Consider the following 72089-nt stretch of genomic DNA (forward strand, 5'->3'; position numbering starts at 1 on the left):
GCCAAAAATACGGGTACGTTTCGGGTGTCAATTCTTGGTAAGTGGGTAAAGTTTATATAGATATAGGTTCATCAAGTAGCATTCTCTTACCATGTTTCAAACATAACCAGTGATTATCAAACATCCTTCGTCATGTATCTCAATGTTCCAGATATAGATTTAGACGTACGTGTAGGAGGGTGAAGTCAGCTGTGTCATGCATCTCAATGTTCCAGATATAGATTTAGACGTACGTGTAGGAGGGTGAAGTCAGCTGTGTCATGTATCTCAATGTTCCAGATATAGATTGAGACGTACGTGTAGGAGGGTGAAGTCAGCTGTGTCATGAATCTCAATGTTCCAGATGTAGATTTCGACGTACGTGTAGGAGGGTGAAGTCAGCTGTGTCATGTATCTCAATGTTCCAGATATAGATTTAGACGTACGTGTAGGAGGGTGAAGTCAGCTGTGTCATGTATCTCAATGTTCCAGATATAGATTGAGACGTACGTGTAGGAGGGTGAAATCAGCTGTGTCATGCATCTCAATGTTCCAGATATAGATTTAGACGTACGTGTAGGAGGGTGAAGTCAGCTGTGTCATGTATCTCAATGTTCCAGATATAGATTGAGACGTACGTGTAGGAGGGTGAAGTCAGCTGTGTCATGAATCTCAATGTTCCAGATGTAGATTTCGACGTACGTGTAGGAGGGTGAAGTCAGCTGTGTCATGAATCTCAATGTTCCAGATGTAGATTTCGACGTACGTGTAGGAGGGTGAAATCAGCTGTGTCATGTATCTCAATGTTCCAGATATAGATTTAGACGTACGTGTAGGAGGGTGAAGTCAGCTGTGTCATGTATCTCAATGTTCCAGATATAGATTGAGACGTACGTGTAGGAGGGTGAAGTCAGCTGTGTCATGAATCTCAATGTTCCAGATGTAGATTTCGACATATTTGGTGTAGGAGGGTGAAGTCAGCTGTGTCATGTATCTCAATGTTCCAGATATAGATTTAGACGTACGTGTAGGAGGGTGAAGTCAGCTGTGTCATGTATCTCAATGTTCCAGATATAGATTTCGACGTACGTGTAGGAGGGTGAAGTCAGCTGTGTCATGCATCTCAATGTTCCAGATATAGATTTAGACGTACGTGTAGGAGGGTGAAGTCAGCTGTGTCATGTATCTCAATGTTCCAGATGTAGATTGAGACGTACGTGTAGGAGGGTGAAGTCAGCTGTGTCATGAATCTCAATGTTCCAGATGTAGATTTCGAGTACTGTAGGAGGGTCAGCTGTGTCATGAATCTCAATGTTCCAGATGTAGATTTCGACGTACGTGTAGGACGGTGAAGTCAGCTGTGTCATGTATCTCAATGTTCCAGATGTAGATTTAGACGTACGTGTAGGAGGGTGAAGTCAGCTGTGTCATGTATCTCAATGTTTCAGATGTAGAATAATCTTTGAAGTCAGCTGTGTCATGTATCTCAATGTTTGAGTAGATTAAGACGTACGTGTAGGATAAAGGCTGTGTCATGAATCTCAATGCTTCAGATGTAGATTTAGACGTACGTGTAAGAGGGTGAAGTCAGCTGTGTCATGCATCTCAATGTTTCAGATGTAGATTAAGACGTACGTGTAGGAGGGTGAAGTCAGCTGTGTCATGTATCTCAATGTTTCAGATGTAGATTAAGACGTACGTGTAGGAGGGTGAAGTCAGCTGTGTCATGTATCTCAATGTTCCAGGTGTAGATTAAGATGTACGTGTAGGAGGGTGAAGTCAGCTTTGTCATGTATCTCAATGTTTCAGGTGTAGATTAAGATGTACGTGTAGGAGGGTGAAGTCAGCTGTGTCATGTATCTCAATGCTTCAGATTTACACGTCAGTGTAGGAGGGTGAAGTCAGCTGTGTCATGTATCTCAATGCTTCAGATTTACACGTCAGTGTAGGAGGGTGAAGTCAGATGTGTCATGTCTCTCAATGCTTCAGATTTACACGTCAGTGTAGGAGGGTGAAGTCAGATGTGTCATGTCTCTCAATGCTTCAGATTTACACGTCAGTGTTGGAGGGTGAAGTCAGATGTGTCATGTCTCTCAATGCTTCAGATTTACACGTCAGTGTAGGAGGGTGAAGTCAGATGTGTCATGTCTCTCAATGCTTCAGATTTACACGTCAGTGTAGGAGGGTGAAATCAGTCAATTCTACATTAACAAAAATGATCATTTTAATGATTAACCTAAGATCAAGCTCAAATACAATACCAGTTAACAAACGTAACCTACAACAACATTTATGGAGTTTTGTTATAAGAATATTGAAGTAGAGACATTGGTTGGAACTTTAGGGATATGTCCAGAAGCACAGGAACCAGGACATATTTGCTTCTTTGTCCACTTATGAAATTCCTACTTTGTAATTAAATACAGTTTAGCCACGTATCAATTAAATAGCACCATATAACCATCATTCTAAGGCTCTTCTAAGATACTATGGGGTATATTGTTTAAGACTAAGAGAAAGTTCGGGAAATCTACATTGGTCAAGATAAATATCAAGACCGGATGAGGTGTCTAACCTCAAATTTCAAAAATAAAATAATATTCATTAATGTCAAGCTGGCATGTATGACGTAATTTGTCTAAATGCATTAGAGTGCGACATGCATACATGTGTGCTGCCAGTCAGACACATTGCTATGTTGTAAATCAAATTTGCAACTGAAGCCATTTCAGAGACGATGTATTGGAAGAAATGAGAACGAATTTCTCGCGGAATCCTTACATTTACTTTGTCATCAAAAATATGAAAGACATCCAATTTTGTTATATTCATTGTTTATTTTTTGTTTTAAGTAAAGCCTGCCGATAACGTACGTGTCACCAATCCTTAAATACGATATTTCTTTTACAAACACGATATGTTTCTCATCAAAATAATCTTTTTAAGTTATTCGCGCTTAAAAGTCTTGTCAAAGAGTAAGATAATACGTTATACATATATAAAGACGGTTTTTCTGATGGAGGAACTGGTGGTAAACTATCGCTACATGGCGATATTGTAATGCTTTAGCACCCGTGCCATTTTCTCTTTCAGAACGTACAGATGGTATAAGAGTAGTGATATTATGTAATAGAACCAGTTTAGATCCAGCTATTTTCAATTTAAACCAATCGATACAATAAAAGCACCCGTTCAGTCTGAGAAGGTTGTAACATGAAGTATCAATGATGGAAGATTGTACAATAAAACTCACACATGTGAATAGCACCTTTTAATACAAATTTTAAGATTTTGCCAAACAGTGAATTCAACTGCTTCATACAGCTGTTTGGGCCTTCTCGGACTCGACAGTGATGGTAAGGGCCGAAATTTTGTAACTAGAAGGTGACTAAGGAAAATTCAAAATGATCGAAAGGACCGTCAGAATCTAGCCGAGGCGGTGCACTAGCCCCATAATTCAATGAAATGACTTACGGATATGAAAACGAGGCTCTCATCCAGAAGTACATGTCTATAACGGCATTGTGACATCAGTAGTTGTAAATATCTTCGTGATAAACATATCATTGTCAAACAATCTACCCATTTTATAGTTGTTCAAGTTAAACTCGAACAAAAGAGAAAGTACTCAAACCATAACAAGGAAAGTTTGTCAGCAATGACGGCAAAACCAGCGAGTTATGGTTGACTGAATGAGAGATTATTTACGGCTATGAGACTGCGCCATCGACAAATAAAAAGTGGCTAACTTTTATATCACATGACTAATATCTGTGTTTATAGTTATCGGGGGTACACAGAAAATATACCCAGATTTCAGTTTTCAGATTATGACCGAATTTCGAATGAGCTTTTCTCACGAAGTAGTGTCATTAACACTGTGATACTCGAATGAAATCAACCCGCACGTGCTGAGTCTCGTGGGTGGAATAGCTATCTGAGCGTAATGGAGACCAGTAATTGACTGGACATTTATTGACCCTTATGGACTGTCTTTTTCACTGTTTGATCAAACGGTATTTTGTATGAGGACAATACAGCGGCTGTGGGAATTTACAGGATGTGCTCCTCATTGAATAGATATCTAACTTACACGTAAAGACTCGCAACATAATTTTAGACAGTGTTTAACTACGGTAGAACCACACTATAAGGACATGTAAGAGTGTTCATTGATTGTAATTTAAAATACAATTTATAATCGTCAAATCATTCACTTCATTCACAGAGAGAACAATTTATATTTCTGCATAGTGTAGCTTTACACTTCTCTGTTGATATAGAATGTTCATGACATCGTCTATCAAACAGACAAGACAATTTCTTCACTAGACCTAGCAGATTGTTAAAATCATGAGGATTTTTCTGAGTGAGTTTGTTCTAATCAATTATTGTCTCCTTGCATCAAGGTGATATGGGTATCGAGTGTACACTCCCAAGTACGACAGTTACACACAGGGATGTCATTAGAACGATAAATTATCAAAATAATTGTATCGCTGGCAAAACAAGGGAAAATCAGGATAAATCAAATTTCTGAAGTTTCCATCAATAAGATTGAAATGTCAGGATAGAATAAAATTTACGCGAACAATTGTGGTATTGTATTTCCGAAGATTAATACCGAGATATGATAGTCAATGTAATAAGGTTTTAAATTATATATGAAAAACGGTTTTACTTCCCGAATTCGATTTAAATTTAAAACTACTGCTGAAGACAATGTTATACATGTATGACATTTTTTCTTCCAATAGCTTTTTACAGATTTGATCAATCATGTAGTTTCAAAACGTATCTCTTACGCCATGTTTGGTAACTGCAGTATGCTAACACTATTTACTTACTTCCTAAAACAGAAAAAAGCTGAGCTTTACTGTCCATGAGTTCTTACGGAACTCCTAAAGTAATAGAATTTCTTGCTCGTGGCCGCGGTCTTAATGCAGAGGCGGCTGTTGGCCTTTTCATCGCATTTGATACATTGTGGACATTATGTTGTACTGAATAACCCAAATGATGTTTGGAAATACAATACACAACCCACTGTATAAAGAAAACAAATAAATAAGAAGTTAAATGCGATTTTAGAAAATATCAGTATCAATTCGCGTTATTTTCTCTTCCACTTTAATTACAAAATTCAATATATATTTTGTAACGAGAAGGAATTTATCTCTTAAACAATCTTTTTGTGTCTTTTTTTTAAATCTTCGATATTTCAGATGGTAGACACGTTTTAATCCATTCGAATAGTGGCACGGCTAGTTCAGAATATATACTAGACGTGGTTCTAAAATTATTAGATATATGAAATTTTAGAATTTGTGTAACCATGGGACTAGTACATCTCCCCAGCTACATTTTCCCCTAAGTTCTTTCGATCACTTTGAATTGTCCTCAGTCGCTTCTAAGACTTCAAAATTAAGGTCTTTTAAATGACGTTATGTACTTTAAACAATTAAAAATAAGTAAAGTAACGATACCAGGATCACACAATAGAAACAGTTGTGATGCCAAAACCGAGGATCTGACAATAGAAACAGTTGTGACGCCAAAACCGAAGATCTGACAGTCGAAACAGTTGTAACGACAAACCGAGGATCGACAATCTAAACAGTTGTAACGACAAAACCGAAGATCTGACAATAGAAACAGTTGTGACGCCAAAACCGAAGATCTGACAATAGAAATAGTTGTAACGCCAAACCGAGGATCGACAATCGAAAAAGTTGTGACGCCAAAACCGAAGATCTGACAATAGAAACAGTTGTGACGCCAAAACCGAAGATCTGACAATAGAAACAGTTGTGACGCCAAAACCGAAGATCTGACAATAGAAACGGTTGTAACGACAAAACCAGGATCACACAATCGAAACAGTTGTGACGCCAAAACCGAAGATCTGACAATAGAAACAGTTGTAACGCCAAAACCGAAGATCTGACAATAGAAACAGTTGTGACGCCAAACCGAAGATCTGACAATAGAAACAGTTGTGACGCCAAAACCGAAGATCTGACAATAGAAACAGTTGTGACGCCAAAACCGAAGATCTGACAATAGAAACAGTTGTGACGCCAAAACCGAAGATCTGACAATAGAAACAGTTGTAACGCCAAACCGAGGATCGACAATTGAAACAGTTCTAAAGCAAAATCGAGGATCGACAATCGAAACAGTTCTAAATCAAAACCGAGGATCGACAATCGAAACAGTTGTAATGACAAAACCAGGATCACACCATCGAAAAAGTTGTAACGACAAAACCGAAGATCTGACAATAGAAAAAGTTGTAACGCCAAACCGAGGGTCGACAATCTATACAGTTGTAACGACAAAACCGAGGATCGACAATCGAAATAGTTGTAACGCAAAACCGAGGATCTGACAGTAGAAACAGCTGTAACGCCAAACCGAGGATCGACAATAGAAACAGTTGTAAATCAAAACCGAGGATCGACAATCGAAACAGTTGTAAATCAAAACCGAGGATCGACAATCGAAACAGTGGTAACGACAAACCGAGGATCGACAATCTAAACAGTTGTAACGCCAAAACCGAGGATCTGACAGTCGAAACAGTTCTAAATCAAAACCGAGGATCGACAATTGAAACAGTTCTAAATCAAAACCGAGGGTCGACAATCTATACAGTTGTGACGACAAAACCGAGGATCGACAATCGAAATAGTTGTAACGCAAAACCGAAGAGCTGACAATAGAAACAGTTGTCACGCCAAACCGAGGATCGGCAATAGAAACAGTTGTAAATCAAAACCGAGGATCGACAATCGAAACAGTTGTAAATCAAAACCGAGGATCGACAATCGAAACAGTGGTAACGACAAAACCAGGATCAGATAATCGAAATAGTTGTAACGACAAACCCTTGCATCCCACAAACGAAACAGGAAGCGCTAAAAAAAAAAAAAAAAAACAGGATCTGACACCTGAAACAGTTAGCGCTAAAACTCAGGTTCACATAAACGAAACATGTGTAGCGCCAAAAACCAGGATTACACAAAAAACAGGCGTACCGCAGAAACCAGGATCAGGCACACGAAACAGGTTGAGTAAAAAACCGCATATCAGACACAACGGATCAGGTGTACCACCTGAAATCAGGGCCACGCAAATGAAATGAGGATCAGACATACGAAGCTAGCACTCTTAAACAGTAAAATAGTAATACAAAAAATCAAGAGTTCGTATTCAGAAATGGTTTTTACATCTAGTAAGCCCCGAAAAAAAGGCGCTTGTGTCACCAGTTTAAAAACCAACACATTGAAATCAGTATCTGTATCAAATAATAACTGACACACAGGAAAGAATCTTAATCTATCAGTTTGCGTTGTGTACTGTAGAACGGTGTGTTACAGAGTCGTCACATTATTACTGTTCCCCAGAGTGGGGAGGATGGTGACAAGATTCTCAGTCTAAAGAGCTACATGGCAGATGTACTAGACGCTACACACTAGACGCGATAATGCGCGAGCTACAATATCTCCCTTAATACACATTACTGTCAAATGCCACAAAGGCCGCCTGACGGCCATTTTGTTTTTTTCTCCGGATCAGTTCCCAAAAAGGGAATGTACAACTATGCAGCTTTGGACCAAGGGGAGCCCACATATTAAATTTGATTATGACCAATCCAGTGGTTCTCCAGGAAAAGTAACAAACTATTACTGTCGAAATCAAAGATTATCTCGTGTAGGTCACCTTGCCTTTTCCATTCAGTCCTTAAATGGACAACATACTGTACTTCTCCAAAGATCTCAGAGATACACGGACACGTAACAAACTCTGACAAAATCTAAGACGTCACCTTTCAATCAGTCTCTTTTTCCGGTCAGTCCCAAAGTAAATATGGACATGCATATACACAAAGGACGAAAGGGAATCTTAGAACTAACAAAATCTAAGATGGTCACCTGTCTGCCATTTTTTTCGTTTACTGATCGGTCATAAAATCACAACCAGGAACCAATGGAACCTGGGGGACTTGCATATATGAAATCTGCAATTGATCCACCCAGTTCTGTAGAAATAATCATAACAAACATGTTTAAAGGACGGGGCAGAAACTAGACTATAAAGGAAGAGCAATATAGAACAGCCCAGTGGCTGCAATTCACTAATAGTGGGCTATAAAACGGAGAGGTAATCAGTGCACATTCAGAATTAACTTTCTCTACCTGGTACACTGTACAAAACACTATGAAAACAAACAAAAAACGATTTTCTGCATACATTTATCTTTTATTCATTCACACATGAACAACCTGTGCTACCATTAACAGCACAATGTATCATCAATAACAACAGACATACAGTTTGTACAAGTTTATATATATACAGGTGTAAGTAAATTAATGATAAAGAGCAAAAAGTGTACCAACCTCTTAATCATGTTAACATGGATACTGACAGGTAACAGTGACAACTAGGGCAGCTAAAACTAAGACAGGTATTCTAATATACAAATTTTGATCAGAGTTTGGTTTGAAACGTTTATGCTTAGACTGCCAATAACAATATCAGATTGTATATATTGACTGGTATTGTTGATAGTACTGAGGTGGCTAACTATCAAATGATCTGGAAAGATCATACAAGGGTGACTCAGAACATCATATATATTCTGTAATGGTGGTGAACAAAGAGTTTGAACTGACTGGTCCCTTAAATAATTATCAATAGTAGAGATTTTAAAAAAGGAGGGCAGTAATAAACTTAAGCATAGATGTCTCAAGGTACCAATTCTGTAAAATTAACTCTTATCAAGATAAATGTTTTGAAAAATAAAAAATACCTGAATGGTAATGTAACATAGTGGAGCTAGAAGCTAATAGAAAATGAAGTTTCAGGAAAAATATGTGTAGAAATGCTGAAATTTAGCACAGTCTGTAGTGTTTTAATGGTGAAAATCCATTCCTGTATATCTGATTAGCTTACTTCTAACGAAAATCTCCCTGGAGCTACTTAATGTGATGAACATACACTGTAGATGCTACAGCAGAGTTAAATGACATGAGCACACATATTGCACTGGGAGGAGGCAGAAAAGAGGTATCTGTGGTAGACTAGTGTCACCCATAATATATTCACTATATCTAAAACTTGTCACTTTGGAAAATATCTGAAAAATAGGAATCCTTCTTTTTATTTCTTCTCCTTAAAAAATGCTCAGAGTGCTTTATCAGTGTGTATCTGTTATTGTGTAAGGATTTGCTGGACTCTTGCCTGTAGAATCAGTTCATCAATTAAGTACACGTATGGCATGCTCTGACTTGGACACATACAAATAATTACATACAAATCCTTCAGAGATCCATCAGAAAAAATCATACACTGTTTTTATCACTTTGGACTAAAAATATCAACAAGATTTACATATATACAAACAGAAGACATGTAAATACTAGTAAAACAAAGAAAATTGAAATAATACTCTCTTAGACTATATCACTTAAATAACAATACGTATTTCAGATCCCTTAGCTCTGATTCACTACTAGTACGTCTTTGTATTATAATTAACACTGTTGTCTGTTTATTACAATATTCACAAATGTGATACATGTACAGAAGTCTAGTGACACATTTAGACTAACTATCTCTTTATATTATCACTGTGTCTACCAATAATATTATATTTACTCTGATGTATAGCGTTTGGACCTCCATATTCTGCTACAATCTGAAGGTCATAGACTTCAGATGTAGGATATACTTTAAAATACAAGTATAACTTTTTTGTCCTATTTATTACATTTTTATTGTCTGTCTGAGTGATCACTAGTTAGATGACACCATGCAGGTTGATCAAGTGGTGCAGTGGTAACCATCTCGCCTTTCACCTAACCATCCGGGTTCGATTTCGGGAATGAATGTGAAAAGGAGAGGAGTCACCTGCCCCACCACATGGATTTTCTCTGGGCACTTCAGTTACTTTCCACAACAAAACCCTTTGTGGGCTTTCATCCGGGCCAACAAAGAGTGATTAGTATTTGTTCCATTAACTTGTTTCACAATTGCTGAAAATAAATTGAGTTTACTATATCATGATCACATGGCTTCGCTATGTCATAATTAATCACATGACTTGTGCATATCTGATCACATCTTTGCCATGTCATAATTATATAATAAATGATCACATGACTTGGCCATGTCATAACTGATCACATGAACAGTATAACTGATCACATGACTTGGCTATGCTATTAACTGATCACATGACTTGGCCATGTCATAACTGATCACATGAACAGTATAACTGATCACATGACTTGGCTATGCTATTAACTGATCACATGACTTGGCTATGCTATTAACTTATAACATGACTTTGCTATGGTATTAACTGATCACATAACTTTGCTATGCTATTAAATTATAACAAGACTTGGCTATGCTATTAACTGATCACATGACTTGGCTATGCTATTAACTGATCACATGACTTGGCCATGCCATTAACAGATCACATGACTTGGCCATGTCATAACTGATCACATGAACAGTATAACTGATCACATGACTTGGCTATGCTATTAACTGATCACATGACTTGGCCATGCCATTAACAGATCACATGACTCGTGTGTTTCTAACTATATGTCTTGACAATGTAATAACTGATCACATACATGTTTTTTAGAAAACATTAGAGCCACATTAATTGATTTCAGGAATGAAAATGATCTCTGTTATTATTGAATGATAATGTAATTGTGGTTGCTATCAGAAGACAATGTTAATCTTTATAGAGAATTACAGGAACTTATCAAAACTTTAGCTATACTGATCATCAGACGATTTCAAACCTAGGTTGAAAAAAACACCCAATATTTTCATACGTATCAATAGTGTGGACTGTAATCTAACATACAAGTGTTAGGATTCTTCCTGTCAACTCTAATATACCTTCACTGGAAGGAAAATTGGATTACAAGAACTGTATATAACAAAGTCTGTACTAAATCTACAAATACCTTTCTAGGGATCCATGAATTTTGCTCAGCCCAACATAATAGAAAACAGGAAAAAGCACTTGCATGTTGTATCGATAATATTAAATAATGTACCAGCTCTCACTGATTGTTAAATAACTCTTTTCTTGTAAAAAAATAATCAATATTTTACAAATACATGTACATCCAAACATTAAACATATATTTTCTTTCTTTTTAAACACCAAATTTACAGTGCATTCCACTTTATAGCACATGCAAGATTGTAACCAACAAACTTGGTATTGAAACATGATATAATATGCATACATTATAGCAGCTGTCATAACTTAAAGACTTAAGATTTGGCAGAGAATAATGTAATGAAGTCTGTATTCCTCACATATCTATCTGCTCTTAAGTGCTTGTTTTGCAATTTCATTGGTTTGTTTTCATGCCCAATATTCTGTAAATTCAATTATTCCATACAAAAATTCTGGACAAAATTTCTGCAGCTCTGTGGATTTTTCCAATGCACTGTCATCGTTTCTAATTGACCTACAAGTTAATTAACTTAAAAAGATTGTTATATACATGTTTTTCTTTAAATATTTTATCATATTATCTGATTTTTACACAAGATTTTTTATGTACAACAAGGATTAATGATCTTTTATCCCAACAAACACACTATTGTTGATGAATGAAATGACCTTCCCTTCCTACCTTTACAGTCTGCACTCCAGATATTCCTAACTTAGAAGAATATCTCCCAACATAAACCCAGCCCATGCAGCTAAACCAGAACTCACAAAACCATATGATTTTGCCTTAAACACAGGTGAGAAGATCTAAAATGTCTCCCACTAAAAGGAGTAGGTTTATCACAGTATATTTCACGCCATAGGCACAAACTGTATGTGCCTTACATCAATCATCACTAGGTTTGTTCTCCTGTTTAGATATTGTGTTGGTGGAATGATAGTCACATGTTTAATATGTTTGCAAATCTCTCTTCTCCTCCACTTGCCTCACTTGGTCCGAGATAATACGTTCCTTCAGTTTGGCTCCTTCATACAATGACATTGTATTCAATGTTTGGAGTAAAGAGTTGTACAGAATAACCCAACAAAATATCTTTTTCACTCTGGGAGATTCCATCTGTTATTTTTTTTCCCTTCTTTACCACTTACACTAAAGAAACATCACAAAGAATATTTCTAAACAAAAAGGCTTGGTCGATATATTTATTTATGACAATTCTAAAACAGTGTTGTTTCCTTATTTCTTCATGTTTCCGAATGCGCTAAAAGCTTGGTCAGTTCGTTGTTGGAATGAAGATTGCCCCATCATTGAGGACTGCATATTCATAGATCCCATCATGCCCATTCCTCCCTGCATATTTACAGCCATCCCTGTAATATAAACACAAAACTCATATCCACAACACAGAACATATTGGAAATCATTGACGCCAAGCTTTAAAATCAAAGCCACTTAACAGGTTTTTCATAATCTTCATCAGAGATAATTACTGTGATATTTTTGTAAAAACAGATGCTATTGATTTGCAAAGTTCATCTTGTTAAATAAGATTTAAGACATATCACTAAAACCTGGCAATACACTGTAGCCATGGCTATTGGTTTTATTGTAAAACTAGACTCATTATTAGTAGACAAGTGCATTGTGTGACACAAGTACATGCAAGGCCCAGTTAAAATGATGTAATTTCATATTGTACAGATGAAGCATACCCATGCCTTGGCCCATCATTGGCTGGCCACCCATGACCTGCCCCTGGGGCTGGCCAACACTCATTCCTGCCATGCCCTGGGTCATTCCTACCATCTGGTTGTTCATGCCTGCAACAACATGCAACGAGCAGTTAGCACAAAACCTGTGGTATATAAGCTACTTCCCTTTTAAGTTATTCAAATTACCTCCCTTTAGAGAGTTTTGCCCTCCCAGAAAAGAAAATGATAAGTTTAAAAAAAAAATTTTTTTCTGAAGTTTTCATTCTGTAGTAAGTTAACATGCATGTGTTAGTTCCCTGAGTAAAGTCACATCTCCACTGGAATAAATAATGGTGTATTTGGTATTCTCAAAAACAAATCCTGGAAAGTATTATTTTGACATGTTACTCAGTTCATTTAACATGGGATAATTCTGTCAATAAGTAAAGTGCTGGGAAATCCTGTTTTATACAGACTACTGGATTATGATAGTACATCAACAATGGCCTCATATCTGTATGTAGCCAGATAATTCACTGACAACTAAGTGTTGATAGCAATGACAATGTCTCTACAAAGGCAGTCAAACACATATTAGTACACACAACCTCTACAGGCAGATTAATTGTACAAACCATATACAACAACCAATGCAAGCATATTTAAAAACCAATGCAAGCATTTTTACAAACAAATGCACACATTTTTACAAACCAATGCAAGCTTCTATTCAACAAATATCTCCACACAGCCTCTGTAGGTTCATACGGCTTACAATCGTTATATAAATAGTCATATCCATGCATACCAAACAAATGACAAGAAACCGAGATAAAATTTTCGATTGATGAGTTCACATGCAATATTAATGCAATCCAATACAAACCTTAAACTAATACTTTTGGGAAATCGTAACATTCACAGTGATTTAATATTTATGTCAATTTATAAAGTTTATATCTTATTAAATGTCAAATTTTCCATCTAATTTCCAATGATTAACTCTGCCTTAAGGATATCTTTCCCATGTGAAAAATCAAAGTCTGTACAGCACAGAGCTCCACTAGTTTTGATTCCCAAGTGTTAATGGCCAATGAAAAGTGCAGCTGATTTCCAATATAGAAATAACTTATCCATCACAAAAAAAGAACACTTAATGACTCATATTACAAGAGTTGTTGTTTTAAACATGAGGTAGTAACACATACATGCTAATGAAAGTTTTTACACAATTGTTTCTCTTTACATGGAACACAGTCTTTACAAATATAATGACAATGTTTCTTCTTTAAAATCCAATTCCCTATGCATCAACTTTATCTATTTTACAACAATTAAGAAATAAGTTATTTCAAGTAATACTCATCCTTGTTATTGGCCTGGATGTAAGTGTGCTAGAGGTCTTTTTATAGGAGGTAACCAAACTACTTGGGTAAAACGTATATGGTGGGCTGGTGACCCCTACCTTTCCATTCCCGGAATTAAAGCCCTGGCTAGGTGAAAGGAGAGTTTGTTACCATTGCCCCACCTGGCCACTTAATTCCATCCCTTATCACCATGTAATCCTACAGCATTTTCACTTTCTATTTATAGTATTTACGTGATTGTATGGTTAGGATGCTGAACAATTAATCACAATTAATATGGGTAGAAAGCAAACCATTCAGTATAACAGTATTCAAACTTAACCAATCAACAGAAAAAAGAGAACTCATCTGTCTGAAAGTGAGATAGCTACAAAGAGGTATCTGTATAAACATCATTCACAACATGTCAAAATCAGTTAAAACAATACCATAACCAAAAAAAAAAAAAAAAAATCAGAAACTAAAATCAAGTGATGCAGTTAGAAAGCAAAGGAAATACAACTCTATGAGAAGAGGCAAAATGTAGAAGATGCCTCAGTGCCGTACCCACCTGGGGGAGCGTAAACTAGACCAGGGGCCATTTCTGGACTCCATACCATAGGGTTTAAGCCTTGATAAAAGACCAGGCAAATGTTAGCACTATCTACCAGGGGCCAAGTAATCTACCAACTAAAATCCCATTTGTGTCACCTATTTAAGCAAGTAGCATCTCATATGTAAATGTGAAAATTCAACTCATTAGGTTTTTATTGCAAAGTATCAAATAAATTTTTCAATAAAATGACTTTACAGAGCCAGTGAAATAGAAAATGATGAAATCATTGGAAAATAACCAAATTATTAAACATTTTATTTGTAATAAACAAAAAAATAAAGTAATCAATGCTGTCATCAAGATATTTTTTATTTCTAACATAAAATCACAAAGATCTTTTAAAGTGTAATAAATAACAGAATTTTACTAAGCTGAAATTCAAACCAGAAACATGTACTAGTGACAAAGGGGGATAACTCTCACACTGTAGTTAATATTTACCATCACCATCTGTTGGCGAGCAGACAAAGGATGAATTATCATTGTATCAGTATAACAAATGTAGAAATGAGGTTATTGATCATCAAATTAATTAAAGGTAATTTACAAGATAGAATATTGATTGTGATAGAAGAATGTTTTATAAAGAAACATAAAAGTTTGTTTCGTAATATTTGTTAAAAGTATCATGCAAAAACTTTACATCATTAGTAATAAATAAATTGTAAAGGCAGCATGATCAGTACGAATAAACATGCATCTTAATGGTAATTTGTGGTTGACATGTACTTCTCCTTCTCATAATCTTCCAATATCAAAACACTTGCTGCTGACTGCTGATCTGTTAAGTACTGATTCACTACACTTATGGAAGGACGTACAGTGTCTGGAGTAGAGTAATATATTTTACACAGAAAACATCTGGTAATCTTGATAAGAATACCTTCTATAACATTAATTATTCCTGAAAACAAATTGATCTGCAACATGTTAGTATGTACATGTATGTAGTTAAAAGATATGAAAATTATACAAGAGTTGTCTACCTTGTTGCTGCAGTTGATTCATAGTTGGCTGTTGCTGCTTCTGGTACTTGTTGACAGGGCTTAGAGCATCCAGACTAATGTTAACCTTACCAGCATCTTTAGACCAGGTGTTGGCATCCTTCTATACAAACAAACAACACCAAGTTATAGACACTTGTCTTACCCATACACAATCTGATCTCATCATCACAATTTGTTTAAAACATAATGTCTTCATAACCCAATGTTATTTTCATCTCATTTACACAATGTCATCTCATCTACACAATGTCATCTCATCAACACAATGTCATCTCACAAATATAATGTCATCTCATCAATACAATGTCATCACAAAAACATAATATCATCTCATAAACACAATGTCATCTCATACACAATGTCATCTCATCTCGCAAACACAATGTCATCTCACACACAATGTCATCTCATACACAATGTCATCACAAAAACATAATATCATCTCACAAACACAATGTCATCTCATCTCGCAAACACAATACCATCTCATACACAATGTCATCTAATACACAATGTCATCTAATACACAATGTCATCACAAAAACATAATCTAATCACGCAAACACAATGTCATCTCACAAACACGATGTCATCTCATACACAATGTCATCACAAAAACATATCATCACAAAAACATAATATCATCTCACAAACACAATGTCATCTCATCAATGCAATGTCATCTCATCAACACAATGTCATCTCATCAAAATGTCATCTTATCAACACAATGTCATCTTATCAACACAATGTCATCTCATCAAAACAATGTCATCTCAAACGCAATGCCATCTAACACACATTAGCAAATCAACACAATGTCATCTCATCAAAACAATGTCATCTCAAACGCAATGCCATCTAACACACGTCAGCAAATCAACACAATGTCATCTCATCAACACAATGTCATCTCACATACACAATGTCATCTTACATACACAATGTCATCTCATCAACAATATCAATTTGTTGACAATGTCATTTTGTCTGTTCCATGTGTTCTATACAGGTGGCCTCATCTATGCTATCTTACACTTACAAACAAGATACCCATCATTTTCACATAAAACAGCTGTCTACTGTGAAACATGGGACAGTTATGATAGATTTTATATCACTTATAACCATTGTATGTTACAATATCTATAGTGTTGTGATAAAAACATCATGATAATTTCATTTTACATGAAAATATTAAGATAATACATAAACACACACAAATGAGGAGGTAAAGAAAACTTAAGTAGGAAAGGAGTATAATATAATATATGAAGAAGAATGTTTAATTGTCAGAACCAATATATGATTACAAGCCCATTCAATTATAGCAGAATATCAAATGATATATAGGATACACAGTATATACCACACCATGAAGATATTTAATTCTGTATAACACATTATAGAAAAAGCTCATTAATGGCTGTATCAATACAACAATACTATATCATTACTACAGATTAATGGAAACATCATGATAATTTATAACAATTATGAAAAAAAAATATTGAAGTGGATTAAGTTTTGCATTATAATGAATAATCTGTTTAAAATAAGAAATCTTATTATCCCATGTTTCCTGGGCACACAATAACTGTCCTGAAATGGATAACTTAGTTGTCACAAATTCATCTAAAATGTATATAATGATGAAAAATTGACAAAAAAAAAATAAAAAAGAAACCCTAATAAAACCTATTATTTCATTCAAAGTTTTTTCCCCTTTCTTTTTTTTCAGCAAATGATCAATAATCAATCTTTTACCAACCATTTTTCAAAATTTTACGAGAAGTAGAGGCGAGTTAATTTTGTTTACTTGCCAGGACAGTTATTTGAGTAAGACTAGTGGAATGGGAAAGACATCTAGCAGAGTTACCTTTCCTTGTGAGTGCTTCAGGACTGGGATTGTTAGACAAAAAATGGGGTACCCACCTTAGGGGTGACTGTGGTTTGTGAGTGGGTGGCAGATACAGTTGTACTAGACAAGCTTGCCTCCTTCGAGACTGACTGTGAAAAATGGACATGGCAACTTAAAGTTAGCTTATCACACTGCAAATGACTCGGGTGTTACACATCCCTGCCTGGTGTTGTACTGACAATAACTCCAACATGCTGTATCATTTTGTGGATAATTTGCTCCATTATGTGATCAAATTTTTTTCAAAAATATTACTCATCATCTAAAAATTATTCTTAGTCATCAAGTTTCTTCTGTAATGATGAATAACACTTTCTCAAACAGCCTCCATACCTATATAGTATAACTCTGTATCTCATAGCCAGGACATCAATTCTCGGTTGATTTTTTGTAGAGGACAATAGTGACATTATACTAAAGATGGATCTTTTATAGAGTACATTAATCATAACATTATCATGTTATAGATTTATTACATCTCCTCTTGTGTTATTTTATCCAGTAATCTTTTTAGACACTACACCTCTCAAATTTTAGCTATAAGTAATCCAATTAAAAAGTTTAAAAAAGACATTTTAATGCTATAACTATTTTGAAAATAACCTTAAACAAGAGTTCTATTTTTTTCCCTTGTATTTGCTCTTTATTATTATAAAATTTGAAATTACTCTTCAGATAATGACTTAAACAGTTTTCAGCCATTTTCTGATTAGTTTTAAATTCAAACGGACAAAAGTAAGACCAAAGGAAAAATATAAATGAAATCTTAAAAGATGCAACCAGTGTTTCCCTGATGTTGAATATTGTTATATTTAAAATCCAAGATGGCAACCTTTTAATAATTTTATTTTTCTGATCTGTCCCAAAAATCAAAAGCGTAAAACAACAAGGGATGAAAGGGAAGATACATATAAAATTTAGGGGGGATCCTTCCACTTCTTTCCACAAAATAAGGATAACAAATCATGACAGTTAAAAAAGATCACCATCTACTTACATTATCATTTTGCAAAATCAGTCCCAAAATTTAACAATGCAAAACTGGGGAACAACAGAACCTTCATCAGATCAGTCTCAAGATAAACTACACACTACTTGGGACAAAGGTGAATCTACATATGGAATTTGAGAACAATCCATCAAACCCCTCTCCAGATATAGTGATATCAATTCATTAGTGTCAAAATTCAAGATGATGGCCTATTTGTTTTATCAGTCCCAACATCAAACAATACATAACTGGAAAACAAGAAGAGTCTACATATGAAGTTTGAGAACAATCCATCACATACTTCTCAATAACCTAACCAGCTTTCACTGTCAAAATCATTATGGGACAATGTACATATAGGGACTGTGGGAATCTATGTATGAAATTCAAGAATGATCAATGATCAATCCAGTACTTCTCAAGAAATATTGAAAACATTTATTGCTATCAAAATCAAAGATGGCCACTTGGTGCCCATTTTGTTTGTAAGATCAACCCCAAAAATGGAATAATGCACAACTAAGGACCGATGGAAACCTACATATCTAAATATCAACAAAATCTCTTTACATGTTAAATCCAGATTTAAATGTTCATTAAATGGGGCAGGACAAAAAACAGCGCGATGGAATCAAATATGACAGGTTGGACAAATGGTATATACCAACCCATAAAATGGAAGTTATTTATTTATTTATTTTCTATAGTCTTAACGGCCCATCAACACATAAAAGGCCATTAGGGCCATCAATCGGTGAAAGACACTGCGATCCAAAAGGAATCAACATCAAACAAACTAAAAGGTACAAGACAAATGTTGAAAATCTTGTATATTTTACGAAAAGATCAAAATGATGAAGTATACCCTATAACACAGACCAACAATTTTTACATAACCCAGGTGTTGTCCAATAAAAAAAGTTTAACTATAAATGGCTCATCACTTCCTATGCACCGAGAATTATCAACATATATGAATGTGTAAGTTAAGTATGGCCCCTTCAAAGAAGGGCAAGACAACTTTGTCTTTGTGGTTGTCTCTATAGGACGGAGACCATTCACCGACAATAGGTTTTATAGAGTGCAATTTGCTATTTGTATATTGATTCCATTCCTCCTGGCACTGAGCTGTTAACAAATGACTGACAAATGCTTTAAACTCACTAAAATGGTAGGGGAATACAAAATAATAAAATTCATATAACGTTAATGATTTAAACTGTGATATGATAATAGTTCTTACAAACTTGACTTTTTGAAAAGAAGGCAGACTGAAATAAACCATAATACTCTGGCATTATCAACATATGGAAGGGAAACCCAACTATTTATGTGGTTAAAGTGGAGACTGTTAGGGAAGAGTGATTATTTTATCATCACAGTACTTGAACACAGATGTATACGTATCACTGTTATTAAGATACAAATGATATAGCATATTGAATGACAACAAATTAACAACAATAAAACAACAGAAAAGGAAAAAACTTTCAAAGCAAACTTAAAAAAAAAAAAAAAATAATAAGAATATTAACTGATACATATATATTTGATACTGAACCACCAACACAATATACAGAAAACAATAACAAGTGAGATATACAAGTGTTTTAACTTATAATAATAATGATATGTAATAACAAAAGTATGAAATGATAATCTTATAATAAGACTGTAGACATGACACTTTTTATACAAACTAAGACTTCAGTATCTATGATGTACTGTTGATATCAATACTTTGTATTTTCATGATTAACAATAACATCTGCACATTGATAAAGTGACACAGAAAATATGGTAAAATCTTCATTAAGAAAACAATTTCAATAAAAAAGTGATTTGATATATATGTAGAAAATAAACAATTTGCTTCCTCTCTCCATACATAGCCACGAGTGCACATGATTACATATATATATGAACTACAAACTATGTGCAAAAATTCCACATAAATCCCTGCCTTTTGTAACAAACAAGTACAGTTGGCCTCTGTTAATCCAGACTCTATAAAAGTGTTCTCCATCTCATCTTCATCAATCAGACTGTGTTAGTACAACAAAAGACATGCACAGCCTTTCAAGTTCTTTATCAGTTATTTACTTAATAACAGTTAAATAATTACAAGTCATTGCACTATATAGGCATATTGGGGATTTTTTGAGCAAAGTGCATGTATGGAGTAAAAGTAGAAGTTTATATGTCAAAAACTCCCATGTCTAGGGTAAATATTACGCTAGGTATGTAGAACAGCTCTAAGACAAGAAGCTGATTTAACACACACTGCATCAATCAATAATCAACAGAAATTATAAAGCTTACTCTCATATAGTATCTTGACTAACAGAGGCCCACTATACATATCACCACCACCATGCTGTAGCTCCAACATAACAAAATGATGTACCAGATAATATATATATACATGTATAATCTATAACAAACAGATTGAACAGAAGCTTTGTCTTGTTGACACATTGTATAATTAACATCCATATAAATTACATGTTAGTACAACAAAAGACATCCATAATCTAATACAGGGAGAATGACTATCTGCCTTACAGGGAGACAACTCTCTTTAGATTGTAATGTTTGATGATTGTTTCTGGGACTTTTATTTCGTTGACAAACATCAGTGTTTTGACAATGTTATAAAATATTACATGATCTGGAAATGTCTTCATTTTCAAATAAGTAGCACCGTCCTACCAGTAACATCATGTTTTATTTCTGATTACTTCAGTATTCAGATTTAAGTGTGAAACAGAATTAGGGCAACAGTTAAAGCTCCTGAAAACCCTTTCTTTTTAATTTGTACCCAAAACCTCCCTGTTTTCCTATCTGTATATATAAACACATTGCACACTTTTGCTTTTTCTGTTAATCACCTTAAATACCAAGACCTTATATCAAAATGATTAGAGTATTAATGATGTAAAATATAAGTTACATAGAAGTCAAATCAAAAGTCGTATTGTACTAAATCTACACTACAAAATGTTTAAACAAAAACTAGTTCCAATGTAATGAGATGATTACTGATGCGCGACATGAAGATATGTATGTACATGTGATCTAAGCCTGAATAAATCCTACAATATATTCTAACTCCCAACAGTTGTCTCCTAATTCCTTAGCGTTGATTTTTTCTTCTCTTTACATATTGGCGCATGCTAAATATATCAATTCATACTAGTGCATAAGATGTATAATGCCAGTGTGTAGTGTATATATGGCAGAACCCAATGCTTCATTTCACCAATTTGCATGCAGCCCTCACCAAGGCATTGAAGGGAGCACACCCATCATCAGTACATTTATACATGTACCAGGAATAGACAGAAGAGGCTTTATTCTACAGTAAGGTAAATATATATATTGAACATGTGAGACAGATTTTTTTGTGAGCAGTAATAAAACCTCTTTTTATTTGTATTTAGCCTTAACATTGCTGCTATAACATCATAACTTGATTAGTATTTGTAAAAACCATATTCCTGCATTTCATAGAAATATGTATTGACAATGAAGCTTCATAAAACAAGTATTCTTCCAAATATTGATTGTAAGCAACATGTTCCTCAAGCAATAATGTTAAATTAAATCATATCACAAGTATTGTAGTAAAAACATGTCTGCATTTAAAAAAAATACTTTCAATTCATTAAGTTATTTTTACAATATATTCTTAAAGTAACAAGATAACTGCTTTATACAATGTACAATTGTATTAGATTACACAAGAATTTATTTTAATACTTGAGCATAACAAAGATGTGAATCGTACATAAGGAATTTAATTTCTCTTACAGCCATCTGACAGAACCTGCAAATACTGTTATATGTTCGCTGTGTAATGCCTGCTTGAAACAAACATTGTTCTGTTCTTAAAAGAGAGTACCAAACATAATAACTGTAAAACTACCTACATCTTTTTCGTATCAGTCAAATTAGAAACCAGCAACTCCACTGGGTTAAACAGTGTATTTACTGCAAAAACTTGCCCATTGGCTGGGACATTGTGCATGATAAATACTAGCAGCATGGACATTGAAGTATACATCAGGCAATATATATGTCAAAGCAACATGACAGTAAAACAAACATGAACGTCCAATATGTGCTGATTACTGGAGTAATGAGGGAGGGGTTCATTGACCAACACAGTAAGGAGTTAGAGATACCTGTCACAGTCATTATCTTAACACATAGCTACTGTTCGTCAGCTCTTGAATTTCAGAATCAGCTGATGTCTTGTACAAAGATTAAAAAAATGTTTTGATCTTAAAGGTGTGACAAATATATCTCAGACCAAAGGGCGCCTCTTGCGTGTCCAACCCAAGGCTGTTTGAAGGGCTGATTTTCTAGTCTGACAAATTAGTTAGGGAGTAATTACAGCACTCTCACCACCTTCCATCATTGCATGTTCTCTCAGTGACAACTACATGTGTAAACGAGCTGTTGTGGAATAGTACAGTTTGCTTATTGATGACATATTTCAAATAAATACTGTTTGATTATCAAACAAACAACCCTATATGCTACAGCTTTATGCAAGACTTGCTTTTGGGCCCCATAGATATGAAAGATATTGTGTGCCATTGATAAGGATTCCTGTTATTGCTTTAACTATATAACAATTAACTGCCCCTTGATATTTTGTAATCCAGTACTATTTGAAGAAGACTTGATAAGAAACTTTAAACCTAAGACTTGCCCTCAAAATTTCAGAAATTTGGTGTCTTTATGTAAGTAAAACATCATTCTGCATATTGATTTTATTTGATGCTTCAATCATCTAAATAACTCTTGATAGTGATAATCTGGTCTTGCTCAACATTTTAAGGTTGACCACCATTGATGCAAGGATAACAGTATCAGCTGTGACCTTCCTTTCTTGAATAGGCAAGTTAACAAAAGGCAGTCCTTGAAGTTCAAAAGTTTAACGTAAACAATCTGTCCTACCCGACTGTTTTAAAGAGAAATCTTAGGCTCCAAAAACAGAAGACAAATCAGTGAATGGTGGAAAAAAAGTTCTTTTTTGAAATTTCACAGAAAGTAGCATCAATACTATTAAGGACAAATACCTATCTAATTTGACTGATTTCAAACATATTACACATATTAGCCTTTCTACCCAATCAATTTAAGCTCATCCATATTTCATAAGGCCAAATGTGATGGAAAACTCATGACAAAGGTGCAGTTACCGAGACCCATGCAGAATTAATACCAACCTGTGTCCATCACCCTGTAAAGTTGAGTCTGGTGTCAAAGGTCAATACATGTTTAGTAAACCATCCAATCAGAAATCACCTACCTTCATGGTACTTCCTGCTTGCATTCCCATACCAGATGAGTAACCTCTTCCCATTGGCTGGAGTCCAGGTGCCATCATATTGCCTTGCATCATGGGCTGGAAATAAAAAAAAACACAAATTGATCTCATTTTCTGACAAACTTATATTTTTGAAACAAAGTAAAAGTTTACAAAAGCAATGATCTGAGGCCAATTTCCTGATTTTCTATAAATATAGCAACTTTTTCTGTTTGTCATCTTAATATGTCTTGAATATCATATAGACACTATGACATGGAATCATTGCAGTCATAACTGCCTTAGAAATATTTCCTCGGGCCGCTTATGAAATGTTAAGTGACCAGGGTCAACCAGATAGATAATCTGATCCTTGCTCAGTATAATGTTGGGAGCATCATTATAGTTTGATTACATAAAAATACGCTTGTCTGTATTAAACTATGGTCTCCTGAAATGCCCTTGAATTTCATACCTTCATCCTTCATATCCCACTCTTAAATCTGATACACCTTTCTAGACCCCCAAGAGTATCATGTGTGACCCTTGAAATTGACCCCTCTGGGTCCTTAATGTTCCAACATTTCAATTAAAATTAGATCTCCTTTGTCAACATTAACTCATTAGATGTTGGTCTGTCCTCTTATATACTTTAACTTGTCTTTGAGAATGAAAGCTTTCAGTTAAACACTCATTGCATCCCTTAACTTAAAAGACTTTATCACCTTCTGGTTCACATTTACTAAAGACCATACCTGCTGCATGCCCATATTTGGCATGCCTCCATACATATTTCCTGGCATCATACCAACAGGCTGCATCTGTGGTGTCATATTCATCTGTAAGGAAAAGAGTTTCATCAAACAACCTGTCTTTATGATATTTATAAACCATATAGAAATATATTGTTGTTATTGTTATATATTGGTCAACTCAAAATACCTTCAGATTCTTGAAAAAATTAGTTTCACACAAATATCTTAAAATGATTATTATTGCAAAACTCATACAAAAGATATGTAGAGAATCAATGAAATGGACTGTGCCAGTTTTGTAGAGTGTGTATGTTGATTTTGAGACTCCTTGTGATTCGCTATCCTTATTAACATATGTATCACTTCTTTATGTAAACATACACATTTCAACCAATTCATAACTACTTATTTCAGCAGAATCAAGTCTTTAAGCATACCCAAAATGATTTATTTTCAAATCAACATCAAGTGTAATTAATATTTCCATAAAATAATTGCTTTCAATATTATATAACAGGTTTCCACAGAACATATCAACAATGAGCCATTTTGTGCCCCCTTTTACATAAAAATGACACAATGAAGCCTAGCTTTCATTTTCAAGTTAATGAGTATTTGTGTCTGCATCTGTTACTCACTGTGTTTCCTTGCATAGGAACTGTGGGAGCTGGGGTCATTCCCATCATTACAGGCTGTGCTCCAAAGTTCCCCATTGATGTCATTGGTTGGCTCATTAAATTTCCACTCATTGGGGCAATTGGTTGTGACCCCATTGCCTGCAGGGGGACGTTTGATGTTTGTTGAGTTGGCATAGCTCCACCAGCACCACTGGCGCCACTGGCTCCACCAAACATATCAAATAGCTCCTTGTCTCCAGACTGGGTAGACTGGGCAGTTGATGACCCACCTCCTGCTGCATTGAAGGCGGTAAAATCTGCAAACTCGTTACTATTCCTGGAAACAAAGAGCATCTATATCAGTCGGCAGATAACAAAAACAATATTTTCTAGCAACAATATGCCAACAAATGGAAATCAATATAATTTTCCCCACATCTAAACATATATTACTGTATTTATCTGAATATAAGACCTCCCCAATTTCTTATCAATATCTGCAAGACCCAGGGCTTATTTCAGAATAAATATAATACATTATACAAGAATAAATAGATATTTCTTTTGTGTGATTAAAAGTAAAGCAAACATTGACAAAACATAAATATAACAATATCAGTTTAATCATACAAGACAATAGCACCACTCACTCTGAATTCTTTTCAGAACTTTAACTTAAAGAAGCTTGGAAAACCAGATCTGACCATCAATGTTTTTATTAAAGATAAGAGTAAACTTGACCTTTTCCGTGTTAGCAGAAAATATAGTGTGTTTAAACTGAATCTTGTCGAGACTGCAAGTCTAATGACAGGGACAGGAAATTCCAATAAACATAGACATACAAGAAAGATCTGAGCAACACTCAAAAATATTTCTGACACTGTCAGAGAAGGAATAGCAGAATATAAATTTTGATATCTACTTACCCAGCTGGTGCTGTGGATGTGCTACTCTGGAATTGTGAGAAATCAGCAAAGTCTCCTGTACCTGGGACAAAAGGAAAGATAATTTTAATGTTACAAGATAACATCCTTTACAAGGTTATCAATTTATTATCCTTTACAAGGTTATCAATTTATCATCCTTTACAAGGTTATCAATTTATCATCCTTTACAAGGTTATCAATTTATCATCCTTTACAAGGTTTTAATTTATCAATCAAATTTACAACCTTAAATAAGAGAACAAAATCGAATCTAATGTGTTTTCAAAGCCAATCTGTAACAACAATTTGGGGTTTATGACCTTTTCTTTAAAAAAAATACATCAAATGAAATTTATTAAGAGAGCCTTTGAAGGAATGAAAATATTCTCAGCCTCTTTCTGAATCTTTTATTACAGAAATCAACAAATACAGAAATTAAACAATTCATAACATATTCTTTATCATAATTTATCAATACATGTGTTCTCCCAGATTTCCCAAACAACAGTCATATCCCCTGCTGAATCCCTGATTAAACACAATACCTTGTGGAGATGTAGCAGCCCTGGGATTGAAATCTCCATTTGAATTGGCAGACTTGAAGTCAGCAAAATCTGCTGTTTCCTGAGAGTTATCGGCTCCACCTAGACCCATGTCAATCAGGCTTGGACCATTGTTTGTTAAACTGCTGCTACTAACCTGAGACTGAAAACATGAAAGGCAATAATGTAGACAAGATAACCTCTGACCTGTACCACAGATACAGTACTCCATCATGTTTTATGTGAGCAAACATGATCACCATTTTACCTGGTAACAGGTTTTAAAATCTTAATGAAAGATAAAAATATCTCATCAACACCACACTCGAATAGTCAACCGAACAGAGATTCGATAATCCTAGAACAACACTGAAATTTTTTGGCAATTTCTACATATCAGATCAAAAGGACTGACCCGAATCCTTCCTGGTTCCGATTATCTCTGTACCAGTGATATCAGATCAAGAGGACTGACCTGAATCCTTCCTGGTTCTGATTATCTCTGTACCAGTGATATCAGATCAAGGGACTGACCTGAATCCTTCCTGGTTCCGATTATCTCTGTACAAATGATGTGATATCAGATCAAGAGGACTGATCCGAATCCTTTGTGGCTCTGATTATCTCTGTACAAGTGATGTGATATCAGATCAAGAGGACTGACCCTATTCCTTTGTGGCTCTGATTATCTCTGTACCAGTGATATTAGATCAAGAGGACTGATCCCAATCCTTTGTGGCTCTGATTATCTCTGTACCAGTGATATTAGATCAAGAGGACTGATCCCAATCCTTTGTGGCTCTGATTATCTCTGTACCAGTGATATCAGATCAAGAGGACTGACCCAAATCCTTTGTGGTTCCGAACATCTCTGTACCAGTGATATCAGATCAAGAGGACTGACCCGAATCCTTTGTGGTTCTGATCATCTCTGTACCAGTGATATTAGATCAAGAGGACTGATCCCAATCCTTTGTGGCTCTGATTATCTCTGTACCAGTGATATCAGATCAAGAGGACTGACCCAAATTCTTTGTGGCTCTGATTATCTCTGTACCAGTGATATCAGATCAAGAGGACTGACCCAAATCCTTTGTGGCTCTGATTATCTCTGTACCAGTGATATCAGATCAAGAGGACTGACCCGAATCCTTTGTGGTTCCGAACATCTCTGTACCAGTGATATCAGATCAAGAGGACTGACCCGAATCCTTTGTGGTTCTGATCATCTCTGTACCAGACATATCAGATCAAGAGGACTGACCCGAATCCTTTGTGGTTCCGAACATCTCTGTACCAGTGATATCAGATCAAGAGGACTGACCCGAATCCTTTGTGGTTCTGATTATCTCTGTACCAGACATATCAGATCAAGAGGACTGACCCTATTCCTTTGTAGTTCCGATCATCTCTGTACCAGTGATATCAGATCAAGAGGACTGACCCGAATCCTTTGTGGCTCTGATTATCTCTGTACCAGTGATAATAGCCTCCTGCTGTAAGTTGTTACTGCATTACCGCATTACATATGAAACTTAATTTCATATATTTTTTTTCAAATAATATCTTTTCCATAATTTTGTTATCATTCAAGCTACTGATCAAGGATGGATTCTGGACATATGGGCTGCTTTGAACAAAATACCATGTGATGATGATGGACAAAACAATTTGTCTCATTAATATGTTAAAAATTTATCACCGACATTGATGTAGATGATGTTATACACATACACTTATTGGCATTGTGTATTTAACCGTGAGTATGTTAGAATATGTATCATCACTACTTTGTCCTTTACAGCACTATACTGTACAGTATGTGATGAAATGACTGCCATACAATCTTATCAATTTTTATAACAACTTGGCATTATCTAAACAATGGATATAAGCTTCTACTTTAAACTGACAAAAGTCAATTTTCTATTCAGCAATTAACTTTTATTATCACACTTACTACAGAATCTTTGTCTTTGCCATATGTTGATGCTGCTCCAAGGTCAAGTTTTTTGGCTGACCTTGACCGTCTATTGTGTGTGATTTTTTCTGTGCGTGTTGTGTGTGTGCGTTCCACTGATGTGTATTCTTCATCGTCATCTTTAAAGTCATCACTGTATTGTTATTAGTCGTGTGTCATTGGATTGTTATTTTTCACTGGTCAGGTGTATGTCATCTGTATTGTTATTAGTCAGGTGTAAGTTATCAATGTATTGTTATTTGTCAGGTGTAAGTCATCACTGTATTGTTATTAGTCAGGAGATCACTGTATTGTTATTAGTCAGGAGTAAGTCATCACTGTATTGTTATTAGTCAGGTGTAAGTCATCACTGTATTGTTATTAGTCAGGTGTAAGTCATCACTGTATTGTTATTAGTCAGGTGTAAGTCATCACTGTATTGTTATTAGTCAGGTGTAAGTCATCACTGTATTGTTATTAGTCAGGTGTAAGTCATCACTGTATTGTTATTAGTCAGGTGTAAGTCATCACTGTATTGTTATTAGTCAGGTGTAAGTCATCACTGTATTGTTATTAGTCAGGTGTAAGTCATCACTGTATTGTTATTAGTCAGGTGTAAGTCATCACTGTATTGTTATTAGTCAGGTGTAAGTCATCACTGTATTGTTATTAGTCAGGAGTAAGTCATCACTGTATTGTTATTAGTCAGGAGTAAGTCATCACTGTATTGTTATTAGTCAGGAGTAAGTCATCACTGTATTGTTATTAGTCAGGAGTAAGTCATCACTGTATTGTTATTAGTCAGGTGTAAGTCATCACTGTATTGTTATTAGTCAGGAGTAAGTCATCACTGTATTGTTATTAGTCAGGTGTATGTCATCACTGTATTGTTATTAGTCAGGAGTAAGTCATCACTGTATTGTTATTAGTCAGGAGATCACTGTATTGTTATTAGTCAGGTGTAAGTCATCACTGTATTGTTATTAGTCAGGAGTAAGTCATCACTGTATTGTTATTAGTCAGGTGTAAGTCATCACTGTATTGTTATTAGTCAGGAGTAAGTCATCACTGTATTGTTATTAGTCAGGTGTAAGTCATCACTGTATTGTTATTAGTCAGGTGTAAGTCATCACTGTATTGTTATTAGTCAGGTGTAAGTCATCACTGTATTGTTATTAGTCAGGTGTAAGTCATCACTGTATTGTTATTAGTCAGTAAGTCATCACTGTATTGTTAAGTCATCACTGTATTGTTATTGTGTTAAGTCATCACTGTATTGTTATTAGTCAGGTGTAAGTCATCACTGTATTGTTATTAGTCAGGTGTAAGTCATCACTGTATTGTTATTAGTCATCACTGTATTGTTATTAGTCAGGTGTAAGTCATCACTGTATTGTTATTAGTCAGGAGTCATCACTGTATTGTTATTATCTGTATTGTTATTAGTCAGGAGTAAGTCATCACTGTATTGTTATTAGTCAGGTGTAAGTCATCACTGTATTGTTATTAGTCAGGTGTAAGTCATCACTGTATTGTTATTAGTCAGGTGTAAGTCATCACTGTATTGTTATTAGTCAGGAGTAAGTCATCACTGTATTGTTATTAGTCAGGTGTAAGTCATCACTGTATTGTTATTAGTCAGGAGATCACTGTATTGTTATTAGTCAGGTGTAAGTCATCACTGTATTGTTATTAGTCAGGAGATCACTGTATTGTTATTAGTCAGGAGTAAGTCATCACTGTATTGTTATTAGTCAGGTGTATGTCATCACTGTATTGTTATTAGTCAGGTGTATGTCATCACTGTATTGTTATTAGTCAGGTGTAAGTCATCACTGTATTGTTATTAGTCAGGTGTAAGTCATCACTGTATTGTTATTAGTCAGGTGTAAGTCATCACTGTATTGTTATTAGTCAGGTGTAAGTCATCACTGTATTGTTATTAGTCAGGAGTAAGTCATCACTGTATTGTTATTAGTCAGGTGTAAGTCATCACTGTATTGTTATTAATTAGAACCAATATTATCTTCAAAGGTAAGACATAAAAGTTACCTGTACCATAAACAAAGATTTGATCATTTAATGACACAAAAATACACAATATTAATTGGTTACTCTGTTGATAACAATGGGTAGTATAATTGACATAACTGACCTGTTCCATAATATTTGTCTGCACTCTCATTAATATATCGATATATCATACAAGTCATATGATAATAACATTATTGTGATATTGTTATCAAAGAATATCAAATGATTATCTCTGTCATAAGGATATCAACACCAACAGATAAATTTATTCCAAAAAGGAAAACAGGCAGCATGACAGGTCAATTCTGGTTCAATGACATGCAAAACACATTGTGTACATTAAGCTAGTTAAGTTAGTCAAAGTTAGTGATTTGTGTGTACTTATTGAAAATAACCACCTCTATATTTGCTGTTGTTCAGTGAACTTATAATGCAATATTGCTATGTTATTGTAAAAAAATCCATCCCTGAGAATACCCACAGTGTTTTGTGCTGGCCCTCTAGGAGTATTGCAGTATAATACAGTATATAATACTGTACATGATTAATGATGTGTTGTGTTAAACTTCTAAACAAACATGAAAACGATCAGTAACTCAGTTTATGTATAATCTACTGAATAAACTGAACAATGTGTATCTGAAAATTAACCCTATCACAGAAGTATAATCATTCTTACCAGTAGGAAACGTAAATTGTCCTTATATAACTAATAACAATAATCCTATTTAAGTATTAAATATGCTTATGTAAATATTATACCATAAGATCATTAGAAAAAATCAACATTGTAAAATATCATTCTGGTACGACCAAATTTAACCCAGCATCGATCCTATAAGGAACACTGGAAGCTAGTGGTATTTGAATAGACGCACAGGACTTCAAGGAAAATATTTTTCATTGCCCTGTATTTCTTCGTTATGAATAATCAATACTGCCATAACTGGTCATAAAACATTTGTTAGTATAACACAACATACATTGTACAATAAATCAATATAGGTGCATGAAAAGTGCCACTTCTCATGACTGGACATTTAGTCACATGTACTGCCACTACTCATGACTGGACATTTAGTCACATGTACTGTCATTTGTCATGACTGGACATTTAGTCACATGTACTGCCACTTCTCATGACTGGACATTTAGTCACATGTACTGCCACTACTCATGACTGGACATTTAGTCACATGTACTGTCATTTGTCATGACTGGACATTTAGTCACATGTACTGCCACTACTCATGACTGGACATTTAGTCACATGTACTGTCATTTGTCATGACTGGACATTTAGTCACATGTACTGCCACTTCTCATGACTGGACATTTAGTCACATGTACTGCCACTACTCATGACTGGACATTTAGTCACATGTACTGTCATTTGTCATGACTGGACATTTAGTCACATGTACTGCCACTACTCATGACTGGACATTTAGTCACATGTACTGTCATTTGTCATGACTGGACATTTAGTCACATGTACTGCCACTACTCATGACTGGACATTCAGTCATATGTACTGTCATTTGTCATGACTGGACATTTAGTCACATGTACTGCAACTACTCATGACTGGACATTTAGTCACATGTACTGCCACTACTCATGACTGGACATTTAGTCACATGTACAGCCACTTCTCATGACTGGACATTTAGTCACATGTACTGTCATTTGTCATGACTGGACATTTAGTCACATGTACTGCCACTACTCATGACTGGACATTTAGTCACATGTACTGCCACTACTCATGACTGGACATTTAGTCACATGTACTGCCACTACTCATGACTGGACATTTAGTCACATGTACAGCCACTTCTCATGACTGGACATTTAGTCACATGTACTGCCACTTCTCATGACTGGACATTTAGTCACATGTACTGCCACTACTCATGACTGGACATTTAGTCACATGTACTGCCACTTCTCATGACTGGACATTTAGTCACATGTGCTGTCACTTCTCATATCTTGACATTAAGTCACATGTGGTATATATTGTCATTTCAATATGAAATACTAATCTGGTCAGATATCCTATAAGCATGCATTTCTATTGATTGCAAATATACCTTGTTGTAAGATTTCCATTACAATTAATTATCAGCTGCACCCTTTTTTTGATGATTCCACCTCTCAAATTGAAATTTGGTAATTCCATCCTTTGAGATTGTGTAGCAAAACAACCTACTAGTACCTTGACAATCTTTGGATATCATCATCAATTGATTGTATTTCATTATCACTGTTACAAATTCTATAACTGGATTCTCAAGTCTGTTGAATGAAAATAAATCAGTAAAGAAGAAAGAAAAATCACAAAAAAGAGACTTATACCAAGTCCAAGTGGCAAGTATGTATACCAGTGGCTAGTACATACACCTATGGCCGGTATGTATACCCTTGGCTGACATGTATACCTGTGGCCGGCATGTATACTCGTGGCCGATATGTTTACTTGTGGCCAGTACGTATACCTGTGGCTTGTACGTATACCTGTGACTTGTACATATACCTGTGGCCAGTATACCAATGGCTGGTACATATACCAGTGGCCAGTATGTATACCACTGGCCTGCACGTTTTTATTACAGTTTTATTTTAATTTGACTTTCATGTAATTATAGCAATAAATTACATATATATTTTATGGGGAACCATTTTTCGACGAGAAAAAAAGACCAACAAACACTTAACTAAACCACATAATTAATAAAGCAAATAGTGTATGCGGATTAGTAATCAATGTCAGGTTAATTAGCGTGTGAAAGCATACTAATAAACATTCTAAATACACAATAATTACAGACAACAATCATGAAATTTGATATCTACAACTGGTGTAAAATAGAGGACAACAACACCTACATAATATACTAAAAGTACTACTTATGGAGTTAGAAGGGCATTCCTACACTCAATCGGCAAATATGCTCAAATTCATAACTATAAAAGGATTATACTAATAAATCTGTCTGATGGTGATGAGGTTAAGTATATAAATCAAACAGAAAATAAATGCATGATGTCCAAACAATGTCTTCCTGCATCAATATGTATGAAATCACAAACATGACATAGGGATTCCCCTTCCTACAACTATAAAGAACATGTGATATCACAAACAAGACATAGGGATTCCCCTTCCTACAACCATGACATAGGGATTCCCCTTCCTACAACCATGACATGGGGATTCCCCTTCCTACACCTATAAAGAACATGTGATATCACAAACATGACATGTGGATTCCCCTTCCTACTACTACTGATAGCATGTGATATCACAAACATGACATGGGGATTCCACTTCCTACTACTACTGATAACATGTGATATCACAAACAAGACATGGGGATTCCCCTTTCTACTACTACTGATAACATGTGATATCACAAACATGACATGGGGATTTCCCTTCCTACTACTACTGATAACACGTGATATCACAAACAAGACATGGAGATTCTCTTCCCTTCATGACATGGGAATTCCCCTCCCTACTACGATAAAGTAAATGTGATATCACAAACATGACATGTGGATTCCCCTTCCTACTACTACTGATAGCATGTGATATCACAAACATGACATGGGGATTCCCCTTCCTACTACTACTGATAACATGTGATATCACAAACATGACATGGGGATTCCCCTTCCTACTACTACTGATAACATATGATATCACAAACATGACATGGGGATTCCCCTTCCTACTACTACTGATAACATGTGATATCACAAACAAGACATGGAGATTCTCTTCCCTTCATGACATGGGAATTCCCCTCCCTACTACGATAAAGTAAATGTGATATCACAAACATGACATGGAGATTCCCCTTCCTACTATTACTGATAGCATGTGATGTCACAAACAAGACATGTGGATTCCCCTTCCTACTACTACTGATAACATATGATATCACAAACATGACATGGGGATTCCCCTTCCTACTACTACTGATAGCATGTGATATCACAAACAAGACAGGGATTCCCCTTCCTACTACTACTGATAGCATATGATATCACAAACGACATGGGGATTCCCTCCCTACTACTACAAAGTACATAGTGATATCACAAACATGACATGGAGATTCTCCTCCCTTCATGACATGGGAATTCCCCTCCCTACTACCATAAAGTAAATGTGATATCACAAACATGACATGGGGATTCCCCTTCCTACTACTACAAAGTACATGTGATATCACAAGCATCAAGCAAAACCTCCTGGTCATTACTGTCATTGCTGTCTAACTGGAGCAGATCTGCTTTTTGGGGTTTGTTTTCTACCTTTTGCCATCATTACTAATGCTGATTCCACTTTTCACTAAGCTGTTTATTTTGTTTTTTATCTTTTGCCATCATTACTAATGCTGATTCCACTTTTCACTAAGCTGTTTATTTTGTTTTCTACCTTTTGCCATCATTACTAATGCTGATTCCACTTTTCACTAAGCTGTTTATTTTGTTTTTATCTTTTGCCATCATTATGCTGATTCCACTTTTCACTAAGCCGTTTATTTTGTTTTCTACCTTTTGCCATCATTACTAATGCTGATTCCACTTTTCACTAAGCTGTTTATTTTGTTTTCTACCTTTTGCCATCATTACTAATGCTGATTCCACTTTTCACTAAGCTGTTTATTTTGTTTTTTATCTTTTGCCATCATTACTAATGCTGATTCCACTTTTTTGCCATCATTACTAATGCTGATTCCACTTTTCACTAAGCTGTTTATTTTGTTTTCTATCTTTTGCCATCATTACTAATGCTGATTCCACTTTTCACTAAGCTGTTTATTTTGTTTTTTATCTTTGAGCTATCCAGATTTTAGAGATATTATAGCTAATCTATTCCAATGAATCTGAGCATCACAATTATCAGCCATTTTGCGGACCAGTGCATCACGCTCTTATTCAAATTCTCTGGTGGGATTAATCTTCAAAATTCTACATAAATTAAGAATTTCAAACCTTTTATTATTCAAGAACTTTGGGGGAACCTGCAGACTTCAACTGCCATATTAGTGTAAAGTTAATAATTTTAATAATTCAAAAAAAAAATAAGTTATATTTTTGTAGCTTCATATAGTTTTCAACAGTGTATTATTGTATTGCATCTTTAATGTTAGAATCAATTTTATTTACTTACAAAACAATGAAATGAATCCAAATGTTTATTAGTTTGAAATGTCATGATGCAGCATGCAGCCTATCAACTGATTTCACAGGTACATGTAACCATATTCTGTTTACTACAGATCAAGCATGCTATAATTTGAGTCATATCCAAATAATGTTTTACAAATCATGCTCCAATTGTAGGTCATCAACAGGCAATAAGACACAGACTAGTACCAGGACTTCTATCTCCCATCAAACATGTAATATTCATGCCTGATTCAGACCTGCCAGCAAGAGTATTAACATTTATTGGGATTCTGGGGAACAGTCACAGACAAGCTTTGAGTAAAAAATTATTACGTTTGGTAGATACAAATGTTTGATGTCATATTCAACATTAAATCGCAAAGTCACAATTACAATGACCTATGGTGTATAAGCACTACTGTTCCTGACATTACCATTTCAAGGTAGCATATAAAAATTCATTATTTTCCCTGTTGCTATTGAAAAGGTAATCCTTATCACCTAGACACTTTACTTGTAGATAGGCACTCATGTAAACACATCAGGGGCAAAATTTTGAAAAGTTTTCTGTTCAGAAACAGACAAGAAATATAAAAAATTACAAAAAAGAATTACAAAATAAAAAAAAAAAAAGAATTCCCCAAAAAATTGCAAAAAACATCAGAACAGTGCAATTTATTTAATAGCTGGCAGGTCTGTTGTTCTTCACATTTACAATCCAAATTCTCTTACCTAAAAGAGAATTCCCCAATGACTAATTAAAACCTTTAATAAGAGAGTGACGATGCCAAAGAACCTCTAGTCTTTATCTTTTGTTGCTGGACATATCTGACTGTGATTTGTTTGAATGTTTTGTCAATTCTTCCTATCAGCCATGCTTGTTAAGTAGTGATCATCAATCAAGTCATGCTATTATTTTACATAATTTTCTGAATATCATGCACATAAAACCAAGCTTTAAGCTTATCAACGTACGAGTGTATTAGTATATATAAATAGTTTACATAATGTCTTAATCAATAGCATAACAATATTCAAAACAAACATGTTACATTTAAGAAGGGAAATTGATCTTGAAGCTTATACTATGTATCTATATTTAAACTATACTGGACGTCACGGATTAGTCATCTCTATAATTCTACCCTTTATTTGCACCTCACACATGTATACTAGTTGTACTGTAAATTTGTCTTACTACATATATGTTTAGCTCTGTATAATGTATCTCTTTGACATTTTCTAAACAAATATCATTCCCATATTTGATAAAGTACAATATCCCACTCCTATGAATTCACAGAGAAAATTATCTCCTTTCCAAAGGTTAAAGTCTAAAAGCCAGGATCGTTTGGAAATACCACGATTAAGGTCAAGATACAAGTGTCCCAAATTTGACATGATGCTAACTTTGCAAGCTGGATATCATGACAAGCATAACATCTAAACAATGGGGACATATCCTTATAGAACAGTATACACAACACCAATGACACCATGCTCTATTAAGATGTTTCCTGTAGTAAACCAGGATAAAATCTCACCTAAAGTCTGTTAAACTGCTTCTGCGGGCGGCAGGAATCTTGCTTGAACTAAAATGTTTCATAAAATGGGGTGATTTTATACAGAATGAAAATCACCAGCTATATAAATACATCTACGTGTATCTTATACATGTTCTTATATTTTAGTTTGTGATTTTTTTAAAATCATGCAGAAAATGTTAACTGATGTCATATTTGGCTTTGTTTTCCCACAGCACATAACATCTTGGAATCCACAAAAAAGTCCATGAGAGTGAGTAACAAGTAAATGTTTAGTAAATGAAAAATTTACATCCTAATCTATTTCTAAGCCAGTCTCCTTTGTAAAACATGGAAAACTGCTTTCAGAAATCTCTTGCCCTCAAGAAGCAAATAGTCAAAACGGTTTGAATAACATAAAACCAGATTTGGATTTGGCAATGTAAACGATTAAATATTTAGTTCTTATTTAATTGTTATTATCTATCTTAACATGAGACATAAAAACACATTTTGTGCATTTGTTCTCAAAGTTGAACATGGCAAGGTCTCATTATAGAGAGTCCCTGTGTCAAGAACAAGCAATGTATGGGGAAAAGCATAAATTCAAGTAAAGTATGAAAGAAAACAAGAATATCTATGACTGCAATCTGTCATCAACTACACCATCCCCTGACTACAACCTGTCATCAACTACACCATCCCCTGACTACAACCTGTCATAAACTACACCATCCCCTGACTACAACCTGTCATCACACCATCCCCTGACTACAACCTGTCATCAACTACACCATCCCCTGACTACAACCTGTCATCAACTACACCATCCCCTGACTACAACCTGTCATCAACTATACCATCCCCTGATTACAACCTGTCATCAACTACACCATCCCCTGACTACAACCTGTCATCAACTACACCATCCCCTGACTACAACCTGTCATCAACTATACCATCCCCTGATTACAACCTGTCATCAACTACACCATCCCCTGATTAAAACCTCTTACCTTAACCTCAAATTTACCAGTAATGACTACACCATCCCTCACCCTTGGCTGTAATAGCACACCTCACCCTTACCTGTAATCAACTACATCATCTGGTCCCTTTCTGCCCTGGACTTTGTTCCATAGCCCCTTTACTTTGTCTACAGCCTCCCCAGCCATAGTCTTCCGACCACTGTCCCAGTCGTCAATCTCATCCATACGGTCACGCTTGGACGGTTCCTCATCATATCGGTCACCTGTAACAACCAGTCAGTGAAGCAAATCTACGTGAAGGAAGTGGACCAGGTCACATATTTACTTTGATTGTTTATCATACATTATTGACAAATGACAATTTCTTCATCCTACAGGGATTTTAAAAACAAAAATTTAAAATGGACGAATCCAATGATTTTGCTACATTGATGGACTTTATATTGAAAGCAGACTATGATATTTACAGCCTTTATTAATAGCTAATGGAATATCTGAAACACTAATTCTCCAAACTTACTGTATCGTCCACCAATTGAACTCTCTCCTGCAACTCCAATATATTTGTCTTTGTTTCGTTTTGCTTTCTTTCTTTCCTCTCGTAACTTTTCATCATTCTGAATAAATTCTAGAAGTTCTTGTACCTTCTGTCGAACTGTAAAGGAATTAAACGTGATAATTGCTTTACTGAATAAACCCCGAAACATCAACTTTTTCATACTTAGTAAACTGAATCACCTGTCCACAAAGGAAAGTGTGCATGCATGGGAACTGCCGTTTTGTTTTGTTGAACTTGTTCATCAATCTTTCGAGGTCATGGTACTGTTCATGACATTATTTTCATTGCATGTCAGGGTCAGTGACAGGATAAATGAGAAATTAAAAACAGTATACTTCTTGATATATTTCCTCAAATTGTTTCACTGACCTTTGAATTACTTGTTCAACTTCTAGAATGAATTTGAACTTTAAACATTTTTCAAGATTAATTTTGTCAGTAGAAATTTTATAATCTCCTTTAAGATTGAGCACATGGATTGGTTTTGACTGCATGCAACTTTTAACAGCAAGAGCTAAAACACATTACAGGGGCAATATTTCATTCTATTAACAAGTTTTCCTCTCTAAGTAGCATCTTTTTATGTATAGGTAATACTCTTGTTTTCAAATCATACCATTTAATCCCTGATCTTTTCCATGCTCATCTGTGAAAGTGTAACTCTCTAAACTTCGGAGGTCATAAAGGTGTTCCCTGGAGCTTGTCACCACACGCTCTGATCCATTCTTTAGGAGATATGTCAGCAACAGCAATGACTGAAGAAAACAAGCGAAATTTTAAATATAAGATATACATATACATCATTTAAAAATAACAATGAGGCATTTCTTTTCAAAAAGAAACGATGTAACTAATAATCACAAAGCATTCCTTAAATACCATATAAAATTTGTCTTCAGACTGAAATTTCATTAGTAACTAAACACCAAATAAAATTTATCTGAAAATCAAAATTACTGTTCTTATAACAACATATTACAAAGGTCACATGGACTGAATGTGAACTCTTGAAATATAATTTTTGTTATAACCAATAAAGGATTTCAGATAATCCTTTAATATCAGTTTCAGTCAACATGTTCATGAAAACAATAAATCAATAGCTGTTTAAAATTGGCTTGCTAAAGTAATCAGGACAAGAAAACCTGACCTAGCCATTTTGAGGTGGAATACCAAGTCTCCCTGTAATATCAGGTATACTTGTGGGGAAAGCATTTTGTAGCAGTCCCAGCTTTGTCTACTTCAAACGTATCTAATTTCACACATCTATCAATTGTTACCTATGTTAACCGTCATAACATATTTCCTGACATTTGATTTATTGTAAATATATCTGACAGGTATCTGACTTTGTCCTTTTTTGTTGACTACAGTTACATCAAAATCCTCATCAATAATATCAACTATACAGTATATACTGTATCTATTCTACACAGCAGATGGGAAACAGTGTCTTAAGCTTGCTAAAGGACTCAACCATGACAGTACAGATCAGTCTCTGACATAACCACAGCAGTACAGATCAGTGTCCGACATAACCATGACAGTACAGATCAGTGTCCAACATAACCACGACATTACAGATCAGTCTCTGACATAACCACGACAGTACAGATCAGCCTCTGACATAACCATGACAGTACAGATCAGTCTCTGACATAACCATGACAGTACAGATCAGTGTCTGACATAACCAAGACAGTACAGATCAGTCTCCAACATAACCAAGACAGTACAGATCAGTGTCCGACATAACCATGACAGTACAGATCAGTGTCCAACATAACCACGACATTACAGATCAGTCTCTGACATAACCACGACAGTACTGATCAGCCTCTGACATAACCATGACAGTACAGATCAGTGTCCGACATAACCATGACAGTACAGATCAGTGTCTGACATAACCAAGACAGTACAGATCAGTCTCCAACATAACCACGACAGTACAGATCAGTGTCTGACATAACCAAGACAGTACAGATCAGTCTCCAACATAACCAAGACAGTACAGATCTGTCTCTGACATAGCCACAGCAGTACAGATAAGTCTCTGAGATAACCACGGAGGGTACAGATCAGTCTCTGACATAGCCACAGCAGTACAAATCAGTCTCTGACATAACCACGGAGGGTACAGATCTGTCTCTGACATAACCAAGACAGTACAGATCAGTCTCTGACATAGCCACAGCAGTACAAATCAGTCTCTGACATAACCACAACAGTACAGATCAGTCTCTGACATAACCACAACAGTACAAATCAGTCTCTGACATAACCATGGCAGTACAGGTCAGTCTCCGACATAACCACAGCAGTACAAATCAGTCTCTGACATAGTCTCTGACATAACCACAACAGTACAAATCAGTCTCTGACATAACCACAACAGTACAGATCAGTCTCTGACATAGCCACAGCAGTACAAATCAGTCTCTGACATAACCATGGCAGTACAGATCAGTCTCTGACATAGCCACAACAGTACAAATCAGTCTCTGACATAACCACGGAGGGTACAGATCAGTCTCTGACATAACCACGGAGGGTACAGATCAGTGTCTGACATAACCACGACAGTACAGATCAGCCTCTGACATAACCAAGACAGTACAGATCTGTCTCTGACATAGCCACAGCAGTACAAATCAGTCTCTGACATAACCACGGAGGGTACAGATCTGTCTCTGACATCACCAAGACAGTACAGATCTGTCTCTGACATAACCAAGACAGTACAGATCTGTCTCTGACATAACTAAGACAGTACAGAACTGTCTCTGACATAACTAAGACAGTACAGATCTGTCTCTGACATAACCAAGACAGTACAGATCTGTCTCTGACATAACCAAGACAGTACAGATCAGTCTCTGACATAGCCACAGCAGTACAGATCAGTGTCCGACATATCCATGATGGTACAGGATGGTCCAGGTCAGTCACTGATATAACCATTATAGTACCGGATGGTCCAGGTCAGTCACTGATATAACCATTATAGTAACGGATGGTCCAGGTCAGTCACTGACATAACCATTATAGTAACGAATGGTCCAGGTCAGTCACTGACATAACCATTATAGTACCGGATGGTCCAGGTCAGTCACTGACATAACCATTATAGTACAGGATGGTCCAGGTCAGTCACTGATATAACCATTATAGTACAGGATGGTCCAGGTCAGTCACTGACATAACCATTATAGTACAGGATGGTCCAGGTCAGTCACTGACATAACCATTATAGTACGGGATGGTCCAGGTCAGTCACTGACATAACCATTATAGTACCGGATGGTCCAGGTCAGTTTCCGATATATGCTTCATGAGTAACATAGCTAGGGGTCAAACCACACACCTCAAATCATCACCAAAGGTGACGCATTGTACTACTTTAAAGTTAGGAACTGTGCTATTGCTGTTTTGAGTCTCTGATAAGTCTTATATAAACAAAACATTTATTAAACTACATATGACTTAAGTGCACACCTTGTACACTCTCCTCCAGTTTTTCTTGTTATCATGCAGCATTCGCTTCCACAACATTCCCATGACCTCTGGAAAGTGTTCATATGTGAATGTGTAACGTGCAATTTCCTGCATCAAAGTACCATGGGGTCCCCATGCCTCATCACTTGTTGCCTCACGCACCTTTGTCTCAACCTCCGAGTAGTTCATTACCACATTGGTACTGCAAATAAGAAAATTTGTAAAGATTAAAAGTCTGAAGATTAAAAAAAGATAAATAAATATATGTCATGTTGTGATAAAAGTCATCAACAGAGACCATAACTTATTCAACCTTACAATGATTCATAAAAAAGTCCAATATGCTGAGGAGAATCCAACTTAAAGGGGCCGAAGTACAAAACCTTCATTTTGTAGGAAATATTGGCAATTTGTAACTTGAAAGAGTTTATATGTGGTGAAAATATCTGCTATCTATACTGTATACTTCTTAGCCAATATCAATTTTTACTCCATGAAGAGCTGACATTCAATTACAAGATTTCATTACAGGTAAACTGAAGTCATAAAAAACTCATGTCTGCCTTATGCTAAAAGTCTGAATTTTTAAAAACTTATCAATTGGTGCAGGTTGATGTGTACATGTAGCTTCTTTAATTCATAGGTTAAAAAGTAATGCCTCCATGTTCATTGGCAAAACAAATAAATGCTAATTAGTATTATGTTGACTGGTGCAATTCATATTGGTTGGTTAACAGGTTTTTTGTCTCCTTTACTCCTCTCGTGTTCAGGTACCGTCTCACCAATGAACATCAGTGTTTCGGCAATTCATATCGATTTTGACTATTTTCATATTCTGATTAGCTATATTAGGCTTTAAATGACAGGTTGATGTTTACTGTGTTTCAGTACAAATAAAAAATATCAATCAGAAAAGACAGTAAAGGAGAGTATTTGACAAATATTTCATCTTTCATTATGTATTTTATATCACGATCATTTGAAAAGGGATTTTCTTCAACCAGTGATACAAGACAACAGCAGTTTATTTTACAGCATCATTGCTGTTATTAGATAAAACGATGTCCTTTGACGCTCGTATATGGTATTGATACAATACGGTTATTAATCAGGGAAGGGGTACAAAATACTGGAATGTTTCCGTTTTAATCGACTCTAACTCAAGTTTATTCATATAATTAGATATTTTTAAAATTACAATCGTTAACAGAATTATCCGCAGAACAAAGGATGTGTAGAAAATGTGACATATTTTACATTCCCCAAATCTATGGAGGTGTTGACAACCCGACCACACCTCCCCCTTCAAGCACGTATAGCCAAACCACCACTACAATAAATAGTGTCAACAGTTTCACTAGTTCATTAACTATCGTTAGAGGATTTTCTTTTGATTTGAAAACAAGTATCATTATATAAAAGATAATCATTTATTTACGAAAAACAAAATATTGACATCGAAACGTCAAAGCGGAAGCCGGTGTCGACGTGGAAGGTCAAGGCCTGTTGTTACGTTCAACATCCGTTAGAAAAGCGACATAGAATAACAAAATATATACTCACACTTTATCTGTAATCTCCCTCAACTTCCACATCTTGTCGGCGAACATTTGAATAATGTCTTAATCCCCTTTAAAATGTCCCAACCCCCGATATGAATAAGATGATTGGGGATTCCTCAGCTTTGGTTTTTCACTGACAATATGACCGCTTTGGGTATTATATCACGTGATCAAGGTGTCGGTTATTTTTAGAAGGGAATCCTTTTCAATCAGGACACCCACCAGTTGGCGAGTATAGGCATTGCAAGAATGACAGGCATGACTCATGCACATATATAGAACGAATCCAGTGAGTAAAATATATTTATAACGGACACGTGTCAAAACCCGAGATATATCTTACTGAATTAGACAGTGATTTAAGGAATGCAATCGATCGACACCCATACAATGTGTTATATAGATACTAATCAATAAGAATCCGCCCTTACCCCTCGAATTTGAATTCGAGGCAGAAAAGTTTCAGACCTATGAGACAACAATATTTATTGTAACCTCCGGATCCGATAATGATATGGATTTATGTTGCGTTGCTCCTTTTTAATTAACTTGGTTTTTGAAAAAAAATATCATAATACAAATAAAAAGCTATGTGTTAACTTGTAAGCTTTAACGCGTGCACCTGCCGTGTTAGTGACATCAGAGATACGTCTCTGGTGACATCTAAGTCCATGTTTTTATTAACATCTGGAGCCTTGGTTGTATTAACATCTTAGTCTATGATTTCATTAGCATTTCAAATACATGGATGGTATGATTTAAAAATATATAGTTTTCAAACAGAGACGTATGTATTATATATGATTTGTATGGACATACGTTTTCCGATGTTATTATTCTTTTATCGTACATGTATCATAGAGAGTGAACTTTGCAATCCCTAGACTTTTCAATATACATTATCAGGTATACGATATCGGGGACGTATTATAGCACGTTGACAATGTACAGTAGTGCATCATATTGAGGTGGTTAGGGTGAATTGGAAAGACCCTTTTTTGTCTGTATCTAGAAACAATACTGGTATACATATTCACAATATGATAGTAGCGATCACACAGATAGAGAGTCTGTGACCTAAATGACATTTTCAAAGTTAATATCCCACCAGAGAGGAAATGGAAATGCATGTATAATTCAGGTAAAACAAAATTAAACAAGGACAAAATGCTACTTATGTAGATCTAAGGATGTATACAGGAACGTACCCCACCCCCACCCCCCATCCAAACCCCCTCCCCCCACCCCTAGTAAAGTTGAAATTTGTGCTGTATGTAATAACTGGTACAAAAAAACCCCGAAAATCACTTTTCTCAAATGTATACATGTACCTGATAATAAACATGATAAAATCTTTGATATCACTCTGATGTACGTATACGTACGTGTGTAAAAACTCCGGGATTTATCATACAGGTAGATTATCTTACATACTGCGGGATATTAAATAGAGAGATAGGTTTCCAGGTACAGTGTCATGTTCTATTTTAGCATATGATTTTAAAATTATATCGAATGTCTGGCAACAGGAAGCCAGGGTGGTTCTAGTTCTACATTGTGTATGGCAGTTGACTGGATCAATATTCATTTTAACATCATTTACCGATTTAGATTAATGACTACACGTACATCGAACCACGTTTTTATTTCAAATATTTTCTATAAAGTACCTGTTGATACGTTGGCAGTAAGATTATAAGTTACAAAATTATACAAGACAAGAACACCAGTATTAGCAGTGTACACATCAATAGTTTCAAAGTATTATTGTGCACTCCAACAGTTAATGACTTCCAGAACTAAACACTACCATTACCCCCTTGCCATGAAGACTTCCAGAACTAAACACTATCATCACATCCTTGTCATGAAGATTTCTAGAACTAAACGCTACAATTACCTCCTTGCCATGAAGATTTCCAGAAATAAAGGCTACCATGACATCCTTGCCATGAAGATTTCCAGAACTAAACACTACCATTACCTCCTTGTCATGAAGACTTCCAGAACTAAACTCTATCATCACATCCTTGTCATGAAGACTTCCAGAACTAAACTCTACCATTACCTCCTTGCCATGAAGACTTCCAGAACTAAACTCTACCATTACATCCTTGCCATGAAGACTTCCAGAACTAAATCCAACCACTCCCTCCCGGTTTAAAAAAACCTCTCAGAACGTGCCCGATAATCTTGGCCCCTTGTAAGTTTCATAATCTAAATACATGTACAATGTTTTTGTTTTTTTTTTAAAATTCACAAAAATAAAAATAAATTCAATAACATCAACTAGCAAACGGACCGACCCTGGCACATAGATAAGTATGATTTTTGCTGTTAGCTAAAGATTTCACGAAGCAAAGCAAATTAAGACATTAAAAGATAAAACATTACCTTAAAGTTGTAATATATAGTTCATTTACATTAAATAACAGTAAAACATATTACATGTTGGCACAAAGAACAGAAAGATGGTATCCTGCCGTACTGTCCCACGGCATTTAGTGTCAAAGTTAGCACTACAAACAGAATTAAGCTATAACACGGACACTACTATAGATATAGCGGTTAGCAAAATAAATAGCTCAGCTAACACTTAATAAACCATCGTAGCTATATTGATACAGCGTTACTACTCGTTTATCACACTTAGTTGTAAAAACTATCCTAACTAGCATTGTGAATATAGCACAACACAACTATCATAATTATTCCGACATAACGTTAGTACCGCATAGCACTAAAACCATCACAGCTAGCACTATAACAATTATATATAGCACTATAACCATCATAGCTAGCATTATTACCATCACAGCTAGCACTATAACAACTATATATAGCACTATAACCATCACAGCTAGCACTATTACCATCAAAACTAGCACTATAACCATCGCAGCTAGCTTTATAACAATTACATATAGCACTATAACCATCACAGCTAGCACTATAACAATTATATATAGCACTACAACCATCATAGCTAGCACTATTACCATCACAGATAGCACTATAACAATTATATATAGCACTATAACCATCACAGCTAGCACTATAACAACTATATATAGCACTATAACCATCACAGCTAGCACTATTACCATCAAAACTAGCACTATAACCATCGCAGCTAGCTTTATAACAATTACATATAGCACTATAACCATCACAGCTAGCACTATAACAACTATATATAGCACTATAACCATCACAGCTAGCACTATTACCATCAAAACTAGCACTATAACCATCGCAGCTAGCTTTATAACAATTACATATAGCACTATAACCATCACAGCTAGCACTATTACCATCAAAACTAGCACTATAACCATCACAGCTAGCACTATTACCATCAAAACTAGCACTATAACCATCGCAGCTAGCTTTATAACAATTACATATAGCACTATAACCATCAGAGCTAGCACTATAACAACTATATATAGCACTAAAACCATCAGAGCTAGCACTATAACTATCACAGCTAGTACTATAACTATCACCGCTAGTACTATAACCGTCACAGCTAGCACTATAACTATCACAGCTAGCACTATAACCGTCACAGCTAGCACTATAACTATCGCCGCTAGCACCATAACTATCACAGCTAGTACTATAACCGTCACAGCTAGCACTATAACTATCACAGCTAGCACTATAATCATCACAGCTAGCACTATAACCATCACAGCTAGTACTATAACCATCACAGCTAGTACTATAACTATCGCCGCTAGTACTATAACTATCACCGCTAGTACTATAACCATCACAGCTAGCACTATAACTATCACAGCTAGCACTATATTCATCACAGCTAGCACTATAACCATCACAGCTAGTACTATAACTATCGCCGCTAGTACTATAACTATCACCGCTAGTACTATAACCATCACAGCTAGTACTATAACTATCACCGCTAGTACTATAACCATCACAGCTAGTACTATAACTATCACAGCTAGCACTATAACCATCACAGCTAGCACTATAACCATCACAGCTAGCACTATAACTATCGCCGCTAGTACTATAACTATCACCGCTAGTACTATAACCATCACAGCTAGTACTATAACTATCACAGCTAGCACTATAACCATCACAGCTAGCACTATAACCATCACAGCTAGCACTATAACCATCACAGCTAGCACTATAACTATCGCCGCTAGCACTATAACTATCGCCGCTAGCACTATAACACTATTCGGCTACGCATTGTTTAACAATTGTTCAAAATATTCTTTGTCTGCTATATGGTTTTTACGTCATCACATCAGTCAGGGTCATATTAAGGCTATTTCTGTGTTCAACATATTTCTTTTTTCTATTTCTGTTACCTAACGTAGAGGGAACATTCCCCAGGGTATATAGGGATACATATCGGATCTAAATTGCTATGTTATTTTATGAAACGAGCCGAAATAAAATCGCTTTTAGGCTCGATAAAGATATTCTCGTGACGACTTCCTTCAATCATAGATCAATGGGAATTTGATATCCTTTTTATCACGTGATTGTTTCATACAAATGTGGTAGAAAAGGGATATTTCTTCGTCATACTTGAAGCCATATGTCATGTTCGCTATATATGTTAGGTCACAATGCCAACTGTGAATGTGTGACGTCATTTTATAAAATGACGTCAAAAAGATGTATTACATACGTGTAATAAGCAAAGATACGACATGATGATCTTCACTGAAAAATAAGACAATCCTGTGATAAATATTTACTAATTAGTTTATGATAATTGCAGAAGAGATCTATATTGCATATTAGCCGCCTTTAACGATTATTCCAATTCTGACAGCAGCAAAAAGATGCTTTAGAACATATCGCAAATATCGAAAACATATGTTACGTACGACAAGCGATAATTCTGCAGCATTTTCCTTGTGGAACTACCGATTCTTTCTACGTTTAATCGCCTGTATAAGAAACGACATTGTCGTGAAAACAAAAGCTTATCGAATATAAAGCAATAGACAAAACAAAATTCACGACATAAAGACGTCATTTTCGCGAAAACATCTAGCGAGAAATGCAGTCAATGAAGAAGAGAAATTTCCACAAAACAAAAGCAGGCGATAAGCGCCATTTTCTTTTCGCGACGAGCCATGTAGTTAGGTATATGAACTGTGGTACCAGTATGAATATAGAGTATAATGCAATAGCGACCAAAAATAGCACGAGATAGTATGTATAAATAATTATGGTAACCGAACGTTACATGGTCCCCTGCACCAACATCCACCATCCAACTATGTCTAGGGAAAACTTTATATCACACAATTGATTATTACATGGTCCCCTGCACCAACATCCACCATCCAACTATGTCTAGGGAAAACTTTATATCACACAATTGATTATTACATGGTGCCTTGATTACATATCATACATGTATATATGCAATGTTAATCACCTTCGGAAATGTTGAGCCGCACCAGGACGGAAACAAGAACGAGAACAACTTATGCAACACGTCAGATTGATGACTGGTATTGTTATTTAACAATGTACACACAAGTGTGTACGGAAGTGTATTCCGGTCACGATGTGTTTTATTTTAACTCGAAATTTCGAGTTTGTAACCCGAAATTTCGAGTTAGTAATCCGAAATTTTGAGTTAGTAAGTCGAAATTTTGAGATATTTCCCCGAAATTTCGAGATAGCAACTCGAAATTTCGAGTTAGTAATCCGAAATTTCGAGGTAATCCGAAATTTTGATTGTGTATTCAATGTACTGGTTTAACAATTGTTGTAAAATCAATAAAAGTTTATCACTGTTGATTGTGTGATGTCATTACTATTTAGGGAACTGTGGTATGAAGTTTTTGACACGTTACAAAAACGATGATAATTAAAGGATTAAGAAGACAATTCCATTAAATACTAATCATCAATAAATAGACTTCGTGTTTAAATGATTAAAATTTCAAACTTTTGCACAATGCTACAGGATAGACAATATGCATTGTGTAAATATATTAATACAGGTAATATAGGAATTTATCTCTTAATTCCAAACATAAATACGGTATTTTATCTGATATTTTGATAAACCTCTCTGGGCCTCTACATTAGATAAACAATTCAAACCTGATATATAACGTTTCACTGTAGTCACTATACTGTGGATTACTACCTGTTAACTAACCAGGAAGAATGTGAGGGATGATATATACACTGATGTGTAATGTTTTACTGTAACTGTCTATAGAGAACTACCTGTTAAATAACCAGGAAGAATGTAAGGGATGATACATACACTGATGTGTAATGTTTTACTGTAACTGTCTATGGAGAACTACCTGTTAACTAACCAGGAAGAATGTTAGGGATGATATAAACAATGATGTGTAACGTTTTTCGATAATCACTATAACTGTCTATAGAGAACTACCTGTTAACTAACCAGGAAGAATGTGATGGATGATATATACACTGATGTGTAATGTTTTACTATAACTGTCTATAGAGAACTACCTGTTAACTAACCAGGAAGAATGTGAGGGATGATATAAACACTGATGAGTTATGTTTCCTTGTCAGAGATACGAGAGATTAGGTGGCTTTATATAAAATATCTAGTTTATTTTCTATGACAACATTTTGGTTCGGTAGCTTGTGATAAGAGTTTGCTTGCTTTTAACATTTGTCATTTTGTCATGAGTTCTCCTCTCTGTCTTTTTTTAATATCTCTTTAAAAGAACCCCCCCCCCCCCCAAAAAAAAGACAAAAACCCCAAAACAAAACAAAATACAAAACAATCTTTCTTTTCATTGTACTTTGCTCTAACAGTCAATAATATTGTTTTCCATAATATTATCCGTTTTGAAACAATTGTGCGTATCCGTTTGACATGAGATTAACATCTACATCTGTTTCTTTTTCTCTTGTTTTACTCACTCAACATAATTTCCATATATACAAAATCTGTTTCATGCACCTTTTTATAATTTGCTCATTATCACTCTAAAGTATGCTTCATGTATGCACTTTTAGTGTATCATGTATCATGTTTTTCATACAACTCTCCTAGCTTTCATAGCAAGAGGAAGAAAGCGTTCCTGAAGTTTAGAATGAGGTATGTGGTATTCAGAGTGAACAGGATGACGTAGAAGAAAAGTAATTTAAGCAGAAGGCGTTGAAAATCGGTCAAAAGTTCTGTGGAGTTTTTTGAATTCCACATACAATTAATCGTCCTACTTGACTAAAAAAAAATCACAATAAGACTGTAACCATGGTAATATAAGCAATACAAACAATGGTAGTCAGAAGCTTCCGATCTAACAATAAAACGCTATTTATATGGATTCTTGTGAAGGGAAGTCTGGTTTATTATCATTAATTTAAAGGATTATAATACTTACGTATGATTGGCCAGTATTACGTCTTTGGAAAGATTCGATAATGTGCACGTGGATTTTACTTCGCTGGAACAATAAAATATCAATCACATAAACCGTGAAGTGAATGGTTAATATCAGGAAGAATAAAGACTTGAGTTTTGTTTTCATTTTAGATTTCAAACTGCTAATTCTTTAAGAATGATAGAGTGATTGGATTTAACCAACTTTTGAAAGTGAATCCAACGCAGCAGGATTTTGTAGCACCTAATCTCTCAGATACTTATCCAAGGAATCTATAAGCATTCAACTTTACGAGTGTTCACGAAGATGTCTCACAAATCAACAATATTGTATCCTGACGAGTACTTAAATTCCAGTAATCTTATGTATAACAGCGATATTTCATTTCATGCTAATACTACACATAAAGTTCGAAGGATATTATAGTAACCAAAATCGGCAACCTGATCATCTCTCTTTGAAGATCGGTAGACAATTATCCATAAATTAATTAATCTACACTGATCCCTACCAGACAGGGGGGTTAAAACACCGGCAATTTCGGAGGCATTGCCGAAATATCGATGAGAAAGGTTTGAATATTTGGAAGAATAGTGTCGCAGACAGTAGACAGGGAATAAACAGGTTTTATTTGGTCTGTATAAAGTATAAACTGGAGGAAGAAGTTGGTACAGGGACACCACATCAGTTATCTTTGGTCTGTATAAAGTATAAACTGGAGGAAGAAGTTGGTACAGGGACACCACATCAGTTATCTTTGGTCTGTATAAAGTATAAACTGGAGGAAGAAGCTGGTACAGGGACACCACATCAGTTATCTTTGGTCTGTATAAAGTATAAACTGGAGGAAGAAGTTGGTACAGGGACACCACATCAGTTATCTTTGGTCTGTATAAAGTATACAGGGACACCACATCAGTTATCTTTGGTCTGTATAAAGTATAAACTGGAGGAAGAAGCTGGTACAGGGACACCACATCAGTTATCTTTGGTCTGTATACAGGGACACCACAAATCTTTGGTCTGTATAACTGGAGGAAGAAGTTGGTACAGGGACACCACATCAGTTATCTTTGGTCTGTATAAAGTGTACAGGGACAACTGTTATCTTTGGAAGAAGTTGGTACAGGGACACCACATCAGTTATCTTTGGTCTGTATAAAGTGTTAACTGGAGGAAGAAGCTGGTACAGGGACACCACATCAGTTATCTTTGGTCTGTATAAAGTATACAGGGACACCACATCAGTTATCTTTGGTCTGTATAAAGTCCGTATAAAGTATACAGGGACACCACATCAGTTATCTTTGGTCTGTATAAAATGTTAACTGGAGGAAGAAGCTGGTACAGGGACACCACATCAGTTATCTTTGGTCTGTATAGAGTGTTAACTGGAGGAAGAAGTTGGAACAGGGACACCACATCAGTTATCTTTGGTCTGTATAAAGTATACAGGGACACCACATCAGTTATCTTTGGTCTGTATAAAGTATACAGGGACACCACATCAGTTATCTTTGGTCTGTATAAAGTATACAGGGACACCACATCAGTTATCTTTGGTCTGTATAAAGTATACAGGGACACCACATCAGTTATCTTTGGTCTGTATAACTGGAGGAAGAAGTTGGTACAGGGACACCACATCAGTTATCTTTGGTCTGTATAAAGTATACAGGGACACCACATCAGTTATCTTTGGTCTGTATAAAATGTTAACTGGAGGAAGAAGCTGGTACAGGGATACCACATCAGTTATCTTTGGTCTGTATAAAGTATGAACTGGAGGAAGAAGCTGGTACAGGGACACCACATCAGTTATCTTTGGTCTGTATAAAGTATGAACTGGAGGAAGAAGTTGGTACAGGGACACCACATCAGTTATCTTTGGACACCACATCAGTTATCTGTATAAAGTATTAACTGGAGGAAGAAGTTGGTACAGGGACACCACATCAGTTATCTTTGGTCTGTATAAAGTATAAACTGGAGGAAGAAGTTGGTACAGGGACACCACATCAGTTATCTTTGGTCTGTATAAAGTATAAACTGGAAAGTTAGAACCACATCAGTTATCTTTGGTCTGTATAAAGTATATAGGGACACCACATCAGTTGTTTTTGGTCTGTATAAAGTATAAACTGGAGGAAGAAGTTGGTACAGGGACACCACATCAGTTATCTTTGGTCTGTATAAAGTATACAGGGACACCACATCAGTTATCTTTGGTCTGTATAGAGTGTTAACTGGAGGAAGAAGTTGGTACAGGGACACCACATCAGTTATCTTTGGTCTGTATAAAGTATAAACTGGAGGAAGAAGCTGGTACAGGGACACCACATCAGTTATCTTTGGTCTGTATAAAGTATACATCGACACCACATCAGTTATCTTTGGTCTGTATAAAGTATAAACTGGAGGAAGAAGCTGGTACAGGGACACCACATCAGTTATCTTTGGTCTGTATAAAATGTTAACTGGAGGAAGAAGTTGGTACAGGGACACCACATCAGTTATCTTTGGTCTGTATAAAGTATAAACTGGAGGAAGAAGTTGGAACAGGGACACCACATCAGTTATCTTTGGTCTGTATAGAGTGTTAACTGGAGGAAGAAGTTGGTACAGGGACACCACATCAGTTATCTTTGGTCTGTATAAAGTATACAGGGACACCACATCAGTTATCTTTGGTCTGTATAAAGTATACAGGGACACCACATCAGTTATCTTTGGTCTGTATAGAGTGTTAACTGGAGGAAGAAGTTGGTACAGGGACACCACATCAGTTATCTTTGGTCTGTATAAAGTATAAACTGGAGGAAGAAGTTGGTACAGGGACACCACATCAGTTATCTTTGGTCTGTATAAAATACAGGGAACTGGAGGAAGAAGTCTGGTACAGGGACACCACATCAGTTATCTTTGGTCTGTATAGAGTGTTAACTGGAGGAAGAAGTTGGAACAGGGACACCACATCAGTTATCTTTGGTCTGTATAAAGTATAAACTGGAGGAAGAAGTTGGAACAGGGACACCACATCAGTTATCTTTGGTCTGTATAAAGTATAAACTGGAGGAAGAAGTTGGTACAGGGACACCACATCAGTTATCTTTGGTCTGTATAAAGTGTTAACTGGAGGAAGAAGTTGGTACAGGGACACCACATCAGTTATCTTTGGTCTGTATAGAGTGTTAACTGGAGGAAGAAGTTGGTACAGGGACACCACATCAGTTATCTTTGGTCTGTATAAAGTATACATCGACACCACATCAGTTATCTTTGGTCTGTATAAAGTATACAGGGACACCACATCAGTTATCTTTGGTCTGTATAAAGTATAAACTGGAGGAAGAAGTTGGAACAGGGACACCACATCAGTTATCTTTGGTCTGTATAAAGTATGAACTGGAGGAAGAAGCTGGTACAGGGACACCACATCAGTTATCTTTGGTCTGTATAAAGTATACAGGGACACCACATCAGTTATCTTTGGTCTGTATAAAGTATACAGGGACACCACATCAGTTATCTTTGGTCTGTATAAAGTATACAGGGACACCACATCAGTTATCTTTGGTCTGTATAAAGTATACAGGGACACCACATCAGTTATCTTTGGTCTGTATAAAGTATACAGGGACACCACATCAGTTATCTTTGGTCTGTATAAAGTATAAACTGGAGGAAGAAGTTGGTACAGGGACACCACATCAGTTATCTTTGGTCTGTATAAAGTATGAACTGGAGGAAGAAGCTGGTACAGGGACACCACATCAGTTATCTTTGGTCTGTATAAAGTATAAACTGGAGGAAGAAGTTGGTACAGGGACACCACATCAGTTATCTTTGGTCTGTATAAAGTATACAGGGACACCACATCAGTTATCTTTGGTCTGTATAAAGTATAAACTGGAGGAAGAAGTTGGTACAGGGACACCACATCAGTTATCTTTGGTCTGTATAAAGTATGAACTGGAGGAAGAAGTTGGTACAGGGACACCACATCAGTTATCTTTGGTCTGTATAAAGTATACAGGGACACCACATCAGTTATCTTTGGTCTGTATAAAGTATACAGGGACACCACATCAGTTATCTTTGGTCTGTATAAAGTATACAGGGACACCACATCAGTTATCTTTGGTCTGTATAAAGTATAAACTGGAGGAAGAAGCTGGTACAGGGACACCACATCAGTTATCTTTGGTCTGTATAAAGTATGAACTGGAGGAAGAAGCTGGTACAGGGACACCACATCAGTTATCTTTGGTCTGTATAAAATGTTAACTGGAGGAAGAAGCTGGTACAGGGACACCACATCAGTTATCTTTGGTCTGTATAAAGTATACAGGGACACCACATCAGTTATCTTTGGTCTGTATAAAGTATACAGGGACATCACATCAGTTAACTTTGGTCTGTATAAAGTATAAACTGGAGGGAGAAGTTGGTACAGGGACACCGAATAAGCAGACAGAACTGTCACTAAGGTAGGCATAAAGAATTTAATGGCGATTACTACCATGTTTCTTTGCTGATGTAGCGTTCTATTAGCTATTCTGGCACTTCGGTATTAAAAATCTGCAGTACATTGATGCTGAACATCCGCGTCAGGGAAATAGAAAAAAATATTCCATTCCAACATACATTTTTTAAAGACTAGTATGGTAATGGCAGTTTGTTAAGAATGGAACATTATACAGTTAAAGCTACCAATGAAATTATCACTGTTAAAATTGAAAATGACAATGATTATTGAAAATCTTAAAAACAGCGACATAAGAGGACAATTGTGTATGACTACGTATGCATATGGTTTTACTATTTCTGTGTGTAAGAAGTACAAGGATAGCTAGATGCGTTATACGGTATACTGTTAAAGTTGTTATTTTCAACATATATTCGCTTTTTGAGAGTAGAGCAAACGGTTAATAATGAATACATCGAAATGATATTATCAATAGTGGTAGCAATGTTTATTTATTTATTATGGTTTATTTATGTATTTATCTAAATTTCCACAGACTTTTCGTGAAAATTTGATGATTGATATAATGATAATAAAAAAAGAATCACGGAAATCAATGTGGCATTTTAATTACCGTAAATGCTAAGAAATTCAGCATACCTGTATTAATATATAACTGTAAAACATAAGATGAAAAACTGGTACACGTGACATTACTTTAGCACTTTGTCTGTAGAGCCACGTGATTGACTCCAAGGCTGTGAATATTCACAAATGTCGCTGAACGCGGCCCACAAAACTATTAACCGATATCTTATCACAGAATAAAGACACGCAGTAAATAATTTCATTAATTCATCCAAAATATTTCAAAATAGGTGTTTTACTTGAAAAATAGAAATAAAATAATTAAATAGTATACATAACGAAGTTAATTTTCCCCCTGTCATGAGATAGAAGCTCTTAATGTGTGTATTCGTGACCATAACGTACTTACTGGCACATTAACAATGGCGTCCTTATATCCGCTGGTTCTGGTCTTCACTTTGATCCTTCCAATTCTAGCACAGGGTGAGTTTGTACCATTATTTTGTTGGTAGTAAGACGTTGATTTAATAACGAGAAACATGTTGCCCTATATACGTGTTTATTTACATAACAAAGACGATTGCTCAAGTGTAATTTATAAACAGATCATGTACACTTCGCTCAACTTTCACTGTCAGGTACTTTATCTCTTCTTTTTTATTCATAATTTCTTCTCAGCCTTGAAAAATAACTTTTTGAAATAAGCATCTTTTTGATTTAACATTTGTAATGAAAATAAGTTCCTTTTCTAATAACAATTTTAATACGTTTTTGTATTTAAGTAACAATAATAATGTTACGATTAGAAATCCTTATCTTTACGGTTAGAAATTCATTATCTTTACGGTTAGAAATCCATTCTCTTTACGGTTAGATTTTCATTATCTTTACCTGAATATTTACATTATCTAAGCAATTAAATTCCGTTTAATCCTTGGAAAATCCTACCCTGACATTTTTGACACCAACAACAACCTTTATCGGATACATGTTTTTGAATCTTGTTATACCTTACATATATTAAGGTGTAAACACTTCCTCATTGCCATAGTATGACGTTTTAAGACGCAGTGATACAACAGCTTTCTAACAAAACTCACGGCAAGGTAAATACCTTGGTCATTTCTAACTTAACCAAATTGATCAGATGTTAATGTTATGACATTCGCTTGCCTTAACTGTCATCTCGACTTTATATGTGTTATTATACCCCACCCTCCCAACCTCCCAATCTGATCCCTCAGAGTGACTTCTAAGAACCGGGAATGTCCACTTGTTCCTAGTTTAACCCGCATTTAGTGTTCACGGTCGGTCCTAACCTTTTATACATGAAGTGACGGGCACTCTAGAATCAAAACCGCACGATCAAAAACCACATTAGACGTCAAAGTAGTTTTTTCTGGGATCTAAGTTCAATGGTGCTCTGCTGCTCACGTCAAGAAACATGTTTAATTCATTTAAGATCACCGTAGAAGTGAACCATCCAGTTTGTATATCTTATTCCATTGTTCTCTCTGTTTAAACCCATCTTCACCCCAACTATGTTATTACACGCGCGGAAATATACGAAAGAAGACAATAGTGTGAGATGAAATTGCCAACATATGCTCGTCGCTACATATACTCTGGCTTGTAGTTATATATCTTTTCTGTCCTTAGACGGCTGTCCTCCAGGCTTCAATGTCAACAACGAGGGATGTTTTTATGTGTCCAACACAGAAGCAACATGGGCTGGGGCATTGGTATGTATTAGAAGACTGTAAAACAGAAACAGTGTGAAAACCACCTTTCGAAACAGCTGATTTCAGAGTATAGAATACACTGTCCTGTATGTATAGATAAACACACGACACAAGACAACTGATCTATAAGTACGGAATGAATCTCCTCAATAAATACATACAAAGAAAAGCATGCAACTAGCTTGCATATACTAAAAAATTATATCAGCTGGAATGCCGATCGCCTCACCACAACAACAGGCATGTACCAACAACACAACAACAGGCATGTACCAACAACACAACAACAGGCATGTACCGACAACACAACAACAGGCGTGTACCAACAACACAACAACAGGCATGTACCGACAACACAACAACAGGCATGTACCGACAACACAACAAGTGGCATGTACCGACAACACAACAACAGGCATGTACCAACACCACAACAACAGGCAGGTACCGACAACACAACAACAGGCATGTACCGACAACACAACAACTGGCATGTACCGACAACACAACAACAGGCATGTACCGACAACACAACAACAGGCGTGTACCGTCAACACAACAACAGGCATGTACTGACAACACAACAACAGGCATGTACCGTCAACACAACAACAGGCATGTACCGACAACACAACAACATGCATGTTCTCACAACAACAGGCATGTACCCACAACACAACAACTGGCATGTACCCACAACAGGCATGTACCAACAACACAACAAATGACATGTACCAACAACACAACAACAGGCATGTACCAACAACACAACAACAGGAATGTACCAACAACACAACAACTGGCATATACCGACAACACAACAACAGGCATGTACCAACAACACAACAACTGACATGTATCCACAACAACAGGCATGTACCGACAACACAACAACTGGCATGTACCGACAACACAACAACAGGCATGTACCGACAACACAACAACGGCGTGTACCGTCAACACAACAACAGGCATGTACTGACAACACAACAACAGGCATGTACCGTCAACACAACAACAGGCATGTACCGACAACACAACAACATGCATGTTCTCACAACAATAGGCATGTACCCACAACACAACAACTGGCATGTACCCACAACAGGCATGTACCAACAACACAACAAATGACATGTACCAACAACACAACAACAGGCATGTACCAACAACACAACAACAGGAATGTACCAACAACACAACAACTGGCATATACCGACAACACAACAACAGGCATGTACCAACAACACAACAACTGACATGTATCCACAACAACAGGCATGTACCGACAACACAACAACTGGCATGTACCGACAACACAACAACAGGCATGTACCGACAACACAACAACAGGCGTGTACCGTCAACACAACAACAGGCATGTACTGACAACACAACAACAGGCATGTACCGTCAACACAACAACAGGCATGTACCGACAACACAACAACATGCATGTTCTCACAACAACAGGCATGTACCCACAACACAACAACTGGCATGTACCCACAACAGGCATGTACCAACAACACAACAAATGACATGTACCAACAACACAACAACAGGCATGTACCAACAACACAACAACAGGAATGTACCAACAACACAACAACTGGCATATACCGACAACACAACAACAGGCATGTACCAACAACACAACAACTGACATGTACCCACAACAACAGGCATGTACCGACAACACAACAACTGGCATATACCGAGAACACAACAATAGGCATGTACCAACAACACAACAACTGGCATGTACCCACAACAACAGGCATGTACCAACAACACAACAACTGGCATGTACCCACAACAACAGGCATGTACCGACAACACAACAACAGGCGTGTACCGTCAACACAACAACAGGCATGTACCGACAACACAACAGGCATGTACGTCAACACAACAACAGGCATGTACCGACAACACAACAACTGGCATATACCGACAACACAACAATAGGCATGTACCGACAAAACAATAACTGATCTGTACCGACAACACAACCCGACAACACAACTACAGCTATATACCGACGAATTAGTTTATAACAATAGTAATTCCACAAAAGTTGACAAAAACCAACAAACATTTTGCTCTGATTGAAAGGATAGTATATTTATAGAAATACAGATATTACTTATTGTTACTGTCTGATAAAGAATGCAATTTTGATGTGTTAATTGACCATACATGTCTGTATTTAGGGCTACTGTAACACTGCGAATGGTCACATTGCTTACATCGAGACAGCCGAGCAACAGTCTTTTATAGTCAACTACCTGAAACAGCATTATAACGGTAACGTATTTTTATGACAAAGGAGCATCCTGATAATGCTTGGATAGGGTAAGTGTGATAGAATATTGGTACAGAACCGCTGACATCATATGCTTCCAGCCAAACGAATGTTGTCTCTGATGTTTGATTTAACCGGATATTCTTATTTGTATTTGTTATTGTAAAATAAAAAGAAATGAGCCAATATCAGCTGAATTAAACTTTTCCATGTATAAATAAAACACACAAGGTCATGATCCTGCAGTTTTGATTAACAGAGTCAAGTTTCCAACTAAGTACCAGAAACGACTACCATTACCATTACCTACACGACATGGGACTGGACGTGACTGGGCACACCTCCTTCACCTTCCAAGTAAAGGCATGTCACGATGCCCATATTGCTTTATCACAGGACAAGGGCGTCGACTCGAGAAACACTTACGAAATTGTAATTGGTGGATGGGGTGATGTGCAGTCAGTCATCCGAGACTGTAAACAATGTGCGCATATGGATACTCAGAACCGAATGCCACATCCTCTCTCGTGCTCTCAGTATCGGCCATTCTGGATCAGCTGGGCAAATAATATTATCCGTGTAGGCCAAGGCAGCATTGTAGGGAAGAGCCAGTTCATGATGTGGAACGACACTGCTCCTCACGAGGTCAATTACGTTGCTGTTGCAACTGGTTTCGGATCCAGTGGTGCCTGGCAGATCACAGTTGGTATGATCTGTTTATGTATATCATGTCAGTTTCACAGTTACTAAGCAGATGTAATTTACCCAATTTTGATAACAACCACTAAGGGAATACATAAATGAAAAAAAATAGTAATTCAATCTCCAAACTTTGTAATCGACGCTAAAAGATTTGCACGATTTTGAAAATACAAAGCTGATAAGACCATACATGTAAATCCTAGACGGGTATAACGAACCTTGCTTCATCGACGACACCAACCATGTCATTCTAGATAGCATTACTCTCAATTGTAGTGTTTACATAAAACCACCAGACATGCTAACGAGTGTCTAACACATCTGACTTCATATAATTCAAAGAAATACAATGTCTCTCCGTATGATTATGATAGCGACTTGTTGTCTATTAAGGAAATAGAATGTTCCTTCGTCTGATTATGATAGCAACTTGTTGTCTATTAAGGAAATACAATGTATCTCCGTGTGATCATGATAGCGACTTGTTGTCTATTAAGGAAATAACACTGCTGCAATTCACACTTCGAATCATTTGCGGTATGTACCACAGACAGGTGAAGCTGATTGTTACCATAAAGGAAAGTGAATAAAGACACACATCTTAGTGCACAAATTGTATGTGTATTAGACACAGACCATATCAGCATAAGGAACAGCCCATTAGTACTATATGATATTAACTCTTAATCTTTCTCCTGGTTTTAATGGTGATACATTGATTTCACTTCGTCAATGTTTTCAAACACTGCTTTATTTATTGTAACCTAGGTAACTACTGGCCTGGACAGTTCTGGCTCGGACTCTCCGACCTTGCTGTGGAAGGGGAATGGATGTGGCTACCACAACAGGGCAGTGTAAACTTCGCCAACTGGGGGCCAAAAGAGCCTGACAACGCGCTGAACAGGGAACACTGTGCACTGCTTGACCTCCATAGGAACTTTACCTGGTCCGACGACAACTGCGAGGAACGCAGAAACTTCATTTGTCAAATAGATTTATAAAACGCAAGCGTATATCTCGATGAAATAAAAGTTGTGCTAATGAAACAATTAGTGTTGCATTCTAATGAGTACCTGAGGTATTGTCATAATCAGCATGGAATCAGTAGATATTACCCATGACGGTAAAGATAGTGACAACATCTACAAATATCAACATTAACTAAGTAGTAATTACAGGAAAATATCAACTTACATGGGATTACCGCCGAAACCATTACTTACTCGATAGAAATCACAATGTACTTAATAAATATCAAGAAAATACCAACATGGCAACAGAATCATAATTCAAGCTCGAATTCGGAGAATCAGACCAGGTGTTCCTGAAAAAGTACAGGGAGAGTAAGGCCAGGTGTTCCTGAAAAAGTACAGGGAGAGTAAGGCCAGATGTTCCTTAAAAAAACAAATCCAAGGAGAATAAGACCAAGTGTTCCTGAAAAAGGACAAGAACAATACCAAATGTTCCTGAAAAAATAATCAAAGGAGAATAAGACCAGGTGTTCCTGAAAAAGTACAAGAACAATACCAGGTGTTCCTTATATGATGATATTAGACGTATATCTAACTACACATATCAATACTCAAAAGAAATCATTACACATGTTCAAATTCCTTATCTATACGCCTCTTACAAAATTGCTTAATTTCACTTTCAAATATAATGATGACGTTTTGTCTTTAAATAACAAGAAATGTATTGGCCACGTCCGTCGTATATACATTGAAACCACCAAAACTGGAAATCTGTAACACGACAGACTCTTTTACATCAGTCGCTTATCCAACCAATATAAAACTTCTAAAAAAATCTCAGAAACCTCTGACCAGGAAAATAAAAAAATTCATTACAAGTTTCGTAAATTTTACATGGAATTAAACAATGGAAGATTCATTAGACTGGAAAAAATGTAAATTTGCAACAAGGTTACTCCATGAAGTTATGAAGTTATGAATGTAAAATAAGAACTGAAACGATAGGAACCTACAGTCAATCATAGCTCTTGTAGGTGTTATTACGAGTGATCAAAAACGGTATGACTTAATGTATAATTACTATATGTGAAGAGAAAGAGTCATTACTCGACAAGGCGATAGTATGATTTTCTACTTCATCGGATAGACTTGCCCATCCATCGGTATCGAACGTAACTATAGAGTTGCTTCCCTTCGTTTAGTTGTCGCTTAGCAGGAAAACATGGTGTTGTCACAATGTATGATATGTGGTTGCCAAATAAAAATATCTACGTAAAGTAAATGTACTATTCTATTATGGAAACACGAAATTGCACGATTTTATGAGAACTACATCACTCTCGGTTACTTTAAAAAGAAAAAAAAATCCTAAATTGAAACAAATCAGATGTATTTGGAACTGAACTGCCACATTAGATAACGAATGGTATTTAGTAATACGACAGAAACTTGCCAGGGATCGTATGAGATGTTTGTTAGTTTGGGGGCGGTTTTCTACCTTGTTATGTTTTTTTACCTACATGTATTATTTACCCTTTGTAATGACTTCGCTATCCATCATTATGGACTAGTCACCTACCGAGGTAATTATCCCAAAGTTCTTTTCCGCCTTCAATCGATTCCATTTTTCCATGAGCATCATTTGGACGACATCAAATCTAGATAAAAGCGATAATGTGTGCATAAAAAACCATTCAAACACTACATAGAAAAACATTACATTTCTTGTCCATAAAACTCTCCATGACTGGAGCGCTCACGTGCAATGTATCTGGACAACGTGAAATCAACAGTGGTCAACTTGTAATGTGTGTGATGCGGACAGACATCACACTGAGATCAAACCAATTAAGCGGTTAATTTATTTATAAACTTGCTGGTAGAACTTGTACTTTATTTTAATCGTTAGCGAACTCCAAATCAATATGGGTAACTGTATTAGACAGAATCCCATATAAAGCCTAGCATAGCGAGATATGTAAATGAAATAATTAATAATTTCAACTATATTAAAATTGGACGTAGCACGAGCATGGCTCAGTCAAATATGGTAATGTGATGAGGATATTCCACAGTTTAAATGAAACCCTTGTAGACGATGGCCATACTAAATCACACTTGATTGTCACTGTTTGTATAATACGAGAGTTTTTCTGCCAATTATTGGTGTGAGGACGAGGCAGTATTGTGTTCCAACAAGACTAAGAGTGTCGACACTTTAATACACCCTCATCATTATTAAGCAGAAGAGCTCCGATATTGAGTATCTATCATTAAACCTCTATATGGTGTATTAATTTATCCCGGCTTACGATAGACCCCGACAAAAATGCACACGTCGAATGGAGACATTATTGTTTCCAAACCTGAGTTCGTACTGGAGGAGCTGTCACTACGACAGGCAAGGCGACCATGTTTACTTCCCTGTTTCAAGCTTAATTACATTGTCTGTCATTGGTTGTACTTATTTACGAATCATTTATAAACATCAGCGGACGTTATTGTCCGTTGTGAGTTTGGAATGTGCCGATCGATTTTAATTGAAATCTGTTGTAAACATGTGTCTCTCGTTTTGACCACCCGACAAATCTATAAGCAATCACATGTCAGTACAAATTGAAAACTACAAACTTTATTATTTAAATGCATGTAAAATATTGGTCATAAAATCCATACTGGTTGCAGTGGATTATTCTGCTAAATGTTTAGTACACAACTGCCACACTACGTAGACAGCAGAAAATGTTCGGTATCGCTGTGGTATCAATGTAAGTTTTTAAAGTGGACATTATATATATATTGTATGTATAAAACAACAAAGTATACGGATGTGTCTACAAACCATCCTATAATTAGTAAACACTGTATTATACTATTAATGACACTGACTGTTAAGAGGACGTAAAGCAATGATAAACCAAACTATTAAACGCTATACAACATACACGCAAACATATGCAGATCCGAAGGTTTAAGATTTAGTAAGAGTGTGTTAAATAAGTCGTAAAACTTGTCTGTGAGACCCCATAAAAAATTCGCGACGAAAACGACACAAATTATCATTACTTCTTCCATTACAGGATAAAAAATGATTACAACTATTGAAAGCACATAATTTTTTGTGTCAGTATAATCATTCAGCATTTGATGACGATACATTACACTAGATACATAGATGTACTTATTACACACCAATCGAGTGGCAAAATTGTATTGAATATATATCTATATATATAATGATAAGCTTTTCGGACGAATTACTGCATTAAAACAATAAACCGTTTCAACTCATTCGAATGATATCATGGAGCGATGATGACGTTTGCTCTGTTTTAATGACGACATTAGACTTAATGCGGAATTAAGTGAGTATGATGAATAATGTCATTAAGAGGATGTCATTCTTTATCATACCACGGGGACATAGTAAGTTTTATTGTGGATGTTTTTCTCTTATTCTATTTTACTTATTAGACCATCGAAATCCTTGATCACACATTTGAAGAGTATGATTTATTAATCCAGTGTGATTGTACTATAACCTAATTTGAATCTCAGTGAAATTCTGAACAGTTTGACAGCTTGAGGTTGTTTTTACATCTGCATAGAAGAAAGCTATATGTGTAGATATACTTAATCGGTATTAAAGGGAACATTTTTGACGTTTTCAAATATAAACTAGACTTTGAAAAAATAAGTTTTTTTTACTTATTATTGATTTGGCTGGTGCATCACCACATCACAGTCCTCAAGCTGTCTCACAGATATACACACACTAGCACATATAACGTTCTCCTGTTATTAGGATACATTTGAGCTAATTCATAACACATTCTAAAGTAAGAAAATTGGTCATTTGAATTATTCGGTATTTCTTAATCAAGTCTGGTTTCCCTTTAACATCGAACTTTGTCACATTCCTCAATAATTATATTCCTTGTGTGACGTATTTCTCAACATATCTAAGTATAATAGATGGACTATACTCGTACATACAGAGACCTATTATCATATATACTATGGGTAAAGATGTCCTCGTTTAATTACTCTTATAAGTATTCATATATCTATGATTTGTAACATTCCTGGCACAGTCAATACCGTGGATTACAATATAACGTGTCTGTATTTGTATTTTTGACTGGATTGTAAAGTATTTCTAATTTACCTGTTTTGTCTGGAAATTTCTGTAGTCCTTCGTCACATCGATTATATATAGTATCTGATACGTCTAAAGCCAAGAAGGAATTATTTAGGACAAAAATGTGTAAATGAACACGTGTCTGGTTGACTTCATCTTTATTGCTTTTTGAGGTAAAATATTCAACAGACTAATGATATCCCCATGAGAACAAACTGCACTCCTCTCTCAGCTGACTTGATATGGTTACATTTCCAAGTCCTTGATGTTCTTACCGCTGTTGGGTGGCCTGATGTTGTTTTTATTCGAGGCTAAATCTATCAAAGATCTTATCAAAATAGGTCACAAATACCTTCAGTTCTTCAGTTTAATCACCAGAGTAGGAAATAGATGAGGACAGACTTTTCTACATCAGCTACTTATTTCTATATTTTTCTTCAATATCTGTCGCAGTTGATACGATATTCAAGGGCCCGATATATCACGATTTTCTTGCGAAGTGTTGACACCTGACGGACAAACTCACAACACAGGGTTTCGAGAGGTTGATGATAATTATAGGGAAGATTTGCGGTTTTTACGGTATCATATTTCTTTGATGCTCATTAGTTTGACCGATGGTCCGTTGTTGCATACCTTGTTCTCATTTGAGGCGGTAGCATTACTTACTTGGATTGACCAATATTGAGATGGCGGGTGCCGTAGTTGAAGCAACAGACGCTAATTCTTCTGTAACACCTGGTCTAATTATCCTTCTTCTTTTTCTCCTTGAAAATCTTCCTTATTTGTTTATATATAAAAAAACTGTTGACCATATTCATCGTATATACTAGGCTTTTTTAGTTAGTTATATCCCAGCTTTCTCGATCTATGGTATTAACATTATGAGGTTTTCGTCAATGATGTCGACAGCTGACTGATAAATCACTCAATATTTCTACATATCTAAGTTTTTTTCTGTACGGTATAAAGTAGTTTGATGCTCATTAGTCAGCCCGGTAGCTCTGTTGTTTTTAACCTTGTTCTCAATTGAGAACGTGATATTTCTGGTTAGATTGAACAAGCTCTAGGTGGAGATTGTTGATAAGGCAGTAGACACTCCTCCTTCTACCTATCTAAGGGTATCCGTGTGAATATTTCTCCTGTTCAGGTTTTATTTCTTTCATTTCTTTTTCCTTAAGTTTTGCTTGTGATTAAAAAAATGCCAGTATTTTCTTTTTTATGTCGTTGACGTAGTCACGTTTGTGAACAGTTAACGTCATTTTGAACATTAATGCATTCTTTTAAAGAAAAAGAAGAATATGGTTTTCAAAAAATTGTATCTTTTTTATATTTTAGTGTTTGGGGCATAATATTCTATCTATACGTCAAGTTGGACAATAATCCAATTGGGCTTTGTTCTCCAGCTATACCTTCTTTCTTAATCTAGTTGTTTTATGATGTGATGAAGCTATCACATAATAAGTGATGGTGACCTCTTGGAATAATATTGGTAATTCTACCGGCAACACACCGGTAAATAGGACGAAAAATTGTAATATTGCTCAACTTGTAGATGTGGAAATTAACAAACTATATCTTATCTATTTTCTTCTTCTTCTTCAAACATCGGTTCCTTGAAGTTCGTACAAATTTGGAAATTTCTACGTAAATATCTTGATCCTAATCTACAGTTGTTTAGCTTTAACATTAACGACTATTCATTTAATAGTCAGCCTGATGAGGCATCACAGTGATATCTTACAGAAAATGCATCATAATTGATCGTACAAAGAATTTATTCGTGTTTTTACCATTATTATGAAGTTCCCAATACTGTAGTGTAACGTAGGATTTGTATCTCTTAACGTTGTCTGTTTAGCTTTAATTACACCGTGGTCACTACTAAAAGACACGGAAACTAGAGCACTTCTGATAATACATTTGATATCAAATTGTTATTGAATATATGGTAGATACGGATTTAAAATGTATGTCAATCTATGGAGCACGCAATTAAAGAAAGAAAACAAGACAATTTTCATAAATATAATTACCATGAAATCACATAGTCTATACAATATTAATCATCACATATATACAGCGTTGTTCTACATGTTGTGCAGCACTATGCGCTTGATCACGTCAAACATTCACCAATCAATCATACACTCACTGGACGTCCGCACGTCATCAAGTCTTGCTCAATTCAGGTATGTAGAGATGGACACATCAGTCGATGGCATTGTTCTATTTGAATTGATATTGCGTTGATACACATGGAATTGAGCATTAGACAGGAAAATCTTAAACAACGCAGCATCGTGGGTTTTACATGGTCAGCAGTTAGAACAGAATAATCTTTAATGGTTACTACGAGATCAATTGCTTGTGTAAGAAAGACAACCAGGTTGAATTGGTATCCATGGTAACCAGTTGTGTAGCTGTTCATGACTACCTGTTCGAGGTTGGAGGTCAAATGTCATTATTAATATACCACTCTTTGAAAGGGTTAAGGTTGACCTAGTTACTGATTACCGCGGAGGCCGGTTATCATCGTCATCGCTGGCGATAGAGTCTGTCTCACCATCTACGTCTCGAAATAAGTCAAAAGACGCCAATTTTGCTTGTTGTTTTTCTAGGTTCATCTTCCTCCATTTTATACGTCTGTTCTGAAACCACACTTTCACCTGGGCCTCCGTGAGACTGAGAGAGCACGCCAGATAATATCTGTAATAGTTAGAAAAGAAATTTGAGAAGGAAGTCAAAGTGGACCGTTGTTATACTGACCAACACTGGGGCTATAGGCCATCTATGACTAAGGGGAATACAGACATTATAGTGACGTATACGATATTTAAAATGATGCTACGTTTATTTTTATTTTCCTTTTTTTCATTCGATTTTTTGATAACGATTTAATAATACTTCGTTCGCATGATAAGTAATAAAGAGATAATTGAGTCTGGGGTATCACGATAGAACGCTTTACTGGTTGTCTATGTGGGGATTTACATCGGAAGGTGTCTACAGAAAATGGACAACTCCACGAGTCACAACCCAGGCAATTAACCAGGTAACAGGGCAATGATCAAAATTTAGCCACACGCTGCCATGACCAATATTACCCCTATTAGATAGATGTATGTCATTTTCTCTTACCGTTCCGTGCCAACCATGTATTGCTGTTTTTCGAACTCTGCCTCCATCCTTTCTAGTTGGTCTGGGGTGAATATTGTCCGGATTCGTTTGCCCTTGCCAGTTTTCCAGTCTGTTTTTATATTCGACTCATTTAAAGTAGATTCTGCTTTATCTGTGAACACATAATAAAACAAACAGTTTGAAAAAAATAGTGATAAATAGGTACCTGCTATGGTCTGTGTATCGATGATAAACATGTCTACATTTATGAACTTTTGTAAATAGCATATTGTTTCTTTCAGGTCTAGAAAGCATAAACAGAATAAGAATAGAAAGATCAATGATGAACAATTAAGATGAGCTACACATTTTAAGATATTGTTTGATTTTTGCACTTATTAAAACACTTTCACCAAATGCATCAATCGCATAAGTGTTTATATTTAAACGAAAAAAGGGCAGCTATACTCGTAATGTTAATCAATATTAGTGCTAATGAGTGTATTGGAAAGAACACAATGACACTCCCCTGGCCAAGCATTAAGTGGCGTTCAATAAACGTCACGTTAATTCTGATCGCATTGTTATAAATTTATTCAAACCCAACTTGTTATAAAAAATGATTTTATTATATCCTCTCTACTAACATTGGATGTAAAGAATTGACAATAAGGTCTTCAAATAAACCTTCTGTGCTTGTAGAGAATTATTTGTGGAACACCTGAAAAATGTATTAGTGAGGCCCTTTACGTCTATACTGTTAAAAGTTCGGCCACGCCCAGCCACGCCTTTTTGATCTCCATTGCGTTTTTATGATCTTATTCATTATATGGGTCCCTCATTACTAACCAAAGGCCTATTCTCGTAATATATTGATCCAATCTGAATCAAACACTCCAACAAAACACTTGCTTTTCATTCTGGGTTTGGGAATAGAGTAAAAGCTTGTTGGTGTCCGGCCACCGTTATCCGGAATGTATCATTACGGGATGCGTTCCATTTAAAGTTTCCATGCCCGTTAGTGTGGGATTTTAATATAATTACGAATCTAATTACGGGTCTGTAGTTAAATAATTATATGTATTCCATGTTTACTTTTCATTGAGGGGGTTTTATCAGGCACTTTAGCAATAAGTGCCTTCACCAGCAGAGTCCTGTCAATATTTTCGCCTACAATAACAATTCAAAAGTGTTCGCAGATGTTTGTGAATAACTTTCTTTGTGTTTTCTATATGTACTTAAATGACATTCGTGTCAATATTCCTTTCTAGATATGACAAAATCATGGGGTGTCTTTTCGTAATAAGATATAAACACAATACAAACACGTGTATTTATCTAACAAATGTTTTCTATGCTACCATCTAGTTAGCTCATTGGGTCTGCATAGAGCACTGGAATAAATACGTATGTTTACAGAACAGGCCTTTAAGATAGTGCTACGGAAAATAGAACTCTTTTGTAGTTTTTTTTCTACAAATAAAGGAATTAAATAAGTTAAAATTATATGGTGTGAATATGAAATATCGTTTTCCTGTGTTATTTTCCTAAATAGAGTGATGAGAAATGTACACATGAACTTACTTAATGTTGAACAAGGTAACACACAAAAAAAGCCTGTTAAACTAAATCTTTGTTAGCCATCTATTACACACAGGTACTTCAGGTCATAAAAAATATGGACAACTTTCGTGTGAAATGTTCATGGCCTGGAATTTGCTTAGCCCCTTCTGATTTTATACAACAAACATTAGACATACCGTATATTAGAAAAAAAAAGAAACGAACTTTAGAAATGACCCCATGTAATTGAGATAAAACCAATACCTGGGAGTCAGACTTTAATAATCATTATTGAAAATTTAAAAATTGTTTGATTTAAATCGACATGATACTCATAATAGTCCAGAACGTTATGAAAAAGTGTATGTGTGTTTAAAACTAAGAATGACGTGTACATTTCCTTCTCCATTTTAATCCCTTTACAGAATTTCCCGTATATTCTATTCGCTATCCTGTTCTTTATCATAAAATCTGTAATTTACATATTCAGTATACCTTACATCATAAAAAGCGTCTCACAGAGCTTATCCTGTAAATACTAGATATATAGCATTCATATGATTCTATCGTGTGACGTCACAGTTTATATGGAAGACATCGCTCATTCATTAATTGTAAATTTGGAATTTGTCTTCTCAATATTGATTTCAATCTTATCTAATTTGATTCTTTCCGTCATTTATTTTTTTTTCATTTAATTTTCTCTTTAATTACGATAACCCCAAAAATGTTGTACCCAGTTACTTTACAAGTGTGAATGTCCTTCCGTCAAGACCCGTCATTCACGTTCAAACCCTGTGTACTAATAAAGCCACAGTCACCTTATCAGGACCCCACACCTGCGCGTTGAGAAGTAGTGCTCTAAAAAGTCTCTTACGAGTTCTTACATCTCAGAATAATTACAAAATTGATTAATTCAATCCAAAATTAAATGACACTCGATTTCATTTCAGACCAAATAAAGTGAGCAAGCATTGGGGTTCACAATGGGCACCGTGGTACGTTGCTTCCCTTAAGGCGTCGGTGAATGTAAAGACACTTTGGAATATTAATACTGAAC

General features: G+C 35.8%; 3 protein-coding genes across 3 annotated transcripts in view; 1 reads left to right on the forward strand and 2 right to left on the reverse strand.

Annotated features, from left to right (window-relative positions):
- Positions 1 to 8230: 8230 nt before the first annotated feature.
- On the reverse strand, positions 8231 to 44162 carry LOC132556563 (clathrin interactor 1-like). The gene is given in 18 exon segments (XM_060220975.1): positions 8231 to 12281; positions 12284 to 12352; positions 12695 to 12802; positions 14591 to 14650; positions 15622 to 15742; positions 17578 to 17652; positions 23878 to 23973; positions 24630 to 24713; positions 25268 to 25583; positions 26173 to 26233; positions 26718 to 26877; positions 28675 to 28828; positions 37443 to 37490; positions 38511 to 38673; positions 38931 to 39065; positions 39586 to 39724; positions 42468 to 42669; positions 44031 to 44162. Coding segments are annotated over 18 exon segments (2064 nt in total). The 5' UTR covers positions 44078 to 44162; the 3' UTR covers positions 8231 to 12255.
- A 12739-nt stretch (positions 44163 to 56901) lies between these two features.
- On the forward strand, positions 56902 to 62232 carry LOC132556572 (macrophage mannose receptor 1-like). The gene is made up of 5 exons (XM_060220984.1): positions 56902 to 56962; positions 58139 to 58221; positions 60438 to 60531; positions 60789 to 61235; positions 62000 to 62232. The coding sequence occupies exons 1-5, from the start codon at positions 56902 to 56904 to the stop codon at positions 62230 to 62232; spliced, it is 918 nt and encodes a 305-aa protein (XP_060076967.1).
- Positions 62233 to 68859: 6627 nt separating this feature from the next.
- Positions 68860 to 72089, reverse strand: part of LOC132556545 (homeobox protein notochord-like) — a 7195-nt gene continuing 3965 nt past the window's right edge. The window contains exons 2-3 of the mRNA XM_060220956.1: positions 69488 to 69638; positions 68860 to 69055 (exon numbers count right to left, since the gene is read on the reverse strand). Coding sequence (XP_060076939.1) covers positions 68860 to 69055; positions 69488 to 69638 — 347 coding nt within the window. The remainder of the gene's footprint in view (positions 69056 to 69487; positions 69639 to 72089) is intronic.

This window comes from Ylistrum balloti, unplaced genomic scaffold (assembly GCF_031769215.1).
Source record: "Ylistrum balloti isolate Yb309-2 unplaced genomic scaffold, AGI_CSIRO_Ybal_v1 Utg370578, whole genome shotgun sequence".
NCBI classification, from domain to species: Eukaryota; Metazoa; Mollusca; class Bivalvia; order Pectinida; family Pectinidae; genus Ylistrum; species Ylistrum balloti.

What these genes read in the sequence shown, in the direction of transcription:
- LOC132556572 (XM_060220984.1), top strand. Translation starts at nt 56,902, where the DNA reads ATGGCGTCCTTATATCCGCTGGTTCTGGTCTTCACTTTGATCCTTCCA. An exon ending in CAACATGGGCTGGGGCATTG is followed by an intron (nt 58,222 to 60,437) that starts GTATGTATTAGA and finishes GTCTGTATTTAG; the next exon opens with GGCTACTGTAACACTGCGAA. An exon ending in TGCCTGGCAGATCACAGTTG is followed by an intron (nt 61,236 to 61,999) that starts GTATGATCTGTT and finishes ATTGTAACCTAG; the next exon opens with GTAACTACTGGCCTGGACAG.